Below are 72,089 nucleotides of genomic sequence, written 5' to 3' on the forward strand. Positions count from 1 at the left end.
ATTTCCCTGATCCAGTTAGATGTAAAAATTTTGTCAAAAATTCTGGCTAATCGATTAAGTAAAGTTATGACATCTCTTATACATAAGATCAGGTGGGGTTTATTTGAGGCCGTAGCTCTTCTGATAACATTAGACGTCTCATCAATATCATGTGGTCAGTAGCGAATGAACAATCTCCGGTCGCTGCCATCTCACTTGACGCCGAAAAGGCGTTTGATATGGTAGAATGGGATTATCTTTTTAAGATTTTGGAAGTGTATGGGTTCGGGAATACTTTTATTGGTTGGATTAAGCTACTTTATAGACACCCTGTAGCGGCGGTACAAACAAATGGATTAATTTCAGATTATTTTACTCTGGATAGGGGCACTCGGCAGGGCTGCCCTCTTTCCCCATTATTGTTCTGTCTTGCCCTGGAAACATTAGCAGCCGCAATAAGAAAGGAGGATGATTTTCCAGGGGTGACTGCGGGAGGTATGTCGCATAAGTTTTGCTTTACGCAGATGATATTTTATTATTCGTCTCTCTATGCCTTGCCTCCGCAGAATTATTCATTCCTTTTCCAAGTTCTCAGGATACAAAGTCAATTGGTCTAAATCCGAAACTTTGGCTTTGACAACGTACTGCCCAATAACGGCTTTTCAGCTGGGCGCCTTCCAGTGGCCCAAACAGGGAATTAAGTATTTGGGAACTTTATTCCCAACAAATTTGTCTGATTTAGTTAGAGTTAATTTTGACCCCTTAATAAAAAGGTTTTCGAATGACGTGGACAGATGGGCTTCATTACATTTATCGATGATTGGGAAGGTTAATGTTATTAAAATGAATTGTATTACAAAATTCAACTACCTACTACAATCTCTGCCTGTAGATGTCCCCCTCTCTTATTTTAAGCAATTTGATAGTATAGCGAAGTCCTTCATTTGGAATGGTAAACGTCTCAGATTACATTTTAATAAGTTACATAGGCCGATTGACAAAGGTGGGCTAGGCCTACCCAAGATTTTGTTTTATTATTATGTGTTCGGTTTAAGTCATTTAGCTCATTGGTCACTTCCACCTGAGAGAGAATTGAACAGAAAGTTATTGCCCCTATTTTACTATTACAAAGCCTTTCTATTAAACTAATTGGAGAAGTTAAGTTGCACCCCATTATCTCGCATCTGCACGCGCTATGGACAGAAGTGTCCAGAGTGTTTAATTCAGACATTTATTTAAATGTTGCCTCAAGCATTTGGCTAAACCCAAAGTTGCGTATTGGTGAGTCCCCTTTCTGTTGGTCGGAGTGGATTGAGAGGAGTGTTAATACACTCGGTGACCTATATGAGAGTGGTGGGTTTAGATCGTTTGAAAATTTGGTCCAACATTTCAGGATTCCTAAATCTCAGTTCTTCAGGTACTTACAGCTGCGCCACCTGCTTTGTACTATTTTTGGGAGTAGCATACACCCCCCTAAAAGGGCAGATACTCTAGAAGTGGTGATTACTGCTTTTGGATAAGGTCATGAGCATCAGTGTATTACTCCCTGTCAATTCAGAGTCTGGGGGATGGAGCTTCAACTTCTCTCAAGAGATTATGGGAGAGAGATTTAAATTTGGTATTGGAGGAGGGAGTGTGGGTTAAGATTCTAAAAAACGTCAAGTCTACATCTAGATATGCAAGGGTGCATCTGATGCAATTTAAGATTTTGAATCGATTATATTGGACCCCCTCTAGATTGTATAGACTTGGTCTTAAAGACACACCCACCTGCTGGTGATGCCAATCAGAAGACGGGGACACAACCCATGTTTTTTGGGGATGTGTTAAAATACAGGAATTTTGGTTAAAGATTCAGGGATTTATGTGTGATGTGTTGGACACAAGGTTTTCATTTTGCCCCAGACTCTGCATTTTGGGTGATGGGGAGGTCATACATTTTGGGGTTAGCCACTTGAGAGGTTGGGTCCTGGCCGGAGTTATGGTGGCTAGGCGAATAATACTCAGGGGGTGGAAGACGGCTGGGGCACCCTCATTTTGGGAGTGGTGCGGGGAGATGAGCGAGGTTGCGGCATTTGAGGAGGCAGTCTTCAGAAGGTTAGGAAAGTGGTATTTGTTTAATAGGAAGTGGGGTGGATATTTGGATTTTTTGGAGGGTTCTCGGGGAGGGGCAGTCGAGAGGGATTTTTGATTTTTAATTTTTAGTTTGATGTGTATGTGCACTGTATGTTGCTTTTTGAAAGTATTTTTTTTTTTAGTTTGTTTCAAATTTTTTGCTATAATTGTAAGAGACCACTGTAATGTGTGTTTGTGTTGGGTGGGGGGTATGTTCGGGGGAAGGGTTTAATTTATATATCTGATTCCGTATTTTATGTTGTGTCTATTGTTTTTTTATGAATGGAATCATTAATAAAAAATGTTAATTACAAAAAGGAGCACAATACGACGATACTTGAACAAAAATGAGCTGCATGGTCGAGTTGCCAGAAAGAAGCCATTACTGCGCCAATGCCACAAAAAAGCCCGGTTACAATATGCCCGACAACACCTTGACACGCCTCACAGCTTCTGGCACACTGTAATTTGGAGTGACGAGACCAAAATAGAGCTTTATGGTCACAACCATAAGTGCTATGTTTGGAGAGGGGTCAATATTAGGCAGGTGGTTTTAATGGTGTGGATGATCAGGGTGTATACAGTATGTGTATATATATATATATATATATGTGTGTATATATAATTTATATACACTGGCGGCCAAAAGCTTGAAATAATGTACAGATTTTGCTGTTTCGGAAGGAAATTGGTACTTTAATTCACCAAAGTGGCATTCAACTGATCACAAAGTATAGTCAGGACATTACTGATGTAAAAAAACACCATCACTATTTGAAAAAAGTAATTTTTGATCAAATCTAGACATCAGCCATCACTCCAACACCTTATCCTTGAGTAATCATGATAAATTGCTAATTTGCTACTAAATCACTTGCCATTATATCAAACACAGCTGAAAGCTATTTGGTTCATTAAATGAAACTTAACATTGTCTTTGTGTTTGTTTTGGAGTTGCCACAGTATGCAATAGACTGGCATGTCTTAAGGTCAATATTAGGTCAAAAATGGCAAAAAGAAACAGCTTTCTCTAGTAACTCATCAGTCAATCATTGTTTTGAGGAATGAAGGCTATACAATGCTTGAAATTGCCCAAAAACTGAAGATTTCATACAAAGGTGTACACTACAGTCTTCAAAGACAAAGGACAACTGACTCTAACAAGGACAGAAAGAGATGTGGAAGACCAGATGTACAACTAAACAAGAGGATAAGTACATCAGAGTCTCTAGTTTGAGAAATAGACACCTCACATGTCCTCAGCTGACAGCTTCATTGAATTCTACCCGCTCAACACCAGTTTCATGTACAACAGTAAAGAGAAGACTCAGGGGTGCAGGCCTTATGGGAAGAATTGCAAAGAAAAAGCCACTTTTGAAACAGAAAATCAAAAAGAAAAGGTTAGAGTGGGCAAAGAAACACAGACATTGGACAACAGATAATTGGAAAAGAGTGTTATGGATCTTAACCCCATTGAGCTTTTGTGGGATCAGCTAGACTGTAAGGTGTGTGAGAAGTGCCCGACAAGACAGTCACATCTATGGCAAGTGCTACAGGAAGTGTGGGGTGAAATGTCACCTGAGTATCTGGACAAACTGACAGCTAGAATAACAAGGATCTGCAAAGCTGTCATTGCTGCACAAGGAGGATTTTTTTGATGAGAACTCTTTGAAGTAGTTTACATTTTTTTTTCAAATTGTAATAGTAATTTTTCACGTTATTAATGTCCTGACTATACATTGTAATCAGTTGAATGCCACTTTTATTTATTTATTTCCATAAGAGCAAAATCTGTACATTATTCCAAACTTTTGGCCGCCAGTGTTTAAATGTATATGTATATAACTAAATTCTAAAGCTTTAGGAGACAATACCTTTATACACCTTCATGCAAGCTCTTAAATGTTTGCCCATACATGAGTGAGAACATAAAGGTAGCATTACAGCACTGAAGCTGATAACTCAGATTATTTAACTGTAAAGTTACATACAAAATCTGTATGATCGACTGTGTATCAAACTGAAATGCAGTTACCCTTCACATCAAAGATGGCAGTACGTCCACACTGACTTCACTGCGCCTCCTGGTGTCCGAAAGATGGAACTGCAGTCTAGTGCTCTTGCTGCGCACTTCATTTCTGACCACATTTGATTTTTAATTTCACTGGTTGGATACAATTATTTGAGATGTATTATCTATCAACATTCACTTTCGTACAAAGCACAAAACAAATAGTTAAGAGCTAATCCAAGTCATTTCCAAATACATCAGTTAATACATGAATATAGACAGAATGTAAATGTTACGGTATCAGTATATAGGATGTCAAAAAGTAGTGAAAGACATTTTTTAAACATTTCATGTCCATGTTTATCCGAGATTTATGACTCCAATCTGAATTTACAGCATATGTTAAGAAAAGCAGTTTTTCAGTGCACTTCAAAATTTGAAGGCTGAACTGTTAATTCCAAAGTAAAATAATGGTACAAGAAATCTTATCAATATATGACAAATCAGTGGACATATCACCGATATCATCTTTCATCTTGCTAAATAATTGGATCTTCAAAGCAATTCTCAGTTTCTGGCAAGTTCAGGCCAGTGTTATTATAGTTGTGGATTTTTAATGCTTTTATTTCCATTTTATATTGAATTTGTCATTACAATTTAGTTTTTGTTAGTTTTCACAGCTTGTCTGTTAGGTTTAGCTAGTTTTTATTTTAGTTTTAGTATTTTTTTATGCCTGCCAAAGCTGAGCATTTACTAGCGTCATTTAAAAAGTCTAACGTCGTTACATGTCTCAGGGCAGGTTTGTGTTACCTCTAGCTTGTGGTATTTTCATGTTTAAAGTGGATTGTAAAGTTAAACATTTATAATACAGGGTGAATATGGGTAAAGCGACAAAGGACATTTAAGCTCGATCCACACTGTATCCATATGCATTTCCTTAAATGATTATAAATCATTACTAAACTAAACAATTAAAGGAATAGTTCACCCAAAAATGAAAGTTCTCTCATCATTTACTCACCCTCATGCCATCCCAGATGAGAATGACTTTCCTTCTGCAGAACACAAAGATTTTAGAAGAATATCTCAGCTCTGCAGGTCGGTACAATGCAAGTCAATAGGGGCCAAAACTTTGAAGCCCCAAAAAGCATATAAAGGCAGCTTAAAAGTAATGCATAAGACTCCAGTGGTTTAATCCATGTCTTTAGAAGCAACATGATAGGTGTGGGTGAGAAACAGACCAATACTTCAGTCGTTTTTACAGTAAATCTTGACATCAGCAGTCTCTTTGGCAAACATGATTTCAAGCTTGATTATAATTCCTAGCACTCTGCAAACTCTACCGGTAAGCGTAATCGAGGAGTTACATTTTGGTCTGTTCTCACCCAAAACAAGACATTAATTAAACCACTTATGGATTACTTTTATGCTGCCTTTATGTGCTTTTTGGAGCTTTAATGGTATGAACCTACAGAGCTGAAAAATTCTTCATTCAGCAGAAGAAAGTCATACACATCTGGAGTGGCATGAGGATGAGTAAATGATAAAAAGACTGTTCAACCATCCCTTTATGTTTTTGAGGTTTTCAATTGATGATTTTACTTTCGGATGTGCAGCAGAGCTCATTTCGTGATCACTGGTGAGAAAAGCAATGGTAAAAAAAAGACAAAAGGTTACAAAAAAGTAAAAGTGTATAAGAAAATATAAAAATGACTTCCAAATACTTTATTATACTTTCTAGAGAATCATTTTCCTTCTGTCCCACTTTACCAGAACTGCTTGAAAATAATCAGGGATTTGGTCAAAAGAGGGTCTTCAAAGGTTCTACTTCCCAATATTGAATATTTCTTCATTTTTGCTTTTGACTAAAGTAGAAGACATCCTTTGGATCATAATTCAAAGTGTCAAGGAAAGTACAATTTCCAAAAGTGTCCCACTTTGCCCATATTCACACTAGTATAATCACAAACTAAAACTAAAATGAATTCCAGATCATTTTTATTTGATTTTAGTTAGTTTTGGAGTTATGAAAAAGTACTTTAGTTTGTTTTTTTCCCCCAATCATTTCATAACACTGGTTCAGGTGTCACAAACTGCTGAATTTCTCTCCAATCTTTGTTCAGTGTCGCATACAGGTTGACCACAGATGAAGAAATAGCAAACAATAGTCTCTTATCAGCGGTGAAGTGTGTCTCCAACCATGTCACACCTGCACAAAGATTCTCTCAAGTCTTCATATAAACAGATCGACAGTGGCGTCTGCAGCAATGGTGAGTGAACGCCCCCCACACACAGCACAGTCTAATGATGGCAAAACAAGAGTCCAGTAGAGTGAGTTCAGTGTTTCTCCAGCGCTTGAGTAAGAAGCTGGTTCAGACGGGAGATCATCGGACGAGGGTCTTCATTGAGGCCAGCGGTGATCATGGCGTTATCGTAAATCTGACACGTCAAAAAAAAAAAAAAAAAGAGCAGTTGAAAAATGAACTAAATGCGTTACACTATTAGAGACTGAGTGCCTTGTACGATTTTCCCATTCATTTAGTGTAGAAATAGTGTGAATTATGACCAGAGAGCGACTGGTGTGTAAACCGACACTTTACCTGGTCAAGCAGCATCTGTGCGAGCTCAGGGTTCGAGTCCTTCAGTGCGTGAAGCTTCTTGATGAGGTCATGTCTGCAAAACAATTGTTTGGTGTTAAAATAACAGTGTGAGAACATGCTTCAAATTTTTGTGGTCAGTTCTGAACAGCAAAAACAGGAAATTTGAAATGTTTTCAAGCCCAATGCAAACCAAATGTAGTTTGAAATTAAAGGAATATTCCGGGTTCATTACAAGTTAAGCTCAGTCGACAGCATTTGTGGCATAATATTGATTACCACAAAAAATTAATTTCGACTCGTCCCTCCTTTTCTTTAAAAAAGCAAATATCGAGGAACTTACAATAGAAGTCAATGGGGCCAATTTTCAGAGGGTTTAAAAGGCAGACATGTGAAGCTTAAAATTGTATAAAAGCACTTACATCAATTTTTCTGTTAAAACTCGTGTATTATTTGAGCTGTCATTTTTGCAGGATTTCACGGCGTTGCATCGTCATGGCAACGAAGGAGTAAAACTGACTATATCTTTACACAGATGCGGTTAGTAATGATTTTATCACACTAAAATCATGTTAACATGCATATTGTTTATGTCTTGTGTCTATACTTTTGAAACAGTGAGTAGTTTAACGTTTACTGATTGGCCCCATTGACTTCCATTGTAAGTGCATCACTGGAAACCAGGTTTTTCTTCAAATAAGCTTTTGTGGTAATCAACATTATGCCACAAATGCTGCAAGCTCAACTTGTATTGAACCCGGAACATTCCTTAAATTAATTCTGGATTTTTTTGGAACGTGTCTGAACGGTCAGATCAGATTTCAAGTCGTGTTTTCGGCATTCAAGACGCAACGATTATGTAACGTCGTACAAAGTGCGCAATGCTATCTCTAACACAACTGTGTCCGAATACACTCATTTTTGCTCACTCGTTTCTCATCTCAAACTGTTTGACATTCACTATGCAGTAGGCATGTCAAAAGTACCGGTACTTCAGTACCAGGTTGATGCAAAAATGAAAAACTTGCAACGATGCCAGTCTTTCAGTAGTTTCGGTAATACAGAGTACCGCCTTAATTCGCCACCAGATTGCTGTCTGACTGACAGACGGCTGCGAACGCTCATTTGTCTTTCATACCCGGCGTTGATCTCCAGTGTGGGCTGCAGTAATTGTGCTCTCTCCTCTGAGTTGCGGGCGAGCTGCTGTGTGCGCAGGATGTGTCGAGCGGCGCCCATCTCTAGCACTGTGATCATGGCCGGGTGCGTGTCCAGACGTGGGGTCACCTGATGTGGCAAAGGTAACAGTTAAATCTGGATGCATTAAATGAGTGCTGTAACACATAAACAAACAGCAATGTCTCTCACAGGTTGAGATTTTCTGTGTAAACGTGTCTACCTTGATGTTGGCGACTCTCTGTCCGAGTGAGTTCTTCATCCAGGCCAGCAGATCTTCTGCCTGCTGTTCAGTCAACCGCTCTGATGCTACACAAGACAATTACATCAACCATGATGAATATCTACACAAAGCTTGGAGTTAAGACTAAAATCCCACAAAAGTAGTATCATAAAAGTAGGCATTTTTTAATTCTGCCTGCAAAAATAGGGGAGATCAAGATTATAAGTGAACACCGACTTATTAGCGAAATATTCAGAGTTCAATACAAGCTCAGTCGACAGCATTTGTGGCATAATGTTGATTATCAAAATTTAGGTTACAGTGAGGCACTTACAATGAAAGGGAATGGGGGACAATTTTTATAAATATCATTATTTTCTATTATTTATTTTAAGGCACAATTTACAATCATGTATTTTTTTTAAACTGCACTATTATGTCCCGAAGACATTACTATATTACAGCTTTTTCTGTTTCTTTGTTCTGTTTTTTCTGGGTAGCTCAGTGAGTAAAGACGCTGACTACCACACCTGGAGTCGCGAGTTTGAATCCAGGGCGTCCTGAGTGATTCCAGCCAGGTCTCCTAAGCAACCAAATTGGCCCGGTTGCTAGGGAGGGTAGAGTCACATGGGATAACCTCCTCGTGGTTGCTATAATGTGGTTCTCGCTCTCGGTAGGGCGCGTGGTGAGTTGAGCGTGGATACGTAGCGCTGTGCCTCCGTGGTATCGTGCTCTACAAGCCACGTGATAAGATGCGCGGATTGACGGTCTCAAACGCGGCGGCAACTGAGATTCGTCTGCCGCCACCCGGATTGAGGCGAGTTACTACGCCACCACGAGGACTTAAAGCGCATTGGAAATTGGGCATTCCAAATTGGAGAGAAAAAATACAGAATAGTTCGCTAACTGAAGCGCTGATTGCAGTCTATTTTTAAATGCAGCCTTTCAAGATTTTGTAATCGCAAAAGACCATATTTGCCATTTCAATCTTAACTCAATCAATCTCGCAGCATTAATGGATACCATAACAATGCCTCAGAAGTCAAAGTTTGCTGGTTTCAAAGCGTTTTGGATGGTTTACCTCATCATGTATAGGTAAGTGCCGCTTTCACAACTGTCACGTGTGTAACGACGGTTATTTATCATTAATGTGAGAACGAGAAAGAATAAAAATTTTATATTACATGTTCTTTCACGGCTCTTCTGACAACATTAGGCGTTTCATCAATATCATTTGGTCAATGGCAAATGATCAGTCTCCGGTCGCTGCCATCTCACTTGACGCTGAAAAGGCGTTTGTTATGGTAGAATGGGATTATCTTTTTAAGATTTTGGAAATGTACGGGTTTGGGAGTACTTTTATTGGATGGATTAAGTTACTTTATAGACACCCTGTAGCAGCAGTACAAACAAATGGATTAATTTCTGATTATTTTACTCTGGATAGGGGCACTCGGCAGGGTTGCCCTCTTTCCCCATTATTGTTCGGTCTTGCCCTGGAACCATTAGACGCCGCGCAATAAGAAAGGAGGATGATTTTCCAGGGGTTGTGGCGGACGTATGGTGCATAAGCTTTTGCTTTACACAGATTATATTTTATTATTCGTCTCTGACCCCACTAGATCTATGCCTTGCCTCCACAGAATTATTAATTATTTTTCTAAGTTCTCAGGATACAAAGTCAATTGGTCTAAATCCAAAGATTTGGCACTGACAGCGTACTGTCCAGTAACGGCTGTCCAGCTGGGCACCTTTCAATGGCCCAAACAGGGCATTAAGTATTTGGGCATTTTATTCCCAGCACATTTGTGTGATTTAGTTAGTGTTAATTTTGACCCCTTAATAAAAAGGTTTTCGAGCGATGTGGGCAGGTGGGCTTCATTACATTTATTGATGATTGGGAAGGTTAATGTTATTAAAATGAATTGTATTACAAAATGTAACTACCTGCTACAGTCTCTCCCTGTAGATGTCCCCCTCTCTTATTTTAAGCAATTTGATAGCATAGCGAAGTCCTTCATTTGGAATGGTAAACATCCCAGATTGGATTTTAATAAGATACATAGGCCGATAGACAATGGGCTAGGCCTACCCAAGATTTTGTTTTATTACTATGCGTTCAGTCTCAGACATTTGGCTCCTTGGTCACTTCCACCTGAGAGAGCCCCTCCCTGGTTTGTTACTGAACAGGCAGTTCTTGCCCCTATTTTGCCATTACAAAGCCTTTCTATCAAACTAATCGGAGAAGTTATGTTACACCCCGTTATTTCGCATGTACATTCAGTATGGACAAAAGTGTCCAGAATGTTTAAATCGGACATTCATTTAAATGTTGCCTCGAGCATATGGCAGAACCCAAAATTATGTATCGGTAAGTCCCCTTTCTGCTGGCCAGAGTGGATTGTGAGGGGGGTTGCTACACTCAGTGTCCTATATGAGAATGGAGTGTTGAGATCTTTTGAAAATCTGGTTCAACATTTTGGGATCCCCAGATCTCAGTTTTATAGGTATTTACAACTGCGCCACTTGCTTTGTACTGTTTTTGGGAGTAGCACACACCCCCCTAAACCGGCAGATGCTTTGGGAGAGGTGATTGCGGCTTTTGGAAAAGGTCATGAGCATCAGTGTATTACTCCCTGCTAATTCAGAGTCTGGGGGACGGAGCTTCAACTTCTCTCAAGAGATTATGGGAGAAAGATTTCAACTTGGTATTGGAGGAGGGAGAGTGGGCTAGGATTCTTAAAAACGTTAAGTCTGCATCTGGAGATGCAAGGGTGCGTCTTATGCAATTCAACATTTTGCATAGATTCTACTGGACCCCCTCTAGACTGTATAGGCTTGGTCTTAAAGACACACCCACCTGCTGGCGATGCCAATCGGAGGATGGAGACACAACCCATGTTTTTTGGTGGTGTGTCGAGATCCAGAAATTCTGGTTGAAGGTTCAGAATTTTGTGTCTGATGTGGTGGGCACTCGGGTTTCGTTTTACCCCAGACTTTGTGTTCTGGGTGATGGGGCGGTCATTGATGTGGGGGATAGTGAATTGGGTTCTGACCTGTGTGATGATCGCCAGGCAGGTTATTTTGAGGGGTTGGAGGTCAGCTGGTGCGCACCCATATCCGGAGTGGTGCACGGAGATGGGGAGGGTGGCGGCTTATGAGGAGGTGTCATCGGGAAGATGGGGTGACTTGGTTATGTTTATCCGGAAATGGGGCAGGTATTTGGAATTTTTGGAGGGCTCTCGGGTGGGGCGTGGAGAGAGAGTAGTGTAATATAGTTTTATGTGAGTATGATTATTATGTGTATGAATGTATGTGTGTGTACATGTGTGTATATATATATATATATATATATATATATATATATATATATGTGTGTGTGTGTGTGTGTGTGTGTGTGTCTGTTTGTTTGTTCTTTTTATATATATTTGCCTATGTTTGACCACAGGGTTGTTTTTTGGGGGGGGTGGGGTTGGGGAGGTGGGGTTGTGGGGTTTAAATGTTTTCTCTCATATATATATATATATATATATATATATATATATATATATATATATATATATATAATATTTTGCATATTTTTGTTATTGTATGATTTATTAAAAAATGTTAATTACAAAAATATTACATGTTCTTTGGAGTGCCAAACCTTCTACATTCTGTGGCTATTATTATTTCTGGATTGTGCATTTGAATTCACAGAGTTTTTACAAAGTGTGATGATAATTAATTATAAATGAATCGGTTTTACATATCAGCATTTTCAGACTAAAAACAGATTTGCTGATGGTTTTAATCTGGTCAATAATTGACCGATAAATATCAGTAGCGATACACTGGTGCATCCCTTGTTGTCATGGCAATGAAGTTGTAAAATGTAACATAACTTTGCACAGAAAAGGTTAGTAAGTGAATTTATCACACTAAAATCATGTTAATACACACATTGTTTATGTCTTGTGTCTATACTTTTAAAACGGTGAGTATATTAAAATTTAAAAATTGGCTCCATTCACTTCCATTGTAAGTGCCTCACTGTAACCCAGATATTTGCTTTTTTTTTTATTATTATAAATTTTTGTAGTAATCAATACTATGCCACAAATGTTCTCGATTGAGCTTAACTTGTACTGAACCCGAAATATTCTTTTAAATTTCGGTCTGCTTGTCACACAAAGCTGTTGAATGGCTTGAAGCATTCCACAGGAACCCATAAAATCACATGAATTTGGATCGAGTATTTTCATTTTTGTCTAAAATTCCTTCAAAACTATAAAGTAAAATGTGGGTGAAGAATTAACAACCTCGACTTCCATGTAAAGGCCCTGCTACTTATTTCAAATAACAATCTTCCTAGATAATAGTTGCATTTTAACTATATTTATGCAACTAAGGCGCTTTGTCACCTGGTTTTGCGTCTTGGAATTTCTCCTCTTTGTAATGATCTACAACGATGTCAGTCTCGGCTGAAATGAGTTTCTTCCTGTCGAACTCTCTGAGGTGAAGCAGTGTGAGTTCATCGAACTGCTCGAAGCAAAACAGAACCTGCAAATACAGACAGAAGGTAAAAAACAAGAGCAGCAGTGCATAAAATCATCTGATATTTGGCCGTTTAACAGAAGTGTTAGTGCCCACTGTGTCAGTTTCAGCACCTACAGACAGCCTTGTCAATGAATAATGCACACTTTGTTTTGAAATATACAGTATTTTATTGAATTTTTGACTAAATATTAAAAATGCAAAAAAACAAAACAATGTCTTACCATTATTTGCCACCATTAAATTGTGTTAAATACTGATCTCATCATTATATCTGCAGACCAGTGCATTCATATAATTTCTTACAGTTCAGTTAATGAAGAAAAAGTTTGCCAAACCGTTCAATGAGGCACTGTACATGACAAAAGTGCAGCGAACGGTGTAAGAGAGATTGAGCTTGTTCACATACACGATGTTACACCGATTATGCTTAATAATCCTATGACATGGTCAGATAAACGGCTTAAACAGCTTTATTTGATCGCGTTCATGTCCTAAACAGTTTAAGAAAATCCGACACACATACATTTTGTTCCTCATTACTCCAAGTTTGTGTTGCATTTAAACACCTTTACCAGCATTTTTTCGATCTTATGCAATGTGCGCAAGTACTGCAGCATGCCTGTTTACGTTTTGACGTTAAAAGCAGAGAATACCACGATGATTTCAAATTGCATGTTTTTTTGCATTGTTTTTAATAGCTTCATTTTCTGTAATTATCAGTATTTTTGTGTGCCTGTAAAAGTGTTAATTGAAACTGAAACTCACTATCATGCGTTTGACGAGGTTTCCATCAAGATTATATCATAATATGTATAATGCATCATAATGTATTAAATCTTGACATACAGCATGTACTGCAATTAGTGGTGGTGATTTGAGTCTTTTGAATCCGTTCAGATTCGTTCATTGACCATTTCTGCAAATTACAACCCGGAGTCAGTAGATGGCACAAAATTACCATCTTTTACGTTCTGAACGAGTATTTACATTTACATACCACCAAAAGCACAGAGTCATTCCCAACCGGAACAACTCTTATTTTTTATTAAATTTTGCGTGTCACCAAACATACTAAGAGACTTCAGCACTGCAGAGTGTTTAAGCATCATAAGCATTTCCCCACAAATGACAACGAATCATATCATACTGTGAACTGCTGAGCATGAGTATTTATCAAGACAACAATACTAACCTAAAAAATTATTGAGTTTCATTAACGTCCATATGTCATTGTAATGTGTGGTCATCACTCACTTTTATTCATAATTCTTCCGGACCCATTTCTTGTTAAACAGGATTGACGAACTGAACGAACGACATGCAGCTCCTCTCTTTCAGCCGGTCAGCAGATCCTCATTCATGAATGAGATTACTTTCATTCATTTCGTTCGCAAACAAGTTTACCAATACATTCAGTTCATTCATGACAGAGATGTCTCATCTCGTTCAGACCCGTGCTTGAATGCTATTAGCTTATGCTATAGTCAGTCTTTACAGGCATGAAAAGCAGTAGAGCTCATTGGCTTCGAAAGGGAGAGACGTCAGTGAACAAGAAATAGGAGTCAGTGCATGGAGGTGAACAAGAACGATTCCTTCACTTAAAAGATTCGTTCAAAAAGACAGATTCGTTCACGAATGAAACATCAATAATTGCAATGTGCACTGTATCCTGAATTTCTTGGTTGACCAGTACTTTTAAGAACACATCTGGTCAAAATAAATTAAATTGTTTTTGTTTGTTCAGTTATAGTTTGTGGACACATTTGGTCTAGTCTCACCTCCATATCTTTCTGTTTCATGGCCTCAAAGTACGGTGAGTGTTCGGCCAGGTGGCGGTTCGGTGCACACAGATAGTAAATGTTCCTGGTTCCCGCCTTCATACGAGAGGTGTATTCCATCAGACTGGTCTGCTGACCCACAGGAAGTGCTGACGACTCGAAACGCAACAGCTTGGCAATGTCCTCCTGTGACATCATAATGCAGCCAGTTAAAAACAATCAAAAGGGAAAATGAAAATTCTTGGCCGTGAAACTTCTGGACAAACTGAGCTGAAAACCAACATGCAAACTTTAATTGATTATATTAATGTTATATTTTAATTTAATACACTAACTTCCTTCAATTTGTGTGACTTAACCCTCCACTTGTCTTAGGGTCATTTTTAACCAGGGTCAGGTAAAGAATACATTATAAATACAGCATAGTTTTTGGAACTGGAACCAAACTTTGAGACTTTGTCAAGACCATTAAAACATACAATATAAAAAGAAACTGTTTAAGAGAAAAACTATTTAAAACAAATTGTTCTTTCCATTGTCTGAACCGGTCAATTTTGACCCATATGGAAAATACCAGTTGTGACCTTTTACCTTTGGACCTTCTGGATGTTATACAGCTTTAAATCATTTATAAATCAAATTTGACCTAAAAATATTTCAAATGATCTCAGATTTAGCCCCGGGCCTCATACTGTTCTACAGCGCCCCCATTTGCTCCACTGGGTACTGCATCTTTCCCATAAACTGCATATTTTCCTCTCCAATGGGGTTTGTGCACAAATGCACATGTCCAAACACACAAACACAGAGAGAGTATTTTTTACAGTTTTGAACAGGTAATATGTTAGAAAATAAGTTTACTGAGATGATTTTATATGATGGGGTACAATGGGGCTAAAGCCCCCCTCAATGGTAAAAGACCCATTACATATAATTTTCTCCCAAAACATTAGATGGCAGAAAGAACATTACGGCACCTTCCTAAACTTCTGTAACACTGCAACAAATTGTTCGACATTAGTGGGAATGAATGGATTTGTTGCAAAATGGGCCCATTTTGACTGCTGGAAAAGGCAATAGAAATTCATTTGTGAAATAGACATGTACTACACTTGTATCTCTAAAATTTACACTGTTGATTTTATAAAAGCAAAATAAATCAGAAATTATTGTAATATAGTTAAGATATTATAGAATGCCAAAAGTGATTAAAATAAACGTAAACTGAGACATCCTTGGACAATGTTCATCAAGTTTTAAACTTAAATTCTTAAATTAATTATAGCATTTTTTGCCCTATTTTTATACACTTTGGGACCACAATAAAATTATTTTCGTGAAAGGGGTCTTTAGTGCTGTTGTACAGTAATCAAGAATGTATGCATTTTTAATGGTTTTCAATACAGGTCAAAAATGTTTGAAGACCAAAAGGAGGGTTAACATATATGCTCCAAAAATGTATTAAATATTGCTTAAAATGACTATAAAATAAAACTGTAACTATGCATGTCAGTTGTGAACAATGCAAAAAAAAAAAAAAAAATTTTTTTTTTTTTATCCCCTTTTCTCCCAATATGGAATGCCCAATTCCCACTACTTAGTAGGTCCTCGTGGTGGCACGGTTACTCACCTCAATCCGGGTGGCGGAGGACAAGTCTCAGTTGCCTCCGCTTCTGAGACCGTCAATCCGCGCATCTTATCACGTGACTCACTGTGCATGATACCGCGGAGACTCACAGCATGTGGAGGCTCATGCTACTCTCCGTGATCCACGCACAAATTACCACACGCCCCATTGAGAGCGAGAACCACTGATCACGACCACGAGGAGGTTACCCCATGTCACTCTACCCTCCCTAGCAACGGGCCAATTTGGTTACTTAGGAGACCTGGCTGGAGTCACTCAGCACACCCTGGATTAGAACTCGCAACTCCAGGGGTGATAGTCAGCATCAATACTCGCTGAGCTACCCAGGCCCCTATGAACAATGCAAAATTGAAACAGAACACAATGACTCCAAATTAAATCCTTAAAATCTGCACACCTGTACCCCACAAATATATTTGATGAGATGTTGCATTAGTGGTGCAAAGTAACGGTCTTCATTCATATTTTGAGTCAAGATTTTTGCATGAAAACCGCTGAAACCCAAAACGACATTTTATGGCAATTCGAGCTAAGACTGCACCTTGACACTCTGCTCCGCGGTGGTCACGATGCCCTCGCGCATAAACAGCCCGTAGTCGTCAAAGAAGCGAGCGTATTTTTCTGGATCTTTCTTACTCTGGTCCAGCAAGAACCGAATGACACGCTGCTGTAAGACATCCCTCAGTTTCCTGAGAGAAAGAAAACTTACTACTCTTCACTTCAAACATGACATTAAAGGCAAAATGTGATATTTTAGGCCGTGTTTGTACCTGATCAGGGCACTTTCCTGCAGCAGTTCTCTGCTGAGGTTTAAAGGAATATCTTCACTGTCCACAACACCTGTAAACACAAACACGTGGCTTGTTGTTGTTTTTAACAGCTAATAGGCTTTCATTTCATCACAGCCACAAAGATGAAGGTTGTCGTCATGAAGAAAGACACAGATGGTCAGCTGACCTCTCAGGAAGCGCAGCCACTTGGGCAGGATGTCTGTGGACTTGGTTTGGATCAGAACCTTCCTGCTGTACAGAGCAACACTGGATCCCATCTCACGACTCACGTCAAACATAGAGGGCTTCTGTTGTCACACACACATATTAAAATGAAAGACTGTTCGGAAATAACCATAAAAACACTGATCAATGAGAAATCACTCTTTTAGAGTTCTTTTTCACTATTGTAAACATACGGATTTCATTGTGTCTGTTTTCTCACCATCTCTGGCACATAGAAGATGCTGCGGATATTGAGCGGAGCGTCTGCGCGGTAGTGCAGCGTGTAGCGCGGTTTATCATGAGCTTGAGCCACGTAACGATAAAACTCCTCGTGCTGCCACTCGCTGATGTCTTTCGGCTCCATCATCCACAGAGCCTGCAGAGAGAGAAAGAGGTCAGGACTGATGATCAGAGCTCCAGAGAGGTTACATTTCAGTAGACTTTACATACCTGTAGGGTGTTTAGTCTTCGTCCGTTCAGAAAAATGGGAAAACTGACAAAGTTGCTGTATTTAGTCACAACCTCTGAAGAAAACAGATCAGAGTCACTTTATTTTTTTCCTTTTCATTGTAAACCACATGGTTGACGTGAGTGTAGGTGCTTTGAAGTGTTGTGTACCTTTGACGCGGTCTTCGGAGGAAAACTCTTTGCAGTCGTCCTTGAGGTGGAGCACGATCTTGGTTCCCTGACGAACTCCTGAAGCTTCTGCGATCTCAAACAATCCAGAACTACACAGACGCAAAACTCAATGAGTCAAACATAAAAATTTGATTTATTATAAGATATATCATATTTACAGCTGGGCAATATAGGAAGTAAATATATGTCGATAATTTAAGTCAGGGTAACCAGAATAGGCTAAAGAAATAAAATATTTCGGTCAAACTTAATAAGTATAATTCGGTTTCTTTTGTTCGTTTAATGAAAAACTGGAGAACATGATTTAACAAACTTTTTACTCTAAACAAATAAATTTAAGAAATGTATTTAAAATAAAAAACATTTTTAATACATTTATTTATGAATAAATGAATTATCAAAAAAAAATTTTTTATAAAGAAAGCATGTTTATTATCTATACAAAGTATTAAACAGAAATACTGAACTATATAGCTTGTTTTCAAAAAAAAAATAAAAAAATAAATGTTGGTCAAACTTAATAAATATCATGTTTCTTGTGTTCATTTAATGAAATACATTATTTAACTATTTAACTATTTTTTACGCGGAGTATATTTAAGTACTTTATTTTTAAATACATTTATTTATGAATAAATAAATTGTGAACAAATCAATATTTATAAAAAAGCATGTTTTCTACAGTATGTTTACTAACTACACATAGGAATAAACTGCAATATTTAACTACATAGCTTATGTTTTTTTCTTAAATAATATATTATTTTTAAATCAAAAGTAACCATAATAAGCCAAAGAGATTCTAAATTTTGGTCAAACTAATAAAAATTATATTATTCATTTCCTTTTGTTTATTTAATAAAAAAACATGCTTTAACCCTTTAAGCTCTGAAAGTGTTTTTAAAGATTTCCTGTTTCAGTGGCATACCAAAAATTAAAGGCTTAAAACTCGACCAAAAATACACACACAAAAGGAAAGGAAGGTCAAGTGTTTGGTATCACTGTAAAGAAAATGCTTCACATTTTTTAATGATATAGATTACAAGACATTCTGAGACTCACAGTCTAAGAAACTGCTGAAAAATCACAAACAAATTGAGCCAAAAATGTACTTTCATTCTTATTTTTCATTATATATATCTGGGTGTTAATAAGGTGGCTCTGAAAAACTGCTCTTTTATTCCCAATTATGTCAACTGTACCTGAGAAAACTTTTGTGTTGATACGATAAAGCAATCAAAAGTTATAGCATTACAAAAATAATTTATCATAGTGTCCAAAAATATCTCCATGTGTCCAAAAGCCTCTTAAAGCAAATAAAACATAAACATGCAAACACAACAATGACTAAAGGTTTGTACAGCATGCAGACATGATTTTAGTAATGAGATTTCACAAAATGAGTTTCATTCTGTGTCATCTGAGTCATCATTGAATCTGTCATATGTACTTGGCGCCATCTCCTGGTGGCCATATGTAACACTGTGCTTCATGTGGATTATCTAATGATCTCTGCATCCGATTACCTTGTGTGTGGGATCGTTTGAAAGATAATCACCTCTTCTAAGTAATGGTATGTGATATTTTATGTTACGTTCATTTTTCGTGAAGTTGTAAGTGAAAACGTGGCATATAAGCAACACTAACATAATTGTAAAAATCATATACTCAGCTATTACTTGCTATATTTTTGTGAGTAAAACAAATAGGCTGGTTGTATTCTACTCCTTGAGAGCTTTCCAACAACATATGACAAATGGCTATTTGATGAGTCTGATGTTTTTAGTGATTACAATAATATGTACAGTGCAACATTTTTAATTTTTTAATTATCAAAACGGAAAATTCCTGATTTGTCTGCCAATTACAAAGCAGTTGTTCAGTTTTAGTCATAATGCCTGCATGCATTGGAAAGTAGAGCTTCTAAGCTTTCAGATGATACCTATTTTGTGTTGGTCAAGACTGTAGTTGATAATATTATGACGGTTGTTTTTTCTTGCAGGCCTGCCGTTGGCCCACCCGAGCTTTAAATGAAAAAAACGCTCACTGATGACGTCACCAACAAGTAAAACACAGTAAAAATGTAATTAAATAAATGAACACGAGAAGCAGAAAGATTTATTATGTTTTACCAATATAACAACACACAGCATCGAACAGCAATATTCAACTACATAGATTGTTTTGTTTTTTCTTAAAACAATCTGAAACTTGGTCCTAAAACTGCTCTGCTTACCCGTCTGAGGACCACTTGTATCCAGGAGCTCCTGGTTCAGCAGACTGAGAATAAACATCCACTTTATCAGCCACCATGAAGGCGGAGTAGAAGCCCACACCAAACTGACCAATGATAGAGCTGCTGGCCTCTGCTTGATTCTGAAGAGCATCCAGAAACGCCTAAAAGTGGAAAAAATATCAAATAAAATAATGTCCAAATGCTTAAACCCCACTGGTTGAATCAGTTATGGCTGAAATATGAAAACACACCTTAGAGCCGGATCGAGCGATGGTACCCAGATTAGCAACCAGCTCCTCTTTATTCATCCCAACACCTGTATCCTAAAAACATGAGGATAAAAGCATAAAGTTTCTACAGCAGCAACAGCCTGAACTTCTGATTTAAATTAAACAAAACACCCATGATTTTGTTGAGAATATTGGTGCAGGATACCTGAATGGTGAAGGTGCCTTTGGCTGCATCAGTCCGAAGATGAATCTCCATCGGTGCCGTTTCTCCACCTGCTGTCATCAGCTTGTGCCGTAGTTTCTCCAGAGCGTCACTGCCGTTAGAGATGAGCTCCCTGATGAACACCTGACAGAGCAAACGTATACCACTTAAAATTCATTAAAACATTGACAAAAGAACATTAAACTAAACGTTGATTAAAACAAGGATCAAATGGTGTTGAACGCATCCATTTATTCCTGTTCAACTCCTCACCTCTTTCTCAGAGTACAGCGATCTGGCCACAATATCAAGCAGTTTCTTCGTCTCCGCTTGGAACTCGTGTTTGGAGAAGGATCCTTATTCAAGGAAAGAAACAAGAGTTTCAACGCCCTTAAAATGCACATACTTTAGCAGATGCTGCATTTGATGTTGTTGAATGTTTTCGAACCTTGAACGTTCTCGGTGTCACTGATGATGCTGTGGAGGGTCTCCTCCTCTACAGTCTCCGCCTGTTGGGTACTGTAACCGCGATGAGCCACACTGGCACCAGTAAAAGTCGAGCTCCAGACTCCGGTGGGTCTGGAGTGATACAACTGATGCCTGCCATTAGTATCAACTGTCAAAGAAACAGACAATCAAATTCATGAACAAGTGCCCCTTCAGATTTTTGAGTCAAGTGGTTTTTTTTTCTTTAATGCAACTTTATATATAAAATGTTAAAGGTAAAATATGTTTGTCTAAAACCCTTTGGTAGAAATCACACATTCACAGGTCTAAATTTGTTAAGTCCCATCGAGTCGCACTTTCTGCAGATCAGTTGCTTGCTTTGAGTGACAATTCTGTCATCATCTACCAACCCTCATGTCACTCAAGACTGTTTCTCAAAGCTGCTATTTTCCATTTAACAAAAATGCGTATCATCACTGGCTGTCAAGATCAGATGGAACTGAACCTTTTCACAAATCCGGGTTTGGAATGCTGAAGTAAACGTCAGCAGAGTAAACTTTTATAACATTTCCACAACTCTCTAAAAGAGGAAAAAAAATAGTACGTATTAGAAACCTCATCGCATCTGTGTTAACTCAGATCGGGATTCAAACCCAGATCCCCTTGCATAATAGTCTACAACTGTACTATTAAACTATTTTTGTTTTGTTTTATTTGGTCATATTTTATTTTGTGAGCCAGACTTGCCACCTCAATAAATAAATTAATTAATTAAATAAGTGCGTGATTTTTGCGATTCTTTTTATACCACTGTTTGCAAATTGACCTACATAAATAGATAGGTATTGGAATACTAGTGTCAGAAATGAACTTTTCATAAATGGGCAATAATTGCCCTCTGGATTTGATTTTCTGGGGTATTTCTTTATGAGGGCACTTTCATCTAAACATGTATAAATTTTATTTGAACATTTAAATATAATCAGTTCATAAACATAAGTACTCAATCTGAACATGCAGCCTCCTACTCCTAAAATTAACCCTTGTGCGACCTTCGGGACATTTTTGTCTTTTTAATTTTTGTTTTTTCGATCATTTTGGCTGTTAATGCCAACGGTATAAATTTTGCCAAAGGTGCGTATTTTTGGGGGGGAATTTTGATATTTCAACCTCATTTCCTATAATACATCTATAATACACTGTGTACACAAAATAGTTACACTCAGGACCTTCAGGACAATGCAATATTTGATCCCAGTGCCATTAAAGCATAAAATCATGAATTCTATGATATTATGCTTTCATTCCGGAGCCCTGGCTTCAAAATTTTAATTTTTCATATTTTCCACCAGATGGCGCCATTTTTCCTCATGTTTAGCCTATGGAGCAAATACATGCTTTTTTCCTATTTTCTGTTTGCTGTATTATAGAGCACTGCAGGACAACTGAATAAATGATGCAGATAAAATTGTGTGGGTGTGTTGGTATGGATGTCAGAGTGTGTTTTGTATGTGTGTGTATTGAGTTTTTTTTTTTTTTTTTTTTTTTATCTGACCCTGCACAAAAAATAATAATGCATCAAAATCAATTGTTCCTATTCATTTTTGTCCGGAGCCCCCCTTAATTTCTGACCCTGACACTGGATATCTCCAAATGAGTAACAGACAATATATTACTGTACACATATTATGCATCTTTGCAATGAGATACACAATCACATGTCAAATACCAAACGCCTTCCCTAATATAATTACAACAGTTTCCCACAAATCGACCACCTTTATGATTTAATATTTCATCATGCTCGTTCAAACATATACCTCCACTGAATGTCGCTGGTACTATTCTGTTTCTTATCCCTCTGTTGGAAGAAAACAGCCTGACATTGGCCCGTTGAGAGAGATTCAAAGAGTGTTTGAGTAAAGTTAATGATCGGATCATTTCTGCTGCTGTAGTTTGACCTATAGAGCCTAGAATCTTCGGCGTGACAGGCGTACAGTGAGCTAAAGGACCCCAGCGTGCGCTCACTGATGACGTCACCAAGCAGCTAGATATACGCCTGTGTATAAAACCCCAAATGAAGAAGGGTACATCTACAGGCATTGCTCCAAAGCGCCTTTAAGGATATAGGGAGCCCCTAACCTGACCCTTTCCCTAACCTTAACCCTTTTGGAGTTGGCGCAACCCCATTTTGGGGTAACCCCGCCCCCTTTGGACTAATCACGCCCATTTTAAGTAACTCCGCCCTATTTTGGAGATCCCGCCCCCATTTGGAGGTCTCCGGCCTGCAGCTATACCTACTTGAAATGAAGCGCTGGAATCACAGCATGCTGAGCACATCTGCTGATCACAGGCGTGTAAATGCAATGGGAAAATCCGAGTCAAAAGCAGAATGACAATGTATTAGAAATTATTTACTGCCCTGTAATTTGTCATACATTTCTCATGATAATCTAAAGTATCCTGAAATAAACAGATCTGAATCTTTGCAGACTATGTAGACCTTAATATATAAATTGGCCTTTTAATGATTCCTTGGCAATCGAACCTATGCAGGGGCGTGTCCAGGATTTTATTCCAGGGGTGGCAAAGGGGTGGCAAGAGTCGAGTAAGGGGTGGCATCTAGTAAGGGGGTTGGGATTTGTCTACTGAGGCGGAACGCTGTTCCTCCCAGACACGGGTGGTACATTGTTATGGACCATGTGCAACACAGACGGGTTAAGCCATTGCGCATCGTCTCCAGGACGCGAGCGGGGGCCGAGTTGGTGTGGCAAGTGGGGTGGAAAAGCTCATTTTTAGGGTGGCAGCTGCCACCCCATGCCACCCTTCTGGCCCCGCCCCTGAACCCATGATCTTGACATTGCTAGTGCCATGCTCTACCAGTTGAGCTACAATGATTTAAAACAAATTAAAAAATATTTATGCTTAAACAGAAAAAATATGTGATATCAAAATATTATGGTTATTCCGACTAAATTCAGTTTAAATCACAGAGCAAAGAGTTTATAGTGGTTATCATGCATGCTAGTTCAAATGTCAGATTCACTTTTTGTAAAACAATTAGATCTCTCTCAGATCTATTTGTTTGAATCAGTCTGATTTACCGGACCTAAGTTATTGCTCAATTGACTCAAGATCAGTTACAGCCTGTATTTAAAGGGATAGTTCACACAAAAATGAAAATTCTCTCATCATTTGCTCACTTTCATGCCATCCCAGACACTATAAATTCTCCTCCCTGCCCAGTAGGTGGCGATATGCACAAATAATGCAAATCACCAAAAACAAAAGAAGAAGAATGTGAAAGTGAAAGTGGAGATTTATAGTAAAAAATGCCTTAAATATTGATGTGTTTCTCACACACATATCGCTTCTGAAGACATGAAAAGAGAAGCTCATACACATCTTGGATGGCATTAGGGTGAGTAAATGAGGGTGAATTTTCATTTTTGGATGAACTATTCCTTTAACACTGATTCAGGGTTTCACTGTGGGATCGACGCCTCCTAGCATCCAACCGTGAAATATTCCGAAACGTTTTGAAACCATATGATGTAACAAAGCCCCGTTTGCTGAAATCACGTGACTTGGCTTCGAAGCAGTGACTAAACCAGTACTAAACTACTCAAATAGTGACCCTTCTCAGTCCGCACATAACGCAAAAATAATATGTACAATAAACACTGTGAAAAGTCACGCTTAATAAAATAGAATAAATACAGCAGAACACTGTTCGCCAGGTATCAGGTATAATTCAGCATATTTTATGAATCTTTTTCTCAGATTTCATGAGTTATGCTGAGTTCAATCCACTAGGTGTTTTCATAGGGTGACATATAGATTTCATTGTCTTGTCACCAAATTTTGATCAGATAATCAGACCATGAAGGTAAAATATTATTTAGACTATCTACACCTTTTGCGTGTAACACCAATGCATTTAGGATGCCAAACAGGAACTTTATCTTTGCAATTTCAGTTTGGCAGTCAAGATTCATCGAATGGTATTGAATCCAATTACACTCAAAACATATTTTAGCCTATTTTTAAGAATTACACATTTCAATTTCATAACAAAAGTCCATCAAATTGAATTGCGTAATCTTTCTCGAAATTAAATTAATACATCTAAAATATTTAGTTTTTTATTTTATTTAGGTTAGTGCAGTTTTGTTATGAAATTGTAATGCATGAAGTGTATAATACTTTTTTCAAGGTCCTAATCAATTAAGTACATTGTATTATGTAAAGCAAACAACATTAGCATATTATCTGCTATTTTTGCATATTTTTGTGCGCTGTACTTTGTGCTGTATACTGAATATACAACTTTAATTATTGTTTACATTTTTAATCAAAGAGTATTAAATGTTTGACTGGACATTAAGTACTCAATGTGCTGAATCACAGTTTTGTTTTACAGGTAAAATGTTCAAATCTTTGAGGATTTCAGTCATCTGGACTTCAATTGCGGTTGTGTTCAGTGTGATCGCTGGAATACTGATTGCTACATTTGCTTCTTTTGTTCATAAAAACAGAGGTAAATTATTGTTTGTTTTCACATATTAAATGCATTTAATGTATATTAAATAACCCCCCATTATTTATACCATGATCAATGGAAACATGTAAATGCTTCACGCTGCAGCTCCCCCAGTATTCAAGCCAAATCTACACCCTTGGTTCCACATATTTGAAAGGAGTTTTCTTTACTTCAAATTACTATGTAATCTCGACTCAAATAAATCCTGTAGAGGGAACCTAATTGATTTGAGTAAACCCAACAAAATTAGACCTGTCAACAAAAACGTGCATATAAATGATTCTTAGTAGTCAAATTAGGATAATTTAAATGTATGTTTTTGTTAACATAAGAACACATATGGCTTTATAAAGTAATTTATTCATTATTAATTTTAAGTCTTGTTTTGATCCACAAAACCTTTAATAAACACGCTGTGCAGTGAGCAGTCATACAGTATGTAATAAAATGGATTATATTTCAATTTTACAGCAATTTTACGTCGTCTTTGATTTATTTCTGATTTATTAGATTTACAATATGAGAATAAGAGAATGCAAGAAGGTGTTTTTTATTTAACTTTATTAAGTTATTAATTAATTATTAATTTTAAGTCTGTTTTGATCCATAACATATCTAATTAACCCAGTGTGTAATTATATTAAGTAAATAGGTATATTTGATTTTACAGTTATTCAGATCATAAACATACGTCTAACTTCTCGATTTTCTCATATTTCATTTATTAGATTTACAGAATGAGATGAAGAGCATAAAAGAAGGTGAATTTGTTTATATGACTTTTTGTTATGTTATCTATTCTTTATTCATTATTATTTTTTAAATTCTGTTTCCATTATCAAAATATTTAATAACACACACACACACACACAAATGACTAGTAAGATTGTCTTTAACCCTTGTGCGACCTTCGGGACATTTTTGTCTTTTTCATTTTTGTTTTTTTCGATCATTTTGGTTGTGTTAATGCCAACGGCATAAATTTTGCCAAAGGTGTGTATTTTGGGGGGAATTTTGATATTTCAACCTCAGTTCCTATAATACATCTATAATACACTGTGTACACAAAATAGTTACACTCAGGACCTTCAGGACAAAAATGTCCCCATTGAAACCCATTAAAACTGCAATATTTGATCCCAGTGCCATTAAAGCATAAAATCATGAATTCTGTGATATTATGCTTTCATTCCAGAGCACTGACTTCAGCATTTACATTTTTAATATTTTCCACCAGATGTTACTGTATCTGTATTCAGTAACATGATGTAACAGATTCTCATGTTTAGCCTATGGAGCAAATACATGCTTTTCCCCTATTCTCTGTTTGCTGTATTATAGAGCACTGCAGGACAACTGAATAAATGATGCAGCTAAAATTTTGTGTGTGTGTTGGTATGGATGTCAGAGTGTGTTTTGTATGTGTGTATTGAGAAATGTGTGTGTGTGTGTGTGTGTGTGTGTGTAAAAATAACAACAGTGGCATTATGTAAACAAACTGGCATTTATAGGGTTAAAATCCTGAAAATGAATGAATATTTGGTAGTTATGATCCGGACTGATGTAAGTCAGTGAAAGTGGAAAATAATATTAATATATAATATTTTTGTGGCAGTTTTTTAACATGGACATTTTTGTCCTCTAAGGTACTGTGTGTGTTTTTTTTGTTTTTTTTGTTTTTTTTAAATATGACTGCACAAAAAATAATAATGCATCAAAATCAATGTTGTTGCTAATCACTGGCATATCCCAGACTCTGATAATCAAAAATAAATAAATAAATAAAAAATTCCCCTTAGCATTTAGTATATGGAAATTAATTAAATTTTTGTGTTTTTGTGGGGTTTTTTTTTTTTTTTTTCATAAAAAACAACAGTGGCATTATGTAAACAAACTGGCATTTAAAAGGGTTAAACATTTTGTCCTCTAAGGACCTCAGAGTAACTTTATTTTTCTTGACGTACAAGAGTTAAAATATAAATAAAAATATATAATTTCAACAATTTCAAAGCGATTCATGAAACAGCAATAAAATAATAAAAGTAATAAATAAAATGAAAAAGTAACAAACCATTGTTTTGGCCAACAGAAATTGTAATTAATGACAACATGCAAAACATCAACAAATGAAATAAAATCAATCAGTCGTTCACGCGACTTTCGAATTGTAAAAAGAAATGGCTGTGCGCAAAACCATGCCGTGGTCAGTAAACGAGGTGCAGACGTTCCTTTCGTTTGTAGCCGAGGAGAGGATCCAACGAGAGCTGGATGGGGTGACGCAACTATGACGATCAGCCTATAATCCCACCCACATTGAGGCGGCACTAAACTGCAGTGGAAAAGCAAACTCAGAAAAGTAAAGCACGCAGAGTCGAGTCGAGTCGAACCGTAACGTACAGTGGAAAATTGCCATTAGAAAACAATTGTAAAGAAACCTGAACACCTGAGTGCAAGAAAGAGACTTTAAGAATACAGTTTCTAGAAAATAATTGAATAATTAAATAATTAAAATAATAATTTCATCAATAATTGATGAAAAATATGCAAGAACGATTCTATAAAACAGAAAACTCAACTGAAAGTTTCAGTTCATGTCGTGAGGGTGAAGGACAGTTTGAAACACATAGTTCACAGTCTTTCAATTGAACATTTGTGTTATGCTGACACTAGCTACTTTATTTTAATTCAGAAACTCTTGGTGAATTTGATCGTTTTAATAATCTCTTGGTGAACTGTATTCCAAACTTTGAAGGGGTCAGGTTGAAGGATGCCTTTCTGTATTTACAGTGAAGCCTTGTAAAGTCCGTAAAGGCCACATGTTAAAGATTTGGGGCATTTTCTCTGTTTATATTTTCTAAGTTCATTTACTAATTGTGCCTTTACACAGTCAAGTTAAGGCTACTCTGTGCCTGCTCAAAATTCTGTGTAAAGATGCAATGCCAAATAAAAGCCAGATTAAATTATGCCTGCTCTGACCCACCTCAGCCTCTAGTATCAAAGGCAGTTCTGATGCTGCTTTGGTTCTGTGTAAATAAAATGCAACATCAAAGCCACCTTAAACTTTACATTACATTATTTATCAAAGTCTTTCTAGCAAGTCAGTCCACTGTCGGCCATCTTTGGGGCACTATTTCCAGTCATGCCAGTGCAGCTGCTATCTACTTGAATGGGGAAAGACAGAAATGTAAAAAACGGTTGGTCAAGATTACGATCAAAGAACATATTTCAAATCAGCAATAAAATCTGACAATACTGGTATTATAATTGTGATTCTTTACCTTATATTAGTCATGGAGGATGTCAGTCATCTGGACTTCAACTGCAGTTGTTTTCAGTGTGATTGCTGTAATACTTATTGCTGCATTTTCTGCTTTAAGGTAAAATTCACATTATATATATATATATATATATATATGCAGGGTTGGGGAGTAACGGAATACATGTAACGGAATCACGTATTTAAAATACAAAATATAAGTAACTGTATTCCACTACAGTTACAGTTTAAATCATTATAATTAGAATACAGTTACATTCTAAAAGTATTTTGATTACTGAAGAGATTACTTTGCATTTTATTGTCATTTGTTTCATTTAATATTTAGTCCTTTCAGATGGAAAACTTTTATCCATATAAATGATGTGATCCAAAGTGCATTTGAACAGCAGTGAAACACTTATGATGTGTTACATTCATACGAGCAGACAGAGAAGTAAGTTTGAAGTAAGTTTGGAGCAGAAGAAATAGAAATAAACCTTGTGTAAATTGTCAGCTTTATGCTAAGATAAAATGCTATTTCTAGTCATTTTACATGCACATGTTACCAGACACAATCATATTTTTTTATCAAGAAAATTCACATTAGATCAAAATTTCTATTTTTCTAGTAAGACCTTTGATATTAGGGCAAAAATCATATTCTTAATAATAATTTTTGTATTGTTTTCCTGTAAAAAAATATCTAAGATCAATTTGATTTATCTTGTTTTAGAAGTAACACTGCATAAGATATTTCGGTTTTTCAGAGAATGTATTTTTAACATGTGTATTTTGTCTTACTGTACTGGCAGAGTTTTTATAGTCAAAACAAGTGAAAAAATCTACCAGTGCTGAAGAAGTAATCCAAAGTATTTAGAATACGTTACTGACCTCGAGTAATCTAACGAAATACGTTACAAATTACATTTTACAGCATGTATTCTGTAATCTGTAGTGGAATACATTTCAAAAGTAACCCTCCCAACCCTGAATGTATATATATATATGTAGACCCATTTGTGACAGAGCTTTAACTTCATGGCTGATGTCTTGAGATGTTGCTTCAATATATCCACATAATTTTCCTTCCTCATGATGTTATCTATTTTGTGAAGTGCACCAGTCCCTCCTGCAGCAAAGCACCCCCACAACATGATGCTGCCACCCCCATGCTTCACGGTTGGGACGGTGTTCTTTGGCTTGCAAGCCTCACCCTTTTCCCTTTTTGTTTCATCAGACCAGAGGACATTTCTCCTAAATGTAAGATCTTTGTCCCCATGTGCACTTGCAAACTGTAGTCTGGCTTTTTTATGGTGGTTTTGGAGCAGTGGCTTCTTCCTTGCTGAGCAGCCTTTCAGGTTATGTCGATATAGGACTCATTTTACTGTGGATATAGATACTTGTCTACCTGTTACCTCCAGCATCTTCACAAGGTCCTTTGCTGTTGTTCTGGGATTGATTTGCACTTTTCACACCAAAATATGTTCATCTCTAGGAGACAGAATGTGTCTCCTTCCTGAGCGGTATGATGGCTGCATGGACCCATGGTGTTTATACTTGCGTACTATTGTTTGTATAGATGAACATGGTACCTTCAGGCATTTGTAAATTGCTCCTAAGGATGAATCAGACTTGTGGGGGTCCACAGTTGTTTTTCTGAGGTCTTGGCTGATTTCTTTTGATTTTCCCATGATGTCAAGCAAAGAGGCACTGAGTTTGAAGGTAGGCCTTAAAATACATCCACAGGTACATCTTCAATTCAGTACACCTCCTATCAGAAGCTAACTGGCTAATTGTCTAAAGGCTTGACATCATTTTCTGGAATTTTCCAAGCTGCTTAAAGACACAGTTAAATTAGTGTATGTAAATTTCTGACCCACTGGAATTGTGATATAGTCAATTAAAAGTGAAAACAATTACTCATGATATGCACAAAGTAGATGTCCTAAACGACTTAACAAAACAATAGTTTGCTAATATAAAATCTGTGGAGTGGTTAAAAAATGAGTTTTAATGACTTCAACATAAGTGTATGTAAACTTCTGACTTCAACTGTATATTTAAGGTGAATAAAAAGGATAATATAAACTATCAAGCTATAAATGAAACTTACATTACTCATGAAAACACACAAGGACAACAGGTTACTCCAAGTTTCTTCACAGTTTACTGTGTGTCCAGGCAGGTGTTTATAATCAATATTCATTAGCATAATGGTGCAGTGATTAGTATATGTACAGGGGTGTGAGCAAGTCAATTGACAATTCCTAATTGGAGAAACTAGGACGTAGAAAACCACATTGACTAGAGGTGTGGTTAAGGGCAAATAAGAAAAGGAAAATAAACTGGCTGAGCTCAGAATGGCATACTACTCATACTACTTTCTGCCATAGACACATATGGTAGAAGTAGTATGGGTAGTATGCCATTCCGAACTCAGCCATTGTCAAAGGAAAACAAAAAAACAACAAATTTTAATACAGTCTCTCTTCCTGATATTAGTCAAGAGCCTTGCTGCAGTGTTCTGAACCAGCTGCAGGCAAGATAAAGAAGACTGACTTATACCCAGGTACAGAGCATTGCAATAGTCAAGTCGTGATGAAGCAAGCATGAATTACTTTCTCCAGATTATTAAATGAGTCAAGTCATTTTTATTTGTATAGCACTTTTCACAACACACATCGTTTCAAAGCAGCTTTACAGAAAATCATGCTTTAACAGACAATGAAACTGTAATATCTATAAAGTCTTAGTTATCATTGTGTAATTTGATTAAATATGTTTGTAAATTGTGTGTAAAAATACAACATTAAATAATTAATAATAATTGTATTTATAACCCCAGTGAGCAAGCTGAAGGCGACTGTGGTAAGGAACACAAAACTCCATAAGATGTTGTTTAATGGAGAAAAATAACCTTGGGTGAAACCAGACTCACTGTGTGGGCCAGTTCCCCTCTGACTAAACAACATGAATATAATGCCAATATTAGTTATTTTTGTGCAGTGCAAGTCATGGTTTAAAATTATTAAACTAAGTAAGTGTTAAGGGCCAGTGTTTATAAAAAGATTTTGTATGAACTGTAAGATTAATGACTAATGTCTTTGAAGTTCATCCTGGATTAACTGCAGAAGTTCATATAGATGAATTGTCCTTTGTTAGTTGGCTGATGAAGGCTTTTGTTGGCAATTAATTGATAGTCTATGTATTCCATTTCAAGAGTGTAGTCTATCAATAGACAAAGGTGATGCAGGCAGAGATCAGTGAGGTGCATCGCAGTTCAATCGGTGAGGTTTGGTGGGGTCCATCCTAAATCCAAGGTTCAGGCAGCGGCATATGAAGTATCCGATGTCTTACAGTTGGAGTTGGCATCAGTTCATCCTCTGAAGTCCATCGTAAAAGACCGAAGTGATGTCTGGCTGGCACCGGCTGTAGTTTTTTCGTCATCACTCAGCGACACGTAGCGGTGGAGTCCGACACCAAGCAGGAACGGAGTTGGATCTGGCTGGCTTTGGTAACCTCAGGATATGAATCCCGAGGTTGAGACAGGGATACAAATAGAATAATATTAGCGTAGATGCCATTCAGTTTGTTGCAGAGTTATAGATTATGAGAAATGTTTCCTAACTAAAGCAGCCTAATTGTGAGTTGAAGGATAAATTAGGTGTATGCCTGGGTAAATAGATGAGTCTTTAGTCTAGACTTAAACTCAGTGAGTGTGTCTGTGTACCGAACAGTGTTAGGGAGACTCTTACATAGTTAAGGAGCCAAACAGGAAAAGGATCTACCTCCTTTTGTGGATTTTGATATTCTAGGAACTATTAACAGGCCAGAATTTTGTGATCGTAATCGTACTGTGGAGCTAGACCATTCAAAGCTTTGTATGTAGTTAACAGAATTTAAAAATTAATACGCAATTTAAAAGGTAGCCAATGTAACAATGATAGAATGGAGCTAATATGGTCATATTTCTTGGTTCTAGTCAGCACTCTGGCTGCTGCATTTTGAACCAATTGAAGTTTATTTATTGAACTTGCAGTACATCCTCCCAGTAATGCATTACAATCATCTAGTTGTGAGGTCATGAATGCATGAATTTGTTTTTCGGCATCAGCAACAGAGAGCATGTGTCGTAATTTAGCAATATTTCTGAAGTGGAAGAATACTGTTCTACAAACATTGGAAATTTGATTTTCAAAGGACAGATTGGTATCAGATATGACACCTAAGTTCTTTGCTGTAGAAGGTGACGTAACAGTACATCCATCAAGAGTCAAAATATATTTTAGCAGCTTATTTTTTTGAGGTTTTTGGTCCAATCATTAGTACCTCTGTTTTGTCAGAATTGAGTAGAAGGAAATTTCTGGCCATCCAATCTTTGATTTCATTGATACACTCTGCTAATTTGGAGAATTGTGAAATTTTGTCGGTTTTAGAAGAAATATAAAGTGGAAGCATATATAAGGAGAAAAGCAGAGGCCCTAAAACTGATCCCTGTGGCACTCCATACTTTTGTTTGATTTGACAATTTCTCGTTTACACATACAAAGTGGTAGCAGTCTGATAAATGAGACCTAAACTATTCTAATGCAAGTCCACTAAAGCTAACATAATTCTCCAGCCTGTTCAAGAGAATGTCATGATCTATCATGTCGAAGGCAGCGCTAAGATCTAAAAGCGCTAGAAGAGAAATGCAGCCACGATCAGATGATAAGAGCAAGTCATTTGTAACTCTGGTATGTGCAGTCTCTGTATTGTGATGGGGCCTAAATCCTGATTGAAATTGTTCATATATTCAATTTCTCTGTAGAAATGAACATAGTTGGGATGACATCTTTTCTAGTATTTTCAACATAAATGAGAGATTTGAAATCCGTCTAAAATTAGCCAGTTCTCCAGGATCAAGCTGTGGCTTCTTAATAATGGTTTGATAACTGCCATTTTAAAGTTTCTTGGGACATGTCCTAAGGATAGCAAGGAGTTAATAATATTAAGAAGAGGTTCTGAGATTACTGGGAATACCTCTTTTAAGAGTTTAGTTGGTATTGGATCTAACATACATGTTGATTGACTTGATTTTTATTTGACATTACTATCTGAAAAAGAAGCAACATGGAAGTAAACTATAGCAAGTTTAACACATGAACAGTTTGATATGGCTATTGACATTTGGGTGTACTACTGAAATTATGTAAATTGTACAGTATGTCTATTTAGACTGTGTAGCAAATAATGTTTGCCGAAACACCCATGCATTTAGTTTAATAAAATCCTGTAGATGTTTACTTAAAAAGAATGTGAGTGGTGCTTGTTCATGCACAACTGGTGTGGATTACATTTTTACTGTTGAATTTGTCAAACTGTTCAGCAGCTTTGTTTTATTGTTGCATCATTAAAATTGCCTTTTGATTGCTTTGCATTGAAACTCTTGTCTTTTAGAGATATTTCCAGAATGTATACCCTAAAAACATGCTATAAAAATGTGTTTGGCTATGTTAGATTGAAAAGGACTTTTCAAGTCTGATACTGCAGCCTGTTTCTCACACATGGCTTTTAGATTTATGTGGCCACATGAATCATGAAGACATATAGCTACTGCTGCTGTCCTATAAACAAAGGAAGAGGGAGAATAACTCTCTGACTTTTAATAAAACTTAGTAAATAACTTTAAAAAAATATATATAAATATATTCAAGAACCAGATGTGAGATAGAAACATACATTACTTGACAGTATATTTGAGTTATTGTTGTGAGGCTGTGACTTGCTCAGATTGGAGAGGCATGTTAATCCATTCTCGTAATGAATGGAGATGTTCAGATTAACTCACAGACTGCTGATCACACTGAACTGAGGGCTCACACCACACAGGGGACGTCTGAATGGGCTATTCAGAAAAATGTATTGCATAAGTAGAACATGGAGTTCAAGATGACCACCCTAGACATGTCATGTGTGTGCATATGTGAGCTGTTCACAGTTCTAAGGGCAGAAACAAAATCAGACATAAATCTGGTATATTCTGATGTGTGATCACCAACCAACTCCTGTAGGCATATCTTTATGTTGTATCCCAATTTTAGAAGTAAATATCCATATCTAGAATTCAATTGAGAGCTGTTTTTATATAAGGGATAATGTAAAGTCAGCCTATCGTAGGTGATCAGGACCCCGACGCGAGTTCTGTTAGTGTTTATTTTGTGAAAATACCGCCTGACTGCTTATTATCCCGCTAATTACTTGCCAAATAAATACAAAAATAAATGGACATGAAATATTGATTTGCGTTTAAATTATTTTATTAGCTTACTTGTAGAGATTTCAGAGTGATACGTGAAGTAGCAAAGATGACACACAATACCCAGATGATCGATCTGCTATCACTTATGCTGCCATCATGTGCTATCGGAATTAACCTACTTCCCACTTCTGAAGTGATAATTACAAGTACGTCGTATTCACGTGCTTTGTTGCCGTAAAGAACAGGAAACATGGATTACGTCAGGTTCATTCATACATATTTCGTGAGGAGCTTTTATTTTGACACCATAATACATATCACTCAGTTAGCTTGCTGACTATAATGGAATTTTGGTCAAATACAAGCTATTTTCACGGTGTAAAAATTTACAACACGCATAGAATGGTTGCTGATATACATAAATGAATATAACCAAAACGGCAAGCGCTAACAATTAGCTGTATTTCTAAAAATGAACAAAACCTGTCATTCACTACAGAAACCGTACTCTCCTCCGCCATGTTAGAAGTTTACGACCCCTCCCATCTCGGAAACTCAGGTATCAAAATGATCTCAGAGTTTCCCAGTTGTAATTACGACTTGAGCGGTCATTCATGTGCAACTTCCGAGTGGGAACCTCATATTTACGATAATTCTGATAGCACGTGAAGGCAGCATTAATTCCTGAATGTGCGGTTGTTATTCAGAAAAAAAGCTGTTCAGCCGTGACGTCTATTCGTTAGCTATCCTGGGCCGAGTTTGAAATGGCATTCTACCATACGACTCCTATTATTTCTGCCATATACAAACATGGTGTTCCGAAGTTTTCGGTTTCTGAGATTTTCGCTTGGGCTTTCAGTTCATCTAAACTATGTATTCGGAAAGGTAATTGCGATAAACGAAGTTAGGCTTATCCTATAACAGTTAATCTTTTCACAACAATTTATAGATTGTGTTGTGTGTTTTGTTCAGAATGATTACAGCCATTGATTTGCATCTGGTATTGTAAGGATACCGCTCCAAGAAAGTAAATGAACCAACAACCATAAATATTTTTGTTATATTCTTCTGTTTTCCCTTGTGAAGCTTTAAAACTGCTGTTGGATAATTTGTCACAAATGCACTTCCATTCATGGTTAAGGTTAGGTATAGGGTTAGGTAAGGGGCTCCCTATATCTTTAATGGTGATTTGGAGCTCACACCCCTTTTTGGAGCAATGCCTGCAGCTACAGTATACCCTTCTATAACAAGCTACTAAATAAGGATTACAACTACCACAAGCATGTGAGTGAATGTGCCTGAGGAAATGGAAAACCGTCCTTATTTAGCAACTTGTTAGCAGCCTACTTTAATAAACAAAACACATGGGCTTTACGTCTGGGGTATGATTGTGTGTAATTTATGTATTTGGAACAAAATCTCCAAGTATCTTTGAGTTATGTTTACCACAGACCTTATTTTACTCATACATCTGCAATCAATCAGATTGCTAGATGGCGCAATTGGCCAATCGGAATCGAGTAACTAGTACTAAAGGTCAGATTTTCTTGTTTCCACTGAAGCACATTCCACTAATGCAGTGATATTCAAACGGTACATTTAAAGTGTGGCTTAAATGTTCAAATATGTTTTGGGGCTACTGTATATTAAGGGCTTGGATATCAGTGATGGTTGTGTCTTCAGTGCACATAAAAATGTCAAAAAGGACATTTTAAAACGGGTAAAACAGGGTAACGTTCATGGGAAGTGTTTACAATATCCTCTTTTACACCACAAGGATCCCTTAGTATCTGGATAGTAAGCTCAAAGAACAAACCGTTGTGTGCATTAGTAGATGAATGGGAGAGTTTGACCGCTAGCAAATTCTTTTTATTATGCACTGACCTTCATCTAATGAGATTAATCAGAAACCTTCAGAACAGCAGATTGAACGGGGGCAATATAATTGTAAGAGGGAGGGAGTCTAATTCATCACCACAAGTACTGAGTCTGGACACTGACTGCCCAGGGATTTATCATTATAAGGGCTGTTGATTTAACGTGTTTTATTCAGTGAGATTAATTGTATAAAAAAATGTATGCATTTAATCATGCAGCCGTACTGAAATAAGGAATGGTCAGCTTCATGTTTTTACGAGTCATCAGGGGGCAGTAAGCGCAACTCCAGCAATACAGGCAACACGCAGCTGAACAGCAAACAGCACAAGATGAAGCCGCGTTCTTGCGCTCAAACACAGCTGGACGGAGCGCAACTCTGCATGCAGGGGTCTCAAAATGTGTTTTTTTTTTTTTTTACGTTTCAAACTTTTAACTTGACACAGCATCCTAAAAACACAGTGTTTATGACGCTTCGCAACGTTCCGAAACTGTCTATACATTGTCGTGTTTTTAAAAAAGACTTTATTATAAGTCTTCCTTGGACAGATCGACAAATTCAATTGCAAAATGGATTGATGTGAACTGTAACCCAATCATAGGCTTAAGTAAAATGATATGCATGGAAATAAACAGTATATTGCTTTCTGAAGGTACTTTTTGTATTGCCTAATCAATGCTTCAACTCGTCTGCCTCAATAATGTAATGTATTTGATTTTCTGAATTATTATATTTATAACATATATTTAAATATAATTATTTAAAATTATTTAACAGTTAATTAATGAATTATTTTCGATGATCATATTTTGATAAATTAGTTCCATTTGGATTTGGAGTTTCAAAAAAGAAACACCTTATGAATATAAAAATGGAAATGTCTTTTGAGTTGTGATTAATTTCTAATACAAAAATATGTGTTCACAACTAATGATATCAACCAGTTGATGTAATTTTTGAACTACCAGTTCTAGCATAATATAAAGTATTGCTTGTCAACTCACCAACTTTTGAAAACTTTCATATTTTGTCTTGTTCTCTTAATCTCCAACAGATCATCAAGTCAAATTAGTGTCCAGGAGTTGCTATTGGCTTCCTCAAGTTACCGAGCAAATCCACACTCTATGGAGGCCTTAAAGCATAAAGTGAGGCCACATGGGCCACGGTGCCTAGCAGTCCCCGCAAGGGCCCGCCCAAGTTCAAACAGAGGTCAACGCGGCAGTTCAAGAGCGGTGTCATTGGGTAAATTACAATTATTTTTCCAGATTTTATATTGCTATTGGATGGATTTAGTATTGCTCAAATAGATTACACTAAATTGATACAGTGTTATGATAATATTAATTAATCTCCCACAGTGTTGGTCAAATTTGGCGAAGACATTCCTGGAATGGAGGGCTTGGGAACTGGTGCGTACAACTTTTGAGCCAAAAACTATATTCAGTATAGACAGAGGGATTCATGTCCACAGTGAAAACCTGGGATCGAGAGATTACGAAATTCACGTTTAATTTGCAATTACATTTTTTACTCAAATTTGATATATGAGAATTTATGATGAAAAAAAAGCATAAAAAAATGTGCAGAAAAATGTAATAAAATTAGATTAGAAATATTGCAGAAAAATACAAAATAGAAGGATTTTCACAAGTGGACTCTGAAACCCCTCTTTATATTTCCAAGTCCTATCTGAGACATTGAGGCTACATCAATGCATATAAAGTTTCCTAACATCATCCTTTCCAAAGTATGCAGTTATGGAGAGTGTTTTCAGTTTTCAGTGGCATTCCAATGTGGATTTTAGTCATAAACGTAGTCAAATTAAAGCATTTTCAAACAAATGCATATTAGTATGGACTTGGCCTGAGACGATATGCATGTGAGTGTGTAGTTATATTGTTCTCTCTTATAGACTTTAATGTGATCTGCCCATGGGAGGCTTTTAGTCACTTAGAGTTATTATGAGTATTAGCATTGTCATATTGATATGTAATATGCATTTTAGGTGCCACTTCTTGCTTTTTACAAGCTTTTATTTCCTTGTTACTCTGCAAACATCAATGTACAAGTCTTTTTTTTATAATGGATGTTTATGTTTTAATTTTGTCAAGCTGCCAAGTTGTGTCTTGTACAAAGTTTGTTTGGGTGCTGTGAGGTCTCAGCGTCTGTTCATGGAGCGAGAACTGGGAGCAGCTCTCTGCGAGAGTTCGGCCTGGTTTATTGGCCTTATAATGTTGGAGAACCGTACAAGATTGAGTCGATACAAGAGACGCTGTCGGACTCAATCCCCAGCAGAACAGAAAGGGTTTGAACATAAAATAAATCTTGATGATTTTCATACTTTTCAACAGACTGCTGAGTGGTTCTCTAACTTCTGGTCAATCCTATATTGAGACATACTGTATATTATGTGCTAAATACAGTCTAAAGGCCAAAAAATACTTTACACAACTATGTTAATGTTTTTGTGCTTTTCTATTTCTCGCATAATTGCTTTAAAAAATTTGTCAGATCGGGGCCTGGGTAGCTCAGCGAGTATTGACGCTGACTACCACCCCTGGAGTCGTGGGTTCCAATCCAGGGTGTGCTGAGTGTCTCCAGCCAGGTTTCCTAGCCAACCAAATTGGCCCAGTTGCTAGGGATGGTAGAGTCACATGGGGTAACCTCCTCATGGTCGTGATTAGTGGTCCTCGCTCTCAATGGGGCGTGTGGTAAGTTGTGCATGGATCGCGGAGAGTAGCATGAGCCTCCACATATTGGTAGTTTCCACGGTGTCATGCACAATGATAAGATGCGTGGATTGATGGTCTCAGAAGCGGAGGAAACTGAGACTTGTCCTCCACCACCCGGATTGAGGTGAGTAACCACACCACCATGAGGACCTACTAAGTAGTGGGAACTGGGCATTCCAAATTGGGAGAAAAGGGGATAATAAAAATAAATTGTCAGATCGCAAGTACGTGTTGCATTCTCAGTGTTGCCACAAGGGGTGCTATAGCGAGATTAAAGTGAACTGTCAACTTCTACGGTGAGTTTTCTCTTTCAAGGCAACAGTTTGAAGAGAATATTGCTGAGCAAGTATGTTAAAGTCAGTATATTTATAGCAACTTACCTGAATAATAACAAATCCAGTTTAATGGCACAGACTTTTGAAGGTAAATCTATCACCCCCTTGATGCGCATTTAAGCATATTCAACTGGATTGGCCAAGTGCTTAAATCTGCATATATTTAAACCAATTAAAGTCCCAAAAAGTATTTGGACACCATATGCAAACAAATTATGTTAGATCTTTTTTTTAGAACTTTACTTTTCTGAGTCATTTTTGCATTGATTTATTTTTAGTGGATGTATGAAATCAGTTCCCACAGGTGTAGGACATCACATAAGCTATGGTGAATTACATTGATCTATTGTTTACAATAACAGGCAGAAACCTTGTATTGCTTTCAAGATTTGTACTGTACATGCCATAATAAAAATAGACTTCCATCTTTTTCTAAAGTATAAACAATAGTTTAAGATCTCAAGATGTCCAATGCAAATGAAGTCCAGGATGTTTGAGAAACACTATGGCACAATATTGTGTTATTGAAAACATTCAGTTGTTCATAATGCAGTCATTATGAATATACATCATGTTGCGCTCTGTTCCAGTTTATCTTCTGCAGCAGACGTGCCGTTATGACCAGAGTGAGGATCTGGACTCCCAGCAGAACTATAGATACTGTGCCAATGACTCCACCATGGTGCTCTATCCAGCGCGAGATGCTGCCCAAACAGCCGCCCAGGAAGATGACACTCTGGGCAGAGAACTCGTCCAGCTGTAGGGCACCTACTCCACACTGGGAGTTCCATACGGTCCCGTTCTCCAGAGGATCTACACAACAGGAGGGTGGCACACCACAGGCCTGGACCCCTGGAGCTGAACAGTTGAAATATCTGTGACAGAGAAAGGGATATCGGAAAGGTTCATTAATGGATTTGCCATGTAATCATGCTTTTGCATGCAGTTTATGTTTAAAGGGATAGTTCACCTAAAAGTTTTATTCTGTCATCATTTATTTTCTTTGTTCCGCTGATCACAAAAGGAGATGTTAGGCTGAATGACAGCCTCAGTCACCATTCACTTTCATTAAATGAGGAAAAAAGATGCAATGAAAGTGATGAAGAAAATGCCAGGTTGTTGTGGGTGGTTTTCACAGTACTATATAGTTGCTAAGGTGTTCTGAGTTGTTGTTAGGGCTTTGCTATGGTTGTTCTGTGTGGATGCTTACTGGAACAAATTAAAAGATATTCTGGTCCCTAAAAATGGTCCTTCTTTCAATGTAAGGGATTTTTTAATTTTTTTTATTTTTACAAATAAACATTATACATGTTAACCTGATTTTAGGATGATAACATTTCTTACTAACCTTATATGTGTAAAGTTATATCCAATATTTTAACTTTGTTGTCATGACAACGGAATACTATAATCCTGTAATGATATAACTTCACAAAGATAAGGTTAGTAAGCAATTTTACCAAACTAAAATCATTTTAACATGTATAATGTTTATGCCTTGTGCCTATACTTTTCAAACTATGTGTGTTTTAGCGCTTATGGACTGGCCCCATTCACTTCTATTCAAACGAGGGGCGGGTCGAAATACATTTTGGTGGTTATAAACATCATGCCACAAATGCCGCTGATACGATATATTTATATGTATTTTATTCCATGATTTGAGGTGTATATACTTAATAATAAATGTTTGGGGTTTTGAAAAAACCTGTACATTCCACAGGAATTAGAGAAATAATTTTAACATCGAAAAAATGACACATAAATTCTATCAAATAGCAAATTTTTTGGTTCATATTGGCTAAACCTAATTGGGAAATGAAATGTTATATCCTGAAACTCATTCTAAAAATACACATAAGAAAGATCAAGAAAAACAAGTAGGAGAAAATCCACACCACCACTTATGAGCTCAGAACTTATAGTTGGAAAGCAGCAAATGCTCGAGGGGGTTCTCATTTTCAAATTAAGTTATATAATCTGCATACTTAACAGGAACTTTGGACTAATGTAGCCTTGGAAACTAAATAAAATTACTAATGATGTCAGCCCCTCTCTTGAATTTCCACTCACACATTGATTTCCCAATCTCTGTATGTATCTGCACCACAGCACTGTAGACCCGTCTGGATCTCATCAGTGATGAACCTCAGGTCCAGATCGTCCTGGTACCGCACCATAGCAGCCAGCATGCCTGAGCGCAAATACTCCATGATCTGGCCTTGCAAGCTGTACACAATGATCGCTGCCAGTATCTGAGCCACCACTAGGAGCAGCACAGCAGTTGAGAAGGTCCGGAGAAGACACAGATTCTCCCGCAACGCCCCTACGCATCCTGTCAGACTCAGTAGAGCAACAGTAAAACCAAGGAACGTGAAGAGGAGCATGGGGTCTGTCCCAATACCGCTGATCTTCTCCTGAGCAAAAGATTCTTTATTGATCAGACCCCAGAGTCCGACTACTAGTGTAACCAGACCAAGAACAGTAAAGAGCAGGTTGCTTGTGATGAGGAGATACTTCAACAGATAGTCGCTCCAACTGGACGAACTGGGTCCATGTGAGTTGAAGATGTTCCATGATGTTCCTTTGGTTGGACCTACATGGTTGGAGGAACTGGAGCTGGTTTGACTTCCCGAACTGTCGTCAGTTCCCAGATACAAGACGGATGAGTTACCCCCTGCTTTCACATCTCCCTTGATGGAAGAAGATGGAGAAAGTTCATGAATTTGGATGGCAGTGGATTAGCCTGATCATTTTAAGTGCATTTACCAATATGCTGAAAATAATGAAAAATCAGCAAATTCAAAAAATCCATACAACACAAGAAAACTGTGTTTAAATGAAACTTAAAATCAATAGATTATTCTCTGCTTTTGACATCAAAATGCAAACAATCATGTGCACAACACTTGCGCACACTGGATAAGCCAGTAAGAACAGCATACATGCAACGTGAAATCCGGTTAATGGGCAAAAGTCTATGTGTGCCGATCGGTGAATGCTTAAACCGTTCATAACCTTACCCAACCTGATCTCATGAGAAGTTGTACAAATTTGTACAAGTTGGCTAAATCGTATGAAATCGTACTAGACGTACAAATACCCGGATGTGAAATGCGGAAGTGAAAGTTCTGCGTGTCAGACATTGTGTACATGCTTATTAATTTTATGCCCTAACCCATATCTAAACCTAACCATACAGTAGAGTCTGTAAGGATGATTTGAAGCTTAAAGAGTATGTTTTGTATGACGGAAGAAAGTAATTGTCACGTTTTAGAAGGAGACGACGAAGAGTCACCTGATTGGCTGTTGCAAAAGTCACTCTTTGTGAATTCACATAGCAGTTGTGCCACTTTTGGATGCGGTATTTCAGTGCAAAAACCTAGTTCGCTAAGGTAGTTGACCATAATTCGCTAGTCTTATTTGCTAAGAACCTGCAATCCAGTTTATCCAGATTCTATCTGTGCTAGTATACCACTGCATCATGCATATTTAAATGCACATCTTTTTTAATTTTTGTTCAGTGTAAATAAGCTACCTTTATGTAAATTTAGTTTATTATAGATTGCGCCTTATTCACAAGAGTCAGCACTGGCGCAATTAATAGTGCACTATTACTGCCTAAGCAGATGGTAAATGCTATTTAGTTTAAAAAGAGACATTTGTGCACATTTTATAGCTATAATGGCCGAAATTATTTATCAAATGATGAAAAATTGATTAAGAGCATTATACCGGAATATACCCAAAAATTTGGATATATCTGGGTAATAACGCACGGTAATAACAGTATTAATGCACGTTAATAACTGTGTAGTCGAGTGCACTTTCGGCATTTTAAACAACTTTTAAAGCATGCCAGATAGCAGTAATCTGCTGCATCCTCCACAACCTGACACACTGATTCGGCCCGCAAGATAGAAAATTGCAGCCTCCAAATTGCGTTCAGTACTCATTTTCAGGCATGTTTACGCTGTTACTTGATTTTTATATTCCATAAGTGAATCGGGGGCTAAAACAACACAGACTTAATTTATGTGAATTCCCCCCTTTCTTTTTCCATAATGTCAAAAACATCACGTTTGTTGACAAGATGAAGTTATTCTGCGACACTAGCGACACCAAACTAAAAACAAAATTCAAACAGAATCCAGAAAACTCCCCCTGGTTGTACAAATGGATAGTCACACCCCAAAACTCACACCATTGGACAAGCCAATAGTATTATGAAATTACAATCTCAACCGACAGAAATTTAGCCACTATAAAAAGATTAATTTAAGAAAATAAATAATAAAGAAATCACATTACCTTTGATATGAGAGGCCTTTTTTCTCCATTATGGAAACTATTCCTTCGATCCCAGAAAAAGAGAAATCTCCTAAAAGACGAAAAACGCCCCATGTCTCCCAAATACCGGGAGAGGACTCTGTATGTCCTCCAAACTTCTGTGGATGTTGGTCAGTTGAGAAGACAGAACAAGGGAGTGATGCACAGAGCGAGTGGGCCGTGGCAAGGCATACCAGCATCATGTGAGAGTCACAGTACTGAGGATTAAAGGGTCAATGTTTGAACTCTTTCTGCTGTGCGTCTACTCGCCCTGAAGACAGATCGAGTAAAGCTCCCACAAAGGCTAAAGCAATGGCAAGACGCCGGTTAACTGCTTCACAACTGTTAACCAAACACAATAAAGTCTCAAGCTGATTACAGAAAACATATGTATTAAAATGGGTAATTAATGTTAATATTTCAGCTTGTAAACATGTAATTCATTTTCTGATAACCACACAGCTTTAGGCACATATTAAATATTCACATATTTTCATATTTTTGTTAAAAGCTGTGCCACCAGCAGTGCCTATCCCTAACCCTACCTAACCCTAACCCTTAACCCCAACCCTGACCCTAAGGAAAATAAGAATTGTTTCCAAACAGGTTTCCCAACACACAACCACGTCTTCAGACAAATAGGTAGTCCCGCCCCAAACTCATGCCATTGATGGAGCCAGAAGTTTACATTTTGGACTGCTTAAACAAACAGCAAAGTTTTGATGCCACAAACACTTTTTGTGGAAATCAACCAACAAATGGTTTACTTACAGTTGTCTCTGCATATTAAGCTGTAAAAGGAGAAAGTATTTTAATGCCGAATACATTGCACATCATCTGTCAAAGAGCTGCATTAAAAAAAATATATATATATATATATTTGACTGCATAATCGTAATATTTGGAGCAAATTTCTTCCTTAAGATTAGGATTACAGATTACTCACAAACATAAAATGCTATCCATAAATGTTTTCATTGGCTTTGCATAAATGGCAGTAAACCACATTTTCATGGAAAAGGAAAACATTTGCAGTCTGGAATTAAACTGAACATAAAATTAGCATGATGTATGTGTACAATCAATAAACCTGGAGTTTTCCTGTGGTTGCTTATCCAGATGTGCTCACAGTGACAAGTTCTCCAGGCAGACCTTGGCTTCAACTCATAGCTGAGCTCCTTTTTGAAGGGGAGATCTCCGCACAGGAGGTATTCTAGGAATGAAATGAGCAGATTTCACATCTCTGTCAATGTCAATAACCATCTCACCCCATAAAACTATTCCAAAAATATTATTCATAGAGACAGATACACAGCTGTCTGTGCAAACTCTGCAAAACTGTGCAGCATCTTCGTACTGCATATCTAAATGAGGTTGTTTTGAAACAGAGTCACTGTTTCTGCACACACACACACACACACACACACAAAACTTGATTCAGTCATGGACAGTTGTTCTACATGTTTGAAATGAGTTTTCTTAACTTAAAACGATTATGTAATCTCAACACAAACCTAGCTGAATTGGATAAACGCAACAAAATTAGACGTGTCAATCTACCTAGTGAACGTGAATGTTAGCATGCTAAATACATGCTGATTGGAAGCATTCATGTAGTCCCAACTCAAATGGATTAAGTAAACTTCCATTTTCACATTTAAATAGATAGAACTCAATCAAGCTGTGACAAAATGTTCTGTAATTGTGTTGCTTCTGTTCACTTTAATTAAGTAAATTGAACAAGCAAGAAAAACCCTTTTTTTGAGTGTCGTGTTGGTGAGTTTTGTACAGGTAAGCACAACTAACAATTTCTTCAGAAAATGTAAAAATCTAGTTCAAATGTCTGAAAAACAAAACATTGCAAATCACTGCACAGCATCTACTGTATGAAAAGATCTCTTCAAAATCTTCAGACATTTTCGGCCACTATTCACCTCTCAGCACAAAATTATAATGGCTCAGTAGAATAGCTGTTAGTCTAGTATTTTTGTGGAAATCTATGGCTTTCTCAACATTTTTATGTTGATAAATGAATTCCACCTGTTAAATATGGCAACGTGTTGAACATTGTGTGCCAGTCTGAACACGTCAACCGAGATTCTGTGATGCAGCTATACATTTTTTTCTCTTATATCTTTTATAAAAAGAAATGCATCAATTTAGTCCTTCAGTTGGAAATTTAAACTGCATGATATCTATTTATAAATATAGTGTTCCTGGGGGAAAGTTATATACTTTTAGATAACAAATGAGACACTCTTTTATAAATACAGTCGTAAACAAAATATACACGTCAATCTATCTTTGCTTACATACACTAAAGGCAATTGTTTCTCCTTGCCTTCTTCTCATGAAGATCGCCTATGAATTGAAGGCTTTGAAAAATCCTTCATCTCATCACACCTTTTAAAGTGTTTATAGATGTCACTTTCTGGTGCTCATAAGGATTTCCAAAAAATTTTTATTGTTCACTTCTCTGCTTTTAAAAGCTATCCGCTCTGTCATAAAATAGTCTTTAATTGAAGCACAAATGTTACCAAAACATTTTTGAAAAGACTGTTTTTTTTAAAAGGTGATGTAATCGAAGTTACATCAAAGTTACGAAACCAGCTGTCACATCCTCTTTTGTCCATCTAGAATGAAAAACAAAGGTTGGTGCCACTTGAAACTGGTTATCGTCACCACTTATAGGAATTAATGACTCATGACAGGACGTGCTGTGATTACAGCTTTGCATAGAACCAATAGCTATTTAGTGCTACATCATTACAACCTTGTTACAGTAAGTTGGTAATTAGGTAGTGTCACTGAGGTTCAGTGTGCCTTGTAATACATCAGACAATAAAAAAAGAATTTCCATGTTCCTGAACATTCCAGTTTGAGAGAATCTTCAAACTGACATAATTCAAAGTCACACTGCAGCTAAATGTAACAGTAGAATGGCACAAGAGTTGAAAAACAGTGAGTGGGCCAGATATTTCTTTCTGGCATCCACGGGTCATTGTGGCGTCATTTTTTCCAGAGGTCCATGCTGGTCTGCTCTGCAGATTGCTATTGGCCTGTGCACTGGATCAGAGCATACGGCTGAAGCTATCTTAGTCGTATGGGACCAGAGCCCAGATTTAGGATCCAGAGGTTCAACTCAGACAGAGGTGGAATATTAACCAGGCTTCTGATTCTCTACCAAGGCCTGAGCTCAGCTTGGCATTCTGTATTTTCACCCCAATCGTTCTTTGTACTTGGGCAGTGTTTGGCGCTTGCTGGACAAAAGATTTGATGTAAACTGCAGATTCTCTGTTCTCTAGAGTTTAAGAATATTAGCATTTCAAGACATTGTGAAAGATGTTCCGACGCTACTCAAAAAATGGTGATATCCCTTTAAATGGAATAAACATGAATGTTTTGCTTCCTTCCTATTCCCATCTGTGTTTCTTCTGTGGATTTACTGTCGGACATCAGCTTTCCTGCAAGTGGAACTTGCATCCCCAAAACGTGCGGATGCTTTTAGCCCAGACAAGTTGAGACTTCTGGGAGGAATCTATAACTGAAATGCACATCATGTGGTGCATAATGTTTTGGGTGAATCTCAAGAAAAACATGTCCAGGACACATTCACTCCAAAATCAAAAGATTAAAAGGAATATTTTGCTAAATTGAGTATTTTTACATTGTGAAACTATTTTCGTGACACTTAAGCAGTTTCTTTTTTTAAATCATAAGAATAAGGCTGATCAATAAGGGTATAATCTTAAAAAGGGTAAGGGTAAAAAGTATACCCTTAAAAAGGGTATAAAAAGAGTAAGGGTGTAATCAGTTTGAGAGAGAAGGTTATTATTTGCACCTTCTTTCTCTAATTGAGAGAGAAGGTTATTATTTGCACCTTCTCTCTCTAATTAATTACATTCATCTAAAAAAATTATAACCTTACCGTTTCTTCAAATATCTAAAAATATTGCAGTCTTTTTCTTGTTCTGTTGTGGCAGAAGTGCTGTGTCCTTGAATGGAGATTGTGGAGGCGAGGGCGTGGTCAAGCGTTCGTCTAGGGAGAGAGGAGGTGGTAAGAGTTTTCATCTGAGATTAACTGCTGGTAATTCATCTCATGAGAGATGGGGAAATAAAAAGGGGCCAGAAAATGTATACAAAATTTACCTTTGAGTTGGATTAGCCATCTCCCGTTTCCTCATTCCTCGAACCTGTTACAGAAATCATCTATTTTCCAAAACTCATCTCTTCAAAAAATACACTAATCTCTCCTGCATCCTCACTCCGGCTAATTCTGATTGGATTAGCAGTTTCTGATTGTTTACAAAAGATCTCTTTTCAACACCAGCGAAACTTTAACTCTACCTCTCATATTCTGTTTTATAAATTTCTAAAATATGACCTTGGACAAACCCAGTAGTTTTTGCAAGCCTTTATGCTTGGTTTCACCATAAATCATTGTGTTTACAGATATCTCTATTGGTTTATATGAGTAATGCCCCTACTGACAAAATGAGCATAAACAAACAGCTAAAACCAGCCTAAGATAGTTAGTTGATCTCCCAGTTTGGTAAGGCTGGTCTGTTGGCTTGTTTTAGAGAACACTTTTTTAGTATGTATGTGTGTGTGTCTTTTTTCAGCTGTCCTCCCGGTTAAACCAGGTGGGCACCTGCTTGACCAGGTTGGGAGACCAGTTTAAACCAGCTAAGACCAGCAAACCATCTTAGGCTGGTTTAAGTTGTTTTGTTCAGCAGGGGCATGCACAGCATCAAGGCTCATTGCATGCATAAAGACTAGTTGTCTCCTGTCCGAGTTTATTTTATTGTTTGGTGGGAAATCTTGAAAGCACCATTTGACTTTATTTCAGACTCTTTCTTATTTGTTATTTGGGAGATGTAATTTCGATTATGACAGCAGTATCTGTTCTGCATCATAAAACTAATGCTTTTTTCTGGTCCATATGTAGCAAAGTACATTACATTTGTCCATAATACGTCATCTCTCCCAGCCAAAATGACTTAATCAGGTCTGCAGTTATGAGGCAGATGAGGACACGTAAAATGTCTGCATATTTCTCCATTGTCTAGCCATAGTGATACCTTCCAATAAAAAGTTATTAGTAGGTCTTGCCAAGGCAAGCATCACTACTATTATTGCTCATTATTTTCCCAGCCAAAACCTGCACAACAGTTGATAAAATGTGTGACAAAATACCAGACTTGCACTGAAGAGGGGAATCAAGCCATATCTAGCGACCACCCGAAAATCACCAGAATATAAGCAATTTGCAAAATCCTAGCAACCACCCAGCACACCCTTGCAACTGCACAGCAACACAGTATAAACAACCAAAGTCCCTTTCAAGGCAAGTCAGTCACTTGGTGGTCATCTTTGGATCGCTCCTGGGCAACAATTTTCAATGTACACAAGCAGCTTAAAAGTACATCTTCTATCTACTTGAATGGGGAAAGTTGATTGAAAGGCGATGTCTGTACCTGAAAGGTGATTGGCTCTTGGACTTCCTTTCTACATCTGCCATATTGGGAGTTCTAGTTTCCCCCATTTATTTTAATACCAGTGCTCTATCTCAGGCTAAATAGTCTCTGAAACCACGAGAACATCCTAGCAACCTCACTGCAACATGCTAAAAACCACCCAGAACACCCTAGCAACTGCAAAGCAACATGCTAAAAACCACTCAGAACACACTAACAACTGCATTGCAGCACCCTGGTACCCCCCACAACATCCAAGCATCGTAGCGGTAAGTTTTGCAACAACAACAAAAAAAAAAAATACAAAAACACAAAACAACAACAACAACAAAAAATCAGTAGTTTGTAAGTAGAGTGGTAGTGGTGTAGTGGACTCAAGCACTGAACTGGTAAGGAGAAGGTTGTTGGTTCAATCCCCACAACCACCACCATTGTGTCCTTGAGCAAGACACTTAACTCCAGGTTGCTCCAGGGGGACTGTAAGTCGCTTTGGATAAAAGTGTCTCCCAAATGCATAAATGTAAGTAAATCCTGGTAGCTAATTCTGTGGGTTTAAAGTTTTACAAAATTACTCAAGTCTGTTTGGATATTTGACAGTTTGTCATGCCTTAAGGTTCTCACAAATACTAAAGATTCACAATATTTGACTGATTCTTGGATTGTAGCCCATGGTCTGTTACTTTAAAATAAAACACATTTTGTCATGCTGATGTATGTGTATTTTTACTAAAATGGAAAGAAGCAAAGCCAGGCTGTTATTTATTTCAAGAGCTGAATTACGTAATCTTTTCATGACTCTGGGGAATCGCCTTGGCCAGAAAGGTTTCTACACTCTCAGAACATGCAGTTTATGTAATGAAATCTCAAAAGGTCAATTAGGAACATTCACATTCTCACAGAAATTAACAAAATATGATGCATAGCTTGTTCAGAATCTATTTTAGCTTCTCGTTTGAAAACAGTTAAGTAATGTCACATGCATTCACTGCAGCTTACCACAAGGCAAATACGTAACTAGTTTTGTAAATCCTTGCTGATCAAAAGCTGATTGCTTTATTACTATCTAGAGTTCTTTATTTAATTATAATCAGACAGTGCTTGTCCATGCAAAAGTCGCTAACAATGCTACTCTATTGTCGTTGGTTGCAAAGGTTGCTATAGTGTTTTTAGCATTTTTCTAGGGTGTTCAGGGTGATTGCTAGGGCCTTGCTAGGTGGTTACCTACTGGCCCAAGTCAAAGGAGTATACCAAAGTGCTCTGATGTGGCTTGGGGTCCCTCTGTTATATCATCTGCCAGGTGAAAATCACAAGTCTGACTGTTTAGAAAAATAAAAGCACAAGCCACATGATTTGAGGTATCAAGTTAACATATAATACTTAGGGTTAGAGGTTTGTTCAAATCCACAAGTGAAAGTATGAACAGTAGTAGCTAATAGTGATACTTGCATTTTCAAGCACCACTATCAACTGTGTTGTGTTGGATTTGACAGTTTATTCATAAATAAAACTATGCAAATGCACCTTATTTTATGATGAAGAGGACAAACCCTTAAGAAGGATAACCAAAATGAAAGAAACTATATCCACCATGATCCTTACAAAATGTTCAAAGTGCATACTTTTTCTCAAGGCTGGATTATGATGTAATATTTAATTCTTCCCTTTTACAGCAATTTAGAGATTGTCTGTTGCTGTCTACTTCATCTCTGATTCTGTTAGATCCAGATGTTGAGCAGACGGTTACAGGGTGGGGCAGGAATTCTGTGACATCAAACACTTCTCCACTGGAGCCGATCCCGGCCCAGGAAATTATGCGATTGAAGTAATGGTGATAATGGCTCGCCCCCCTCTTCAACCGGAGTAAAGGGAGATCTTTGGTGGTTTGTTTGGTCAGTGTCTGGCCAGAGCAGAGGTCTTGAGAAGCTGTGCTGCCTGCTATTGTTGCTTATATGAGGCACATTGCCTGTACAGCTGGAGTTGCGCTGACTGCCCCCTACTGCCACATATTCATAAAAACATCATTGCATGGTACATCAAGCTTGAATTGCTCCAATGTAAGGAACATTCCTTATTATGGAATTTACATATGGGTCTGGGGCATGATTAATTGCATTGATTCTTTAACATTATTTTTCGTATAATCAAACCAAATTAACGTGATATACTGACAGCCCAAATTATAATAGTACACCTCTCACCAACAAGTCACATGATTTGAAGTTTCAATCATATCTGTAGTTCAAACAGTAACAGTTATTCAATAATATGAGTTATTCACAAAAGTTTCATACCGTACTTAGGGTTAAGGGTATAAAACAAACCTCAAAGCCTAAATTTGAGCAATAATATACTCACCGAGCACATTATTATGACCACTATGGTCCTAATAAAGTGTCTGATGTGGTCTTCTGCTTTTGGCCTCAAGGTTCGACATGTTGTGCCTTCTGAGATGCTATTATGCTCACTATAATTGTACAGAACGGTTATCTGAGTTACCGTAGCCTTTCTGAACCAGTATGGCCATTCTGCGTTGACCTCTCTCATCAACAAGGCGTTTCCATCCACAGAACTGCCGCTCACGAGATGTTTTATGTTTTTGGCACCATTCTGAGTAAATTCTAGAGACTATTGTGTGTGAAAATCCCAGGAGATCAGCAGTTACAGAAATACTCAAACCAGCCCATCTGGCACCAACAATCATGCCACGGTCCAAATCGTTGAGATCACATTTTCCCCTCATTCTGATGGTTTATGTGAACATTAACTGAAGCTCCTGACCTGTAACTCCATGATTTCATGCACTGCACTGCTGCCACACGATTGGCTGATTAGATAATTGCATGAATAAGTAGGTGTACAGGTGTTCCTAATAAAGTGCTCAGTGAGTGTAGAACAACAGTGATGCTAACCTTAGCAAGCACCATCACCATCACTAATAATAATAATTTAAGCTGTAATGTTATGCATCTGTATTGTTCACTCTCTCTCTCTCCTTGTGTTCTGTGTTAATCTCTGGTGAGGGGGAGGGAACAGGTTGAGGGAAGTCTTTTGTATCATTGTATATTGATATAAGAGAGAAACCACAGTTACGTTCCATCAGTTTAACCACAAAGAGGGATTATTTCAAGCACAGGTCAGCCCTGACCACAGGAACAAACTTCCAGCAAAGGTATTTACCTTGGACTACCACACAAATATTCTCTGATATGGATCAAACCATGAAATGACCTTTTACAATTCCACTCAGGTCTTGTTAGGAGCTTTTGTGGACTCTGTGCATGCTTTTTCTGCAGCTGTTTACTATTTACCTTGCATGCTCTTTCAGTAAGTGTGCAGACAACAATTCTATTTTAAATAACTCACAAAGGAGCACACAATCTGTTTACCAGAGTCAATGAAGCCCAACATCAGATTTTCTTTAAGTGATTCCAGCTTTGAAGGGTCTAAATAATGTGTGAAACATATGTCAGGTCTCATGAACTCATATAAAAGCCAGAGAGAAACATCAGAGAGAGTGTTGTCTGTTCTACTTTGACTGGACGCCGTAGCACAACAACCAATTTGAATGACATCATTGTTGTTCTCCTGAGGAAGATGAAGACGAGAAGCGCTCTGAACCTGCTGTCTCTGGTGTGTCTGTGTGCTGCACAGAAGAAATGGAAACAGGACATGTCTGAGTTGGACCACAGAGGTAAAAATGCTTAAACTTTAGTGTTTTTCATCAGTGGACTCAGGTCATAAAAGATAAGTTATTGGAACTTTCCACCAGTAGGGTACAAAACAAGTTTTTTTTTTTTTTTAAACAAAGTTTCACTGAAAAGGTCCTTAAACTTGTTGTTGGAAAATGTTGTTTGTCCTCCTCTCACAAAAGGAGATATTAGGCACAATGTTAGCCTCAGTCACCATTCACTTCCTTGGCTTGAAAAATAGATGCGATTCAGTGAAAGAGAATGGTGACTAAGGTCGTCAGTCGCTAATATCTCCTTTTGTGTTCCAGAAAAAAAAAAAAAAAAAAAAAAAAATATATATATATATATATATATATATATATATATATAATTTTTTGTTTTTTGTTTTTTTTAGGTGAACTATCCCTTTAGGTTATCACTCAGTAGGTGCTGGCACATTTTTTGGTTTGTACTGATTGATAAACTTATATTTCCCATAAATTAAAGCAAAAAGATACTTTTGTTTTATTATGTTGGATCATTTTTCTTACAACTTTCATAACATTTTTGGTAACAGTACTTTATTAGAATTTGTGCCTTTATTATTTATTACAGTTATGGGATTCCAAATTGTACCCTACTAAGTGCCTATCATTATTTTGCAAACAATGCAGATTAAAATAGGACCCTCTAGAAAGTAAGAGAAAGTAAAAAAACAATGCATGATCATATTTTTTATATTTACTTGCCTGTCGGTGCCGATAGTTGTTAGAATTTGAATTTCTAGAACTTAATTGCTGGAAGCCTACTTGGCAATGACTGAAGTTATGTACAATCTAGAGCTAGAGAAAGATGTAAGAATTAATATATATATATATATAAAAACTATTTCAAAGACATGCATTTGACAGCTAAAGGTTGCTAGCCTCCTATAAATGAAACTTTTTTAGCACATACAGTATGGTCAACATGTGATAAACATATGATAAACATAACTAGATAGGTAAAGTGTGTGTTGGCTTGACAAAGCCTTGGTTAAAAGTTTAAACTAGTTTTATGATTTCGAAGTTTGATGGATATATGTTACATTACAGTAAGACAAACTACCAGCTCGCTAGTCAGACTGTCACATAGATAGTCAGATAAACTACCAGATAAAGTCTATGGGATTTTTCTGATTTTTGATTGTCCACTGTGCGAAAATCGTTAAGTCTGAAGTGGATGAAGCTTGAAAGCTGTAGGAGGAGTTAGTGTTAGAAATTTGGTCTCGGTTTAGGGATTTAGAAAAAAAAAAAAACCTTAACCAAAGTTTGTAGAATCATGGTATGTTGGCTTCGTCAAGCCAACATAATTATAAACATGACGTATCTTTGCATGATTTTTCTTATAACCAAATGCTCAATATGAAGTTTGTTCACTTGTCACAGAAAAACCAACTGGCAAGAGCTGTTCAAATCTGACACAAGTACTGGACAACTGGAAATATGCTATCATGTACCAGGTGAAGGATATGCTGGTCAACGATCATGCATCCGTCTTACCTGAATATGTCAGGTGGGTTGATGTTTTACAATCTGTTGTTGTAGATTTTGAAAGTGTTCCCTCAGTGGGTTTCATGAAATGTGGAAAAACAGGTGTCGTTTATCATGATTTCCTTTTTTGGAGTTGAAAATCAAGGCTGGTCCGTCCGTGATAGTTCAACCCAAGCTACGGAACACCCCATGTTGGGGAGTAAAGTCCGAAACATACTCCACGCTAGTACGTGTACATAGATGCGATCACTTGGCCACTGCATTTCCAAAGCGCAGTCCGGTTGAACATGCTTAACATACGTTCTTGTGTTACCGTGGCGGGAAAAACCTCAGTACTCAAGGGGGCGATAGAGTTACCTTCAAACGTATGTGACATTAAACTAGATGTGTTAATAATCTGGTGAGCTGCTATAATTATATTGACTTAAATTTACTTTCTCAGCCATATTCTCTTCAAACTGTTGCTCCGTCAAGAGAGTAGTTGACTTAAAAGACAGAACTCACCGTAGAAGTGGGCAGTTCACACCAACGGCGCTAAAGCGCCCCTTGTGGCAACGCTGAGAATGCATTGCATACTTGCGTTGTGTTATAAAGTGCTGTCTGACACATTTCAGAATGCAACAACAAGTGAAATCGAGCTTGCAAGATGCCTCTGCGTTCACGTACATGCGTAGATTATGTTTTGGCCTTAACGCAAGTACGCATTGCATTCTCAGCATTGTAGCGAACAGTTAGTAGAGAATATTGCTCAGCAATTAAGTTAAGGTCAATATGTTTATAGCAGCTCACCAGAATAATAACACATTCAGTTTAATTTCACAGACGTTTGAGTGTAACTCTATCGCCCCCTTGAGTACTGAGGTTTGTTCCCACCACGATAACACAAGAATGCATTTTAAGCATGTTCAACAGGACCTTGCATTGGCAATGCGGTGGCCAAGCAATCGCATCTGTGTTCACGTACTTGCGTAGAGTATGTTTCGCCCTTAACTTTTAAGCAGTGACACTACTTGCTTTTTCCATATCTGTTCTCAGTAACAAGCTACTTTTGCCAACGAGAGTAGTGATGTAATGTGACAAAATGCTACATTGAGATATATTGCGTATGCAGCTTTGTGGCAGAGCAAGCTAAGGCAATAATCAAACGCGCCCAGCTCTGCTAATCTCGTCCGTAGTGGTGGAAAGTCTGATTCTTTGTTGTAAATCGGTTCGCTCGAACGGTTCGTGTAAATGAACTGGTTCAAAGCGAACAAACAAACGATTCACTGTTTCATTCTGGTGAATCGGTTCGCTCCAACGGCTCACGTAAATGGGCCGGTTCGTAACAAACAATTCGTCGACTCATTGAATCGGTTCTTTCGAGCGGTTCATGTAAATGGACCAGTTTGAAAACAATTCACCTATTCGTTTGAGTACCTCACATCCCTTTTTTGTAGTTAGAACTACTCTACTATAGGACTAATTTAAATTATGAGCAGCATATAGCATGGGAAATTACAGTTTCAAAGTTGTGTGACCAACACTGGATACACCATACTGTAGTCCACTCCAGCAGGCTGAGACCATCTGATCATTTTCTCTTTCATTTTTTCCCTCATTTTGTGCTGCGACGTGCAAATGGACAAAATTAGGATCACATGGCAAAAGAGGAAATGATTATGAATTCAAAAATGCTTTGATTGTAATGGATCACCTAATCTACGCAATATGCGCAGGAAAAATTGATCCAAAGCCTAAAATCTGTGTAGCAGCTTCATGGACCATTAATCATGTATGAAAAACTTGGTGTGCATAATTATAACCTCATTTCCATTGAAATAAGTAAAGGTGCTACAGATCAAGTTACAGTTATTACCTGACTCATCTCTGCGGCAATAAAATGTGTCATTCGTTTAATGAAATCCAGGTCATCTAATGCAGATTTTACTGGAAGTATAACCTTAAAAACAGGATATAGGGTTTTGCCCTACATATGAATTTAGCAAACATTGTTATTATTGCTAATACATAGGTTAAGGATTTTTCAAAACCACTAAGTATTCAATTTCGACACATTACTCATCCAGCATCGTTTGTGCACTTGACGAATGATACCTCATGCATCTTTTTGTGGGAAGATGTGCCATTATGTTTCTGAGCGATCATCATCAATCTTATGTTTCTCGCCTGTTGGAAAGTTACAACTGATAACATCAATAAATAAATAAAGAAAGAAAAGAAAAATGTACAGTATATATATATATTGATTATTGTGTTATGCACAGGATCCAGTCCCTTTCAGATGCAGTGGGAGATCTCTATAAGCAGTTTGACACTCTTAAGGAAAACCTGGGGAAGTTAACCAATAAGTTTGACAAAGTGGAAAGCTTTGTGGACGACCTCCAATCCGGAAAACTCCCCAAGCCAAAACTGTGGACGCCCCCGAGACTGCCCGCCAACAGAGTCCCACATCAGCTACCACTGAAAAGCACTGCTAAAGTCACAAGCAAAGCACTTTTGGGACAGAGATTGAGAGCAAGAAGAGGTCCTGGTTCTTAGCAGAGTCCATTTTGGTCCACTTTATATTAGGTGTCTTTGACTACCATGCACTAACATTAAAATACAGACAATACAATGTACTTATTGTGTAACTATCATTGTTCTGCAAAATTTCTCAAAATATTCACATTTGCTGCTACTGAGGTTGAGGTACAGGTAGGTTTAGGAGTAGGGGTAGGGTTGGGAGTAGTGGTTAGGGTTGGGAGTAGTGGTTAGGGTTAGGTTTGTGAGTAGTGGTTAGGGTTAGGGATTAGGGTTGGGAGTAGTGGTTAGGGTTAGGGATTAGGGTTGGGAGTAGTGGTTAGGGTTAGGAATTAGGGTTGGGAGTAGTGGTTAGGGGTTAGGGATTAGGGTTGGGAGTAGTGGTTAGGGTTAGTTTTGTGAGTATTGGTTAGGGTTAGGGGTTAGGGTTGGGAGTAGCAGTTAGGGGTTAGGGTTGGGAGTGATTGTTAGGATTAGGGGTTAGATTTGGCAGTAGTGGTTAGGATTGGGGTTAGATTTGGCAGTAGTGGTTAGGGGTTAGGGTTGGGAGTAGCGGTTAGGGTTTGTAGTAATGGTTAGGGTTGGGATTAGCGGTTAGGGTTAGGATTAGGGTTAGGGTTCATAATAGTAGTTATGGTTAAGGGTTTTGTTTGGGAGAAGTTGTTAGGGGTTAGGGTTGGGAGTATTTGTTAGGGGTTAGGGTTGAGAGTAGTGGTTAGTGTTTGGGGTTAGGGTTCGGAGTAATGGTTAGGGTTAAGGGTTTTGGTTGGGAGTATTGGTTAGGGTTTGATTTGGTAGTAGTGGTTAGGGTTTGGTTTGGGAATATTGGTTAGGGTTAGGTTTGGGAGTAGTGGTTAGGTTACTGGGAATGGGTTTAGTGTTCATGGTTAGGGTCAGTGTTGGCGTTGGTTTAGGGGTAAGGTTAACAGTTTAACTACACATGTAATTAAATGCAGGTTCTTTAAATTTTAACATAATGCAACAAAAGTTATGTTCATAATAAGTGCAATGTAGGAAATGGTTATATACATAGTTAAAGACACCTATTAAATAGTGGGTCTTCCATTTTTCTAATAGTGGTCTAAGCTTAAACCTGAGATCGGCCCATCAGGTAATACTACTGGGCATGTTATTGTATTTACAGCATTGTATTGAGAAATATTACAGATATATCTTCGCCACAAACTGACTGTCTGGGACATACTGCATATGAAAGGACCAATAGGTTATTTGTATAGTGTGACTGATGATTATGTATGCATTGAATGGCTTATAAGATGATTTAGGAACATTAACAAAAATGTATAGTTCGATAATATCACAAATATGCATCTGACAATAATTAGTAGATTATGTTTAAAAATAATTAAGGATGCAATAGTGGTAAATATGCGATAATAATGAGTTGAATACAGGCTGTTCACAAAATAGTGTCCTAAGGGAATAGTTCAGCCCCAAATGAAAATTCTGTCATCATTTCCTCATGTTGTTTCAAACCCATTTTACTTCATTTCTTCTGGAACACAAAAGGAGAATTTTTTTTTATAATTTACTGTTTGCTCTTTTCCATGCAAGTATAATAAATGGGGCCTGGAGTGTTCAAGCTTCAAAAAATGACCCAAAAGGATCTATAAAGTCATAAAAGTGGTCAATACAACATTTGCACTATATGCCAGGTATTCTGAATTCATACAATAGCTTTTTGTGGACAGTCTGAAATGTCGGGTGACAGAATCTTGATTTTTGGGTGAACAAGCCTCTTAAAGCAATAGTGTGTTAAATATTCAAATGTTTACTGTTTTACTCATTTGCAGATTCAGTAGAGCATATAATGTAAATGTAAACACTGTAAACATGGATTTGTATTTTAAAAACACAAATATGTGTAACTGTTTTAACATATTTTGCATTATGATATAATAAGCTAATTAACTCATTTGAAAAGTAAACATCAGCTTACAGTTACTATGGTGAAAAATATACCAGTTACTACAAAGCAATAAAAGGCTCGTTGATATCACATTTCTGAAATATTTCTGATGGATTGACTACCCTCTACTGCACAATAATAATCATAATGTAAGACATCTGCAATATCTCCAACTGAAATGAATAGAAGAAGAGTGATTGGTTTGAAATAAGCTTTGAGATTTTAAATAGACATTTTCAACAATGGTCTGATTATTGAGTCTGAATAAATAGGCTATGATTTCTTCTGCCACAAATTGTTTTACACAATTAGTTTCAATAGTTTGTAAGACATTACATATGTGAAACAGCAGTTTTATTTTGCTGATGACATTTAAATCTAACAATACAATATGGTTGTAAATCTTAGCAGTGGGTGCAAGAATCCATTATTTTATATACAGTTAAAATAAAATAACAAAGGTTGCATGGACATGTAAGTAATTTTATCATGTTGAGTTCAGATTTTTGGTGACACTTGTCAAGTTATAAAAAAGTTATAATGTCATCAGCTGGATAGAAGCAATTTAATTCTGTTCAATCTTGGTTAATTTAAATCTGTGCCATCACTATTAGATAATAATGTATCACTGAGTATCCTATCACTCAATAGTCTGACTAATTAAGCCATCCAGCTAATCAGTTTACAGTATATGATGTCACATAAAGAGATATGCTATATTTTATATAGCCCATTCCACAGAAGTGTGTAAAATAAACTCTGTTTTGTATAATCTCTTAGTTAAAGAAAGAAGCAATCCCATTGAGTTTGAAAGAACATTTTGAACGATGGAGAAGAGGTAAACTGCAAATAATTTGGTGCAAAGGTAAGCACAAAACCTGATTCTAGAATACCTAAATTCCTGTGTTGGTGGAACGCAAAAATAAAATTAAATGTAATTTAATTTAATTTAATTTAATGTCCTAAATTAAATAAAGCATGTTTAATTAATTGGACAATATTAAAAACAAGCTTTTGGTGTGAGTTACAAGTGTATTGAGGTCATCATAGCTCAACAAATGTTTAAAATAATATAAAATAAAACAAAATAAAATAAAATAAAATAATAGAATAAAATAAAATAAAATAATAAAATAAAATAAAATAAAATAATAGAATAAAATAAAATAATAAAATTAAATAATAAAATTAAATAACATTAAATTTAATTTAATTTAATTTAATGTCCTAAATTAAATAAAGCATGTTTAATTAATTGGACAATATTAAAAACAAGCTTTTGGTGTGAGTTGCAAGTGTATTGAGATCATCATAGCTCAACAAATGTTTAAAATAATATAAAATAAAACAAAACAAAATAAAATGAAATAATAGAATAAAATAAAATAAAATAAAATAAAATAAAATAAAATAAAATAAAATAACATTAAATTAAATTAAATTAAATTTAATTTAATGTCCTAAATTAAATAAAGCATGTTTAATTAATTGGACAATATTAAAAACAAGCTGTATTGAGATCATCATAGCTCAACAAATGTTTAAAATAAAATAAATAAAATAAAATAATGAGATTAATTTAAATAAAATTAAATAATACAAAAAATAAATAAAATGTAATGTCCTAATTAAATAAAGCATGTTTAATTAATTGGAAAATATTAAAAACAAGCTTTTGGTGTGAAGTGTATTGAGGTCATCATAGCTCAACAAATGTTTAAATTAAATAAATTATATTTTAAATATTTACTATTAATTTTTAATATTAAATACTGAAATATTTTAAAGTATTACAGCCATTTAATTCCAGCACATTTAGAATAATGGTTTATGTATCTACAATTAAAAATGAAAACGATGTAGCTTTGTTTTAAGCTTTGTTCTTTTCTCCCACGTGTTTTTTATGTTTTCATTTAATGTGAGTTAAATGTCCTGTATGTTTTCAAATTCAGCCATAAATAAACTAAAAGAATAAATAAATGAAAAAAAAGGACTTTTATTTTGAAATATCGTAAACGGAAAGTGTCTTCCTGTAATCTCTACAGCTGTAGCTACAGTACAGTGAAGGTTAGTCGCTCACCTCAGTCGATAGTTTGGGAATAAATAAATATTATATATTTTTTTTATCTCCTTTTTTAAAGGAACGAGTTTAACATGTACAATTTACGGCCTTGAAACTAATAATATTCTCTTGAATTCCATAGAAGTACATTTTCCTGTCTGTGCTGACGTGTTTATAATCAAGTAGCTTGTGCCCAGATTGTCTCTAATGTCAAATAATCATAATAAATGTTGTAAATTAAATGGAGAATGTTTTTGTTTGGACAGTGACACAATAGCTTTGTCTCTGGTTTAACTTTATTTGAACAGTTTAACCTTTATTTTTCATCCTCACATCTGATTTACAGAGACTTCATGTGTCTTCATGTTGAGTGACCATCAAGGCACCATCAAGAATCAGAATATACACTGTAAACAGAGTAACCTGCAATTGTGAGGTTCATTTTTTTTACTTAAACCAGCACTTTTTGAGTCATATTAAATCATATTTCACATTGAATAAAACCAGTTCATTTTCATGTTACCTCATACTTCCACTTCATATATTACCAATGTAGTTGCACATCCCCGGACATGTTAAATTCCCTTTCATTCCTCTAAAATGGATATTATGATGTAAAAAGGGCTGTAATTTGTATTTATATAATGGAATAATTGCACATTAAAGCTGAAAATCTGCCATTTTATGTTCTCAGTCGTGCAGAACTAGAGTTTTATAGGATATGTTCTTGGGATATAAGTTATACTACAAACTCAAGCAAATTATCTTATAAATAGACTATACTATACTCAAACAATATATCCCATATATTAAAAATATGAGTGGTGCTTGTCTGTGCAAGTCTTTTTGTTTTGCTTGTTTGTTTTTTGCCTGTTTATCATCTTGCAGGCAAAAACATATAAAACAAATAAGTAGTAGCACACCTCTTCTCAAAAGCCACACATTTTTGCTTAAAGGAATATTCCGGGTTCAAAACAAGTTAAGATCAATCGACAGCATTTGTGGCATAATGTTGATTACCACAAAAATTAATTTCGACTAGCCTCTCCTTTTCTATAAAAACTGCATAAATCTGGGTAACATAAGGGCCCTATTTTAAGCGTGCAAGCGTTAAGCGCAGCGCAATGTATTTATTTTGGATTTTTTTAATTTTCTCCCCAATTTGGAATGCCCAATTTCCAATGCGCTCTAAGTTGTCGTGGTGGCGTAGTGACTCGCCTCAATCCGGGTGGCGGAGGACGAATCTCAGACCGTCAATCCGCGCATCTTATCACGTGGCTTGTTGAGCACGTTACCGCGGAGACGTAGCGCGTGTGGATGCTTCACGCTATTCTCCACGGCATCCACGCACAACTCGCCACACGCCCCACCGAGAGCGAACCACATTATAGCGACCACAGAGGTTACCCCATGTGACTCTACCCACCCTAGCAACCGGGCCAATTTGGTTGCTTAGGAGACCTGGCTGGAGTCACTCAGCACGCCCTGGATTCAAACTCGCAACTCCAGGTGTGGTAATCAGTGTCTTTACTCGCTGAGATACCTAGTTCCCCTCGCAGCGCAATGTCTTAACTCATAAGCGCAAAGTCAGTGGGTATTTTCATGCAAGCGTGCGCTAAGTCTAGGCGCAAGTGGGTTTGGTGAAATCATGCGCACAAGCCGCTAATCGGCTCAATGGAGGTTTTTCTCTGGCACTGTCTCCATCCTATTATATAGTCCATTCCCTCAAGCACCAGTGATTTAAACAAAGACAGCACATTCATAAGAAGTTGGTAGTGTAAATGGACTGTATGCAGTGAATTGGAAGAATAACCAAATGGATTTACTTTTATTGTGCACCTTGTTAAATGGGACACGCTCCTTTTATACGCACAGAAATGTGGTTTATATGAATGTAGGTTCCGTTAAATTACAGAGAATTACATCTACTGACACACAAATCATGGCTAGTGATTGAATCGGCACGCACTTCACTTCTACCGGTCGATTTTGATTTTTTTAAATTAAATTAATTTACTGAAACATGAAAAAATTAAATCATAGATATTTCTAAATTCAAATTACACTTCAAACGAAATGAAAATATAATCAAAATAACGGAGTGGTCAAAAAAAAATCATATTAAATCCAAACATTTGACTCTGTTCTTCTTCCGCCGGCCTTTTTTGCAGTGACTTATACATAACAATAAAAATAATAATAATAACTGAAAAAATAAACCATGACCTCTAGAAAGTTTAACACAAATCTCATAATTTTTTTGTTTCAACAAACGGCTTCAACAGCGATGGTCAGGGACATTATTTGATGTTCTGTACTTTCAGAATTTGGACATTAACTTTATTACCACCTGCTGGTGGAATCTCCAAACTGCAAATTCCGGAACTGAATTTGGACTTTGCGCGGAGTTAAGAGGTGGTATTGAAACGTTTTAGCGCATCAACATATTTCTCAGGAAAATAGCAAATTGCGCTTTGTGCCACTTTGACATACAATAACATACAATACACCCACAGTTGCGCAAACACTACCTTCCACGCTCACTTGCGCTTTGCGCTGGCACGAAATTGCACTTAGAATCAGCGCTCTCACAAAAATTGGATAAGATGTTGTGCACGGTCTCAGCCTGGACCTCGGGACTGGTATCAACCCATGTGCACTATAAACATTTATAATTCAATAAAGAGAGGTTATTAAGATAAATAATGAAACACAGCCTGTTTTTCATTTTTAGCCATGGAAGATGACATACAAGATGAAGTCATTTCACCGTTTAAGGAAAAGCGATTGGGAGGCTGGCAAATCTTGCAGCTGACAGCGGGCACGGGTTTGGCAGTCTATGCCGTCTGGGCAGGAATTCTCATGCCAGGCTTTCGCAGAGTGCCACTCAAATTGCAAGTGAGATTCGACCAGAGGAGTGTGTCAGTATTAATGCTGCATATGGTAAGTGATTTGTCAGCCTAATAACTGCTTCTGAGTTGCAGGTGCCTTATATGCCAGCGAGCAGATCTCAAGTACGTAACGTTATGACTCTGCTGAAAGGCCGGTCTGGAGGCATCGCTGACCTGGGCTCAGGTGATGGCAGGATTGTAAGTGATTCATTGATTAAATTAATTAAATGTAGCACTACAATTTTAGACAGAGAGAAATGTTCCTTTTTGTATTTATAGACTGTATTACAGTGTCAATGTCCTTTTTGACCTGTGGATGTATACAGATCAGAACCCAGACTAGACATTATTATTAGTGGCATTCGCTAAGGGAAGCATCACTTACTGTTGCTCATACTTAGTGTTAAGGACTTAAACAAGTATTATTACTGTCGTGTTGTTTGGTGACATAAAGGCCTCCATTTGTGCCTCTATAAGCTATGGGTAAATATATATGCATATTGTATATGTAATGGAGTGGTACAGTATGTTTTTTTATTTTTATTTTATCCCCTTTTTCTCCCAATTTTTGGAATGCCCAATTCTCACTACTTAGTAGGTCCTCGTGGTGGCGCGGTTACTCACCTCAATCCGGGTGGCGGAGGACAAGTCTCAGTTGCCTCCGCTTCTGAGACCGTCAATACGCGCATCTTATCACGTGGCTCGTTGTGCATGACACCGCGGAGACTCAAAGCATGTGGAGGCTCATGCTACTCTCCGCGATCCACGCACAACTTACCACACACCCATTGAGAGTGAGAACCCCTAATCGCGACCACGAGGAGGTTACCTCATGTGATTCTACCCTCCCTAGCAACCGGGCCAATTTGGTTGCTTAGGAGACCTGACTGGAGTCACTCAGCACGCCCTGGATTCGAACTCTCGACTCCAAGGGTGGTTGTCAGTGTCAATATTCGCTGAGCTACCCAGGCCCCGGTACAGTATGTTTTGATGTTTATGTATATGTACATACTGAAGTCTGTTTTGAATGTGTGCAGGTATTAGAAGCACATCTTCAGGGATTCTCTCCTGCGGTAGGATATGAACTCAACCCCTGGCTTGTTCGTCTTGCATACTTTCATGCGTGGAGAGCCGGACATCACAGAAGTGTTTCATATCGACGAGAGGACCTGTGGAAGGTAATGTGAATATCTCAACCCTCCTCATAAAATACTAGACTATACTCAGACTAATTCTATTATAAATAGACTATACCATGTTATACTATACCACTGTCAGTGCTGGGCGGATTACTTGTGAATTGTAATCAGGTACTGATTACAAATTACATGATAAAAAATGCAATCAGTAACGTAATCTCATAGATTAAATTTTTGGGGTAATCTAATCTGATTACTTTTGGATTACTTTCAACCTAATTCTGTTTTATTTTATGTTACATGCGTTTGAGTTGGATAATCATTTTAACATAAAAGTACAAAGAGGAAGAAATGTATTCCATTCTTTATTACTACCAAAAAGAGCTCCTTAGGACATTTTTAAAAAGTGCATTAAACATTACATGAATGAAATAAACATTAAATCTAACAGTAATGACAGTGCATGGCCAAAGTTTATAATTCAAAACACTGAGACGTCAAATTCATTTTAAGTGCATAAAACAATAGCAGCATTATGAACATTAATGACCAAAAAAATCTATGAATATGATGATATTGATATGAAAATGATCAATAAATTATTAACAATTTACTTCCATTGCCTTGTTAATATGTATGGTGAGCAGGGCGGAGCCGAGCGGCGTCTGGGCAGAGTGAGGCCGTAAACATAAGTGGCGAATGACTTCCACATGCGCGCCACACTGGCCTCGTGTTTCAGCAAGGGGAGGTGGGAGTATTTAAGGAGAAGAGACAGCGGCAGAGGGGAGAGAGATGCATGAAGCTTGTCTGCATTCTTGTGTGTGTTTTATGATTTGACGTAGCTGGCTGAAAAGCAGTGCGTGTTTTTGTTTCTTTATACACTGAAAAGTGTTATTAAATGTCTATGTGTTTGTCAAGCCGGTTCCAGCTTCCTCCTTTGCCATCCTTAATTGTTACAATATGTAATCTATAAAAAAGTAACTGTAGTCTTATTACAAGTATTTTAATATGTCATTTAATCCATTTACAAGTACTTGATTTTTGTAATCTTATTACGTAATCCAGTTTACATGTAATCCGTTACTACCCAGCACTGACTACTGTATACTTACTATACTACTGTATACTCAAACAAATTTTAGTGTACGGAGACTATACTATACCATACTATATTATTCTGTCCTATACTACTTCAAACAAATTATTTTGTATATAGACTCTACTATATTATACAGTACCATACTATGCTATACTATACTATAATACTATATACTTGTACTCAAACAAATTCTCTTATATAGAGACTATACTATACTATAGAATACCATACGATACTAGTGTATACGCAAACAAATTATCTAGGATTTAGAATATACTATCCTATACCATACTATACTCAAACAAATGATCTTATATATAGCCTATACTATACTATACTACTCTACTACATACTCAAACAAATTCTCTTATATAGAGACTATACTATACTATAGAATGCCATATGATACTAGTGTATATGCAAACAAATTATCTTAGATTTAGAATATACTATCCTATACCATATTATACTCAAACAAACTATCTTATATATAGCCTATACTATACTACGCTACTACATACGCAAACAAATTCTCTTATATATAGACTATACTATACTATAGAATGCCATATTATACTAGTGTATACACAAACAAATTATCTTAGGTTTAGAATATACTATCCTATACCATATACTCAAACAAACTATCTTATATATAGCCTATACTATACTATACTATACTATACTACGCTACTACATACGCAAACAAATTCTCTTATATATAGACTATACTATAGAATACCATCCGATACTAGTGTATACACAAACAAATTCTCTTAGATTTAGAATATACTATCCTATACCATATTATACTCAAACAAATTATCTTATATACAGTGGTGTGAAAAAGTGTCTGCCCCCTTCCTGATTTCTTATTTTTTTGCATGTTTGTCACACTTAAATGTTTCAGATTATGAAACAAGTTTAAATATTAGTCAAAGATAACACAAGTAAACACAAAATGCAGTTTTTAAATGAAGGTTGTTATTATTAAGGGAAAACAAAATCCAAACCTACATGGCCCTGTGTGAAAAAGTGTTTGCCCCACCTGTTAAAACATAACTGTGGTTTATCACACCTGAGTTCAATTTCTCTAGCCACACCCAGGCCTGATTACTGCCACACCTGTTCTCAATCAAGAAATCGCTTAAATAGGACCTGCCTGACAAAGTGAAGTAGACCAAAAGATCTTCAAAAGCTAGACATCATGCCGAGATCCAAAGAAATTCAGGAACAAATGAGAAAGAAAGTAATTGAGATCTATCAGTCTGGAAAAGGTTATAAAGCCATTTCTAAAGCTTTGGGACTCCAGAGAACCACAGTGAGAGCCATTATCCACAAATGGCGAAAACATGGAACAGTGGTGAACCTTCCCAGGAGTGGCCGGCCGACCAAAATTACCCCAAGAGCGCAGCGACGACTCATCCAAGAGGTCACAAAAGACCCCACAACAACATCCAAAGAACTGCAGGCCTCACTTGCCTCAGTTAAGGTCAGTGTTCATGACTCCACCATAAGAAAGAGACTGGGCAAAAATGGCCTGCATGGCAGAGTTCCAAGACGAAAACCACTGCTGAGCAAAAAGAAGATTAAGGCTCGTCTTATTTTTGCCAGAAAACATCTTGATGATCCCCAAGACTTTTGGGAAAATACTCTGTGGACTGACAAGACAAAAGTTGAACTTTTTGGAAGGTGTGTGTCCCATTACATCTGGCGTAAAAGTAACACCGCATTTCAGAAAAAGAACATCATACCAACAGTAAAATATGGTGGTGGTAGTATGATGGTCTGGGGCTGTTTTGCTGCTTCAGGACCTGGAAGACTTGCGGTGATAAATGGAACCATGAATTTTGCTGTCTACCAAAAAATCCTGAAGGAGAACCTCTGGCCATCTGTTTGTGACCTCAAGCTGAAGCAAACTTGGGTTCTGCAGCAGGACAATGATCCAAAACACACCAGCAAGTCCACCTCTGAGTGGCTGAAGAAAAACAAAATGAAGACTTTGGAGTGGCCTAATCAAAGTCCTGACCTGAATCCTATTGAGATGCTGTGGCATGACCTTAAAAAGGCAGTTCATGCTCGAAAACCCTCCAATGTGGCTGAATTACAACAATTCTGCAAAGATGAGTGGGCCAAAATTCCTCCACAGCGACTCATTGCAAGTTATCGCAAACGCTTGATTGCAGTTGTTGCTGCTAAGGGTGGCCCAACCAGTTATTAGGTTTACGGGGCAATCACTTTTTCACACAGGGCCATGTAGGTTTGGATTTTGTTTTCCCTTAATAATAACAACCTTCATTTAAAAACTGCATTTTGTGTTTACTTGTGTTATCTTTGACTAATATTTAAACTTGTTTGATGATCTGAAACATTTAAGTGTGACAAACATGCAAAACAATAAGAAATCAGGAAGGGGGCAAACACTTTTTCACACCACTGTATAGCCTATACTATACTATACTACTCTACTACATACTCAAACAAATTCTCTTATATAGAGACTATACTATACTATAGAATGCCATATGATACTAGTGTATATGCAAACAAATGATCTTAGATTTAGAATATACTATCCTATACCATACTATACTCAAACAAATGATCTTATATATAGCCTATACTATACTATACTACTCTACTACATACTCAAACAAATTCTCTTATATAGAGACTATACTATACTATAGAATGCCATATGATACTAGTGTATATGCAAACAAATGATCTTAGATTTAGAATATACTATCCTATACCATATTATACTCAAACAAACTATCTTATATATAGCCTATACTATACTACGCTACTACATACGCAAACAAATTCTCTTATATATATAGACTATACTATACTACACTACTACATACTCAAACAAATTCTCTTATATATAGACTATACTATACTATACTGTATTATGCTACACTAAACTTCTACATACTCAAACAAATTCTCTTATATATAGACTATTTATTTTCGCACCTGCATTCCAATCTACATTTTGATGTCATCCTTCCTCATGATCACGCAATGTGTTTTCATTTGCTGAATAAGAGACTAAAAACACTATTAAAGTGTGACGAGTGAAAGCCATTCGCGTATCACAAGCCGATCAACTATTTAGCCCTTTTCGGTGAATTGCACCTGCAAAATCCTAAAACTTTATTTCCAGGTTTCATTTATATTTTGAATAGACTCAGATTTTTGAACCCCACAGTGTGGGTTTATGTTTTCTCTTTTAATCGTTTAATGTAATTTTGAGTGTGACTATGGTTTAAGGGTGTACCTGTATGCTGGGTTGGAAATCTCAAGGATTAATAGTGGTGTTTTCATTACATCACGTGTTGTTCTGAAAGCACAAAGAAACAAATGAAACACAGAATGTAGGCTGTCATCCGCGCAGCCTGTTCGAAGCAAAGCAGGCGCATTTACTGCCGTGATTAACCGAATATGAAGCGCTGCCGGCTCGTGATGTGTGAATGGCTTGCACACGCTGCACGAGTCTGTTGGGTGTACTGCAGTCTCGTCACATTTTAACTTTTTGTTTAGCCTCCCATTCAGCTCATGAAAACACTCTGCATGATCATGAGGAAGGATTACATCAATATGTAGATTGCAATGCAGGTGCGGAATTTCATATGATAAAATCATCTACTCCTCTCTCGCCGTTGCTGGCGTGCCAGTGATTACCCCTCCATAGTGCCATAGGTTACCAACCCCTGATGTAGACTACACTATCCTATACCATACTATACTCAAACAAATTATCTTACATATAGCCTATACTATACTATACTACTGTATACTATTCTACACTACTACATACTCAAATAAATGATCTTATATATAGACTATATTTTGCTAAAATAAACTGTACACAAACAAATTCTCTTATATTGTATATAGACTATGCTATACTATAATATGCTACTATACTGTATACTCAAATAATTTATCTTATATATAGCCTATACTACACTATACCATATTGTACTGTACCACACTATACTACTATACACTCAAAGAAATTATTTTATATATATACACTATACTACACTACTATATACTCAAACAAATTCTCTTATACTGTATATAAACTATACTATACTATGCTATACTATAGTACTATATTGTCAAACAGGTTCTCTTACAGAAACAAACTATGACTAATAGACAATATAAAAAATGTATGCATTTGTGTGTGTTTCCAGGTTGATCTGTCAACTTATAAGAATGTAACAGTATTTCTGGCCCCTAGTGTGGTGAGTAATGCAGTGATTCCTTAATCATATTTTCATTAATAAGATTAAGTGTGAATGAGTGCAGCAATATTGCCAATAATTACCAGTATCTGTATATATGACTACAGTGCTGTGAGTAATACAGGACTTTAATAGTAATAAGTATTAAGACTTTATTTCCATGACATTTTTGAGAGTAAAGACTTATTTATATTGTGTTCTGTGGGTCTGTGTGTGTTTACCAGCTAAGTCTTTTACAAAAGAAGCTACTGGCTGAACTCCCTGAAGATGCTTTGATTGTGGCGGGACGCTTTCCGTTCACTGATTGGACGGCGTGTAAGGTAGAGGGGGAAGGCGCGGACAGAGCGTGGGCCTATCATATACAAGAACTGAGACAATGCTGCCAAACGAAGGACAAAAATTTAACAGACTAAACCAGCTAATTGTTCAGCCACACAAATAGTTTTATTTATTTTAGCTTTATTTTATAACAGTTTTACTGTGTTTTTACAGATGTATTGTGCAAAATGTTTTTTAAATGGATTTAGAAATATATATATATATATAATATAAAAATCTAAAATGATACAATAAAATATCAATAAAATCATATATATTATATATATATAAATATACTGTATGTACAGCTCTGGAAAAAACTAAGAGACCACTGCAAAATTACCAGTTTCTCTGGATTTACTATTTATAGGTGTGTTTGAGTAAAATTATTCTATAAAGTACTGACAGCATTTCTCCCAAATTCCAATTATTTATTTGCATAAAATGAAAACTGGTCAAAATAACAAAAAGGATGCAGTGTCTTCAGACCTCGAATAATGCAAAGAAAACCAGTTCATATAAATTTTTAACATTCCAGAGGTTTTCAATGGGGTTCAGGTCTGGAGATCGGGCTGGCCATGACAGGATCTTGATCCATTGGCCCTCAATCCGCAGAGTTCTGGAACATGGTCAGAGCAGAAGAAGTTTTCTTCCAGGATAACCTTGTATGTGGCTTGATTCATGCGTCCTTCACAAAGACGAATCTTCCCGATTCCAGCCTTGCTGAAGCACCCCCAGATCATCACCGATCCTCCACCTGGTCATCTAATGGTTAGACAGAGACCTGGAGAGGCCTTCAAGCCACAGTGTCTCACACCCACTGTGAAATTTGGTGGAGGATAGGTGATGATCTGGGGGTGCTTCAGCAAGGCTGGAATCGGGCAGATTCGTCTTTGTGAAGGACGCATGAATCAAGCCACGTACAAGGTTATCCTGGAAGAAAACTTGCTTCCTTCTGCTCTGACAATGTTCCCCAACTCTGAGGATTGATTTCTCCAGCAGGACAATGCTCCATGCCACACAGTCAGGTCAATCAAGGTGTGGATGGAGGACCACTGGAT

The 72,089-nt window shown here is 37.0% G+C and overlaps 4 protein-coding genes and 1 long non-coding RNA gene across 6 annotated transcripts in view; 3 read left to right on the forward strand and 2 right to left on the reverse strand.

Annotated features, from left to right (window-relative positions):
- Positions 1 to 6,086: 6,086 nt before the first annotated feature.
- Positions 6,087 to 22,818, reverse strand: trap1 (TNF receptor-associated protein 1). Its single transcript, XM_051717081.1, has 18 exons — positions 22,636 to 22,818; positions 20,817 to 20,984; positions 20,642 to 20,724; positions 20,372 to 20,512; positions 20,188 to 20,259; positions 19,937 to 20,097; positions 17,680 to 17,789; positions 17,512 to 17,585; positions 17,282 to 17,437; positions 17,024 to 17,144; positions 16,837 to 16,906; positions 16,608 to 16,755; positions 14,419 to 14,604; positions 12,505 to 12,643; positions 8,099 to 8,184; positions 7,841 to 7,986; positions 6,706 to 6,778; positions 6,087 to 6,544 (listed from the first exon to the last, which is right to left on the reverse strand). Exons 1-18 carry the CDS (start codon positions 22,754 to 22,756, stop codon positions 6,443 to 6,445), a joined length of 2,157 nt encoding a protein of 718 aa, XP_051573041.1. The 5' UTR covers positions 22,757 to 22,818; the 3' UTR covers positions 6,087 to 6,442.
- A 2,432-nt stretch (positions 22,819 to 25,250) lies between these two features.
- LOC127452029 (uncharacterized) lies at positions 25,251 to 40,522 on the forward strand. Its single transcript, XR_007899190.1, has 5 exons — positions 25,251 to 25,355; positions 26,087 to 26,119; positions 37,789 to 37,976; positions 38,093 to 38,143; positions 40,392 to 40,522. It is a non-coding gene; the product is annotated as an uncharacterized LOC127452029 (long non-coding RNA).
- On the reverse strand, positions 40,062 to 44,239 carry LOC127452002 (tetraspanin-10). The gene is made up of 3 exons (XM_051717122.1): positions 44,113 to 44,239; positions 41,875 to 42,494; positions 40,062 to 40,676 (listed from the first exon to the last, which is right to left on the reverse strand). Exons 1-3 carry the CDS (start codon positions 44,203 to 44,205, stop codon positions 40,358 to 40,360), a joined length of 1,032 nt encoding a protein of 343 aa, XP_051573082.1. The 5' UTR covers positions 44,206 to 44,239; the 3' UTR covers positions 40,062 to 40,357.
- Positions 44,240 to 52,687: 8,448 nt separating this feature from the next.
- Positions 52,688 to 57,576, forward strand: si:dkey-282h22.5 (uncharacterized protein LOC107988040 homolog). 2 transcript variants are annotated; one of them, XM_051717143.1, is made up of 4 exons: positions 52,688 to 52,776; positions 53,202 to 53,298; positions 54,703 to 54,829; positions 57,072 to 57,576. In XM_051717143.1, the coding sequence occupies exons 2-4, from the start codon at positions 53,202 to 53,204 to the stop codon at positions 57,343 to 57,345; spliced, it is 498 nt and encodes a 165-aa protein (XP_051573103.1). In that variant the 5' UTR covers positions 52,688 to 52,776; the 3' UTR covers positions 57,346 to 57,576. The 2 variants fall into 2 exon arrangements, with proteins under 2 accessions (XP_051573103.1, XP_051573104.1); XM_051717144.1 differs by having other exon boundaries at positions 52,692 to 52,776; positions 53,198 to 53,298.
- A 3,697-nt stretch (positions 57,577 to 61,273) lies between these two features.
- antkmt (adenine nucleotide translocase lysine methyltransferase) overlaps positions 61,274 to 72,089 on the forward strand; it is an 11,564-nt gene continuing 748 nt past the window's right edge. Inside the window, exons 1-7 of the mRNA XM_051717136.1 lie at positions 61,274 to 61,324; positions 61,666 to 61,750; positions 64,054 to 64,217; positions 64,304 to 64,408; positions 65,248 to 65,388; positions 70,660 to 70,710; positions 70,935 to 72,089. The exon at positions 70,935 to 72,089 is cut by the window's right edge and continues 748 nt beyond it. Coding sequence (XP_051573096.1) covers positions 64,056 to 64,217; positions 64,304 to 64,408; positions 65,248 to 65,388; positions 70,660 to 70,710; positions 70,935 to 71,123 — 648 coding nt within the window. The 5' untranslated portion in view covers positions 61,274 to 61,324; positions 61,666 to 61,750; positions 64,054 to 64,055 and the 3' untranslated portion in view covers positions 71,124 to 72,089. The remainder of the gene's footprint in view (positions 61,325 to 61,665; positions 61,751 to 64,053; positions 64,218 to 64,303; positions 64,409 to 65,247; positions 65,389 to 70,659; positions 70,711 to 70,934) is intronic.

This window comes from Myxocyprinus asiaticus, chromosome 14 (genome assembly GCF_019703515.2).
Source record: "Myxocyprinus asiaticus isolate MX2 ecotype Aquarium Trade chromosome 14, UBuf_Myxa_2, whole genome shotgun sequence".
In the NCBI taxonomy this organism is placed as follows: Eukaryota; Metazoa; Chordata; class Actinopteri; order Cypriniformes; family Catostomidae; genus Myxocyprinus; species Myxocyprinus asiaticus.

What these genes read in the sequence shown, in the direction of transcription:
- trap1 (XM_051717081.1), bottom strand. Translation starts at nt 22,756, where the DNA reads ATGATCCGATCATTAACTTTACTCAAACACTCTTTGAATCTCTCTCAA. An exon ending in ACACTGGAGATCAACGCCGG is followed by an intron (nt 6,779 to 7,840) that starts GTATGAAAGACA and finishes ATTGTTTTGCAG; the next exon opens with ACATGACCTCATCAAGAAGC. An exon ending in CACAGATGCTGCTTGACCAG is followed by an intron (nt 6,545 to 6,705) that starts GTAAAGTGTCGG and finishes TTGACGTGTCAG; the next exon opens with ATTTACGATAACGCCATGAT.
- si:dkey-282h22.5 (XM_051717143.1), top strand. Translation starts at nt 53,202, where the DNA reads ATGAAGACGAGAAGCGCTCTGAACCTGCTGTCTCTGGTGTGTCTGTGT. An exon ending in GTCTGAGTTGGACCACAGAG is followed by an intron (nt 53,299 to 54,702) that starts GTAAAAATGCTT and finishes CACTTGTCACAG; the next exon opens with AAAAACCAACTGGCAAGAGC. An exon ending in GTCTTACCTGAATATGTCAG is followed by an intron (nt 54,830 to 57,071) that starts GTGGGTTGATGT and finishes TGTTATGCACAG; the next exon opens with GATCCAGTCCCTTTCAGATG.
- LOC127452002 (XM_051717122.1), bottom strand. Translation starts at nt 44,205, where the DNA reads ATGGGGCGTTTTTCGTCTTTTAGGAGATTTCTCTTTTTCTGGGATCGA. An exon ending in AAAGGCCTCTCATATCAAAG is followed by an intron (nt 42,495 to 44,112) that starts GTAATGTGATTT and finishes TCTTCCATCAAG; the next exon opens with GGAGATGTGAAAGCAGGGGG. An exon ending in AGAGATTGGGAAATCAATGT is followed by an intron (nt 40,677 to 41,874) that starts GTGAGTGGAAAT and finishes TCTCTGTCACAG; the next exon opens with ATATTTCAACTGTTCAGCTC.